Raw genomic sequence first — 54,696 nt, 5'->3', positions numbered from 1 at the left:
TGTGTGTACAATCCGCAGTAATTCGTGAATGTTATTATGTGACTGAGACGGAGCGCTTGAGAAATTGGGTGCATGACCAGTTAAATATGTATTGTTTCGATTATCTGAATACTGGCATTTTATATGCTTATAGATTTCACTCTATGGCAACTGGATAAGTGAAATAGAGATTTTTTTTTTTAATTTTTTTTCAACGTTTATTTATTTTTGGGACAGAGAGAGACAGAGCATGAACGGGGGAGGGGCAGAGAGAGAGGGAGACACAGAATCGGAAACAGGCTCCAGGCTCTGAACCATCAGCCCAGAGCCTGACGCGGGGCTCGAACTCACGGACCGCGAGATCGTGACCTGGCTGAAGTCGGACGCTTAACCGACTGCGCCACCCAGGCGCCCCTAGAGATTTTTTTTGATGGAGAGGAGGAAGTAAAATAAAAATAATTTTCAGATGGTAGGATTGTATATTGGGAAACCCCACACTGACTAATGATTGGTATGTTGAAATGAGTAGGACACCATAAAAAATTGGGCAAGACACAAAAAATTTCTCCCCTAACTGCCACTCAAAGTTTCTATTTGGGTGAATCCCTTTTTTTCCCTGCTGCTACTGGATGCATTGCGAGACAGATTGAGTAATTTCTTTGCTCATTCTGAAGACTGAATCTGTTGAACATTTAAATACAAGACCAGTCTCATAATAACTATTTAACTAGTTAAATAAAATATTCACTATAGGGGCGCCTAGGTGGCTCAGTTGGTTGAGCATCCGATTCTTGGTTTCAGTGCAGTTCACGATCTCACAGTTTGTGGGTTCGAGCTCCACCTCGGGCTCTCTACTGACAGTGCAGATCCTGGTTAAGATTTCTCTCTCCCTCTCTCTCTGCCCCTTCCTGGCTTGCTCTCTCTTTCCTTCTCAAAAAATAAACAAATGAATATTTTAAAAAACATTCACTATAGACACCAATACTTCAAACTTGTTTTAAATAAAAACCCTCCCTCCTACTGGAAGCCTGCCTGGGAAAAGGGTACATGATCAGCTTCTTCTCTAATTCTTCAACCTCTATTTTGTCTCTACTTCCTCTAGGTGGGTAGTCTCTGGCTGGAATGGATTGGGAGCTGGAAAACAAGAGACAAGAAGTTAGGGACAAGAAGAGGCTAACATGATTGGTACCATTATAATTTATTGTAAGTCATCTCTTACCTTCTGAGAGAACCCACTGCTGGGAACTTCCAGATACACTTCCCTTCTTATGGGTACAGCCACTTCTCCAGCTGTCTTCTCAATGTTTCCTCTGGGCATGCAGTTGGCCACCTGCTCTGGTGGGTCTTGTTGTCTCTCCAGTGAGTCCTCTTGGACAAGAGAATCCAAGCCATTCCAGGCAGGCTCCATCCATGGGTTGCCCATCTAGAGCTCAGGTGAGAATTAGCCCCTTAGTCACTTTGCCCTCTCAAATCCTGAAATATATACATTTTTCCCCAAAACTGTCTTTACCACTTTGTTTCCCAGTGACATCAGCATCTGAGGGGCCCCTTGTTTCTTATAAGAAAGCACCCACTTTTCTTCGCCTGGAAAACTATGTCCTAAAAAATAGTTTACTCTCTTAGACAAAGTAGGAGTTAAATTAATGGTAGCAAAACTTTATGTTTTTTATAAGACTTTATTTTAGAATGAGGGACACTTAGAAGCTTGCTTTCCTCACCATCTTTGGAACATCTGCTGAGACTGAGAGAAAAATTTATAAGTTACCATGCTGTTATAAACAGTGACAACAATTAGAAAATTCAGAAGTTTGTTGGAAAAATCATTGACAAATCAGTAAGCTTCATTTATATATGCGTGCTTATGTGTATATATATGTATCAGAAAACTATGGAAAATGACCAATGGTCATCAAAAATATGAGATACAAAGAATTTCATAATGTATAAGTAAAATAATTCTTTTAATGTTTCTAAGGGACTTAAAAAATAAGACTTGAATAAAAGAACAGGAAGACATGTGACAAAGTGTCAAAACTCCCTAACATTTCATGCAATTCCATTAAATTTTCAGTAAAAATTTTGAATTTTCTACGAGAAATTTCTAAGAACTAAAGTTCTTATGAGAATATGAATAAGCCAAAAATTCTGAAAGAAAATAATGAAGGGGGAAGTAGCTCTACCTGATACTAAAATATGTTTTAAAACTAATAACTGCCGAGTCATCTTTGCAATTAAATGAACAGATCAGTAAAACTAAATATAAAATCCAGATCTACTCAGATATATAAAGGAAGTAAGGTATATGGCTTGATCTTAGCCAAAAGGCCAAGAAGCAATAAAGATGGCAGTTTTGATGAGTGGAGGAAACAGTAGATTATTGAACACCTGACAATATTAAACCAATGGCCAATAATCTGTTGAAAGTTTTTGGGTTTTTTGGGGTTTTTTTGTATTTAAGTAGGCTTCATGCCCATTGCAGAGCTCAGTGCAGGGCTTGAACTCATGACCGTGAGATCAAGACCTGAGCTGAGATCAATAGTTGGACGCTTAGCCGACTGAGCCACCCAGGCACCCCTGCTATAAGTTATTTTTGCATGGCAAAAACAAAGTCAAATGAGAAACTATAAATTATTTGAAGTGAATACAGTACTTCCTTCCTTAAAAAAAAATCCAATAACCAATCTAGAAAATAAAAATCTAATAGAAAAGTGAAAGAATTATAAGAGACCATTAACAGATGAGAAACTAAGGATGTTTTTTAAACTTAGGAAAAGAAGCTTATTTTCTCTTATAATAGGAAAAATAAAACCCAGAACCACAATTTCTACCTATTACATAGGCATGCATCAAGAAGTTGGTATCGGTAGCATTTATCAAGGTATTGGCATACATCAAGAAGTTGGTATTGGTAGCATTTATCAAGGTGTATCAGTATATTCTCATATATTGCTGGTGATAGTGTAAATGGTAGAGCCTTCTGGAGAGCAGCTTGAAGGTAGGCTGCTAAGAGAGAAAAATTAGTGTTAGAAAGGAGGGGAACTTGCCCAAAATCTAACCTCTTGCCCAAGAGCCTCTATCTCTGGATTTTGGGATAAAATAAGATTTGTCTAGCTTATTGTCCTTCCTGTAAATTATGTGGAATGTGCAGAATGGTCAAAGGCCAAAGCAAGGGAAACGGAGGCGATTTCAATTGAAACTTAAGTCATAAGAGAGCTATAAGTCGTGTATAGTGTCATTTTGGCTTCTTTTCATCTTGGCTTTGCCTTCTTAGGAACTGCCTCTTTTCCAAAGAGGAACCCAAAGGAAGACTGGTCACCTCTTGCAAATCTCAAAACCATGGCTCAGGTGAGGTGATGGTTCCTCTCTCTTTTCCAAAATAATCTTTATTTTTTTTATTTTTTTTTTAAGGATATTTGAGCATTTGCCTTTCCTGTACCAAATCCTCCTGCCTATCTTCCCCTTCAGGAAAGTGTCCCCATTTCTTTCCATATTGGCCAGATAAGCCTTTTCCTTCCACAAATGCTCCTTCTAATTTTAACTAATTTTCACACATTAAGTGGGTTTATCATTAAACATCTTTCTTTGTCTTCTCCCAGAAGCAGAGCTGGGACAAAAATGCATTTCCTCAAATGAGAATATATTACTGCATGAACTTTGCTTGTTTAAATAAAAACAGTCAAGATGGAGATGGAATTGATGTTGCTTTTAGTAAGTAGCAAGGACTATTGTCTTGAGGCTTTAAGGAAAGAGTTATGCTTGGCAAATTGTACAAAGAACAGAGAATCTTGCTTTTCTCCTGTCTGATCCTCCAGTTTTGCCCATAGCTGCTAACAATTCCTAAAAATCCATGGCCTGCCAATAACACTCCCCCATTATGCTAATGGTGTTCCTATTTTTAAACTTCTCTAATTTTATATTTGGATGCAGGGGAAGTAAATATATATGCTTGGATCACCATACTGAATTACAAGTATAACTCTTGAAATATCCTGCCCTTGGTTTCAAAGATGTTGTTATCTCTTGGTTCTTTCAGAAATGTCATCTTTATATCTGGACCTCTTAAATACTACTGTGCTCCAGATTCTTTTATTATTATAATTTTTTTATGTTTATTTATTTTTGAGAGAGAGAGTGCGAAGGGCAGAGAGAGAGACACACACACACACACAAAATCTGAATTGGGCTCCAGGCTCTGAGCTGTCAGTGCAGAGCCTGATGGGGCTCAAACCCACAAACAGTGAGATCATGACCTAAGCCGAAGTCGGACACTTAAACCAACTGAGCCACCCAGGCGCCCCTGTACTCCAGATTCTTTATTGGTTCTCTTCTTTTTTCATTTCCCTGTTCCTATTCAGAGTCTACCACCGTTATTCTAATGCTCACATAATTGTAAACGTAAACCTCTGTTCTGAGTGTCAAAACCATATCCAATCTCCAACTAAAAATCACCACCTGCATATTCCGCAGATACTTCAGGCACATGCCCAAGATTTATCTCATTATCTCCTGCCCATCGTGTTCTTTTTTGTTTTGTTTTCTATCTGCTTTTGGCCCAGTCCCATACCCACCTGCTAATATAATATAGCTAGCTTGAGTTAAATAAATGTCTCTCTTCCACTATGCAATTTAGTGGTGATTTTATTCCTTATACCACAGTTGCCTTCATCTCCCTTGATATCTTTATTTTGAGTGCCTCTCTCATATCCTGGTCACTTGTTTTCCCATATAACACCTTTGCTCCTTTTCCAGTCCTCCAAGTGCTCACCCCACTGCTCACTTATGGATCTTTGTGTTTCTTATGCTTTTCTGTTTAACTTTGTGTGTGTGTGTGTGTGTGTGTGTGTGTGTGTGTGTGTAATATACGTAGTGTAAAATTTCACCATTTTAGCCATTGTTGAGTGTATAGTTTAGCCCCATGAAATACATTCAGCGTTGTGTAACCAGTACCACTATGTATTTCTAGAACTTTTTCATCATCCCAGACAGAAACTCTGTACTTATAACATTAATCGGTGACTGTTAACCTTATACTTTTTATAGCATCAGAACTAAAGCACATTAGAAGAATGTATAAAGATAGCCCTTTAGGGGAGTGGAAGATGTTAAAATATTAACAGTTTAAATTCAATAATAGTAATCAATGATAATAATGGTTTTCCAATTCACGAATATGATGTACATCTCCTTTTATTTAAGATCTTTAAACTCTCTGTAATGTTTTGTTGTTTTCAGTGTACAGTCTTACACGTTTTATTATATTAATCCCTGGGTATTTTTTTTATGCTATTGTAAATGCTATTCATTTTTATTTCAAATTTTCACTGTTCACCGCTAATATATGAAAACACAATTGATTTTTGTATATTGATCTGCAATCTTTCTAAAGTCACTTATTCTAGTAATTTTTTGTATTCTTTAGGATTTTCTACATAGATAAGCATGTCATATGTAAATAATGACTGCTTGCCTTCTTGCTTTTCAAACTGTGCATCTACTGCATTGTCTGGAACCTTCAGTATAATGTTGAATAGAAATGGTGAGAACAGACATTTGTGCCTTGTTCCTGCCTTAGGGGAAAGGGATTCAGAGTTTCACTATTAAGTATGATATTAGCTATAGATTTTGCATTGATTTATCAGGTTAAAGAAGTTCCAGTTTGCTGATAGTTTTTATCATGAGAGGGTGCTGAATTTTTTCAAAAGTTTTTCTTCATCTATTGGTTATTCCCCATTATTTGGCTTTTCTCTCTCTCTCTCTCTCTCTCTCTTTTAGTGTTTATTTATTTTTGAGAGAGAGAGCATAGGAGCAGGGCGGGCGGAGAGAATCCGAAGCAGGCTCCAGGCTCTGAGCTGACAGCACAGACCCCAATGCGGGGCTTAAACTCACAAACCATGAGATCATGACCTGAGCCAAAGTTGGACACTTAACCGACTGAACCACTCAGGTGCCCCTTCTCTTTTTTCTATTAACACCATGAATTATATTGATTTTGAAGTGTTCAGCCAACTTAGAAGCTCTAGCTCTAGGATAAATCCCACTTATGTAATGTTTGATGAATTTGCTAATATAGTACATTGTTAAGGAGTTGTTTGTGGTTCATAAAGAATTTGGTCTATATTTTTTCTTGTAATACCTTTGTTTAGTTTTCATATCAGGATAATTCTTTTAAAATAAGTTGGGAAGTATATGCTCTTATTTTCTAAAAGAATTTGTGTCAATTAGTACTATTTCTTCTTAAAGTGTTTGTTAGAAATCACCAGTGAATAAATCTTTAAAAATTAAAAAATAAAAACAGAGGGGCGCCCAGGTAGCTCAGTGGGTTAAGTGTCCAACTTTGGCTCATGTCATCATCTCATGGTGTGTGAGTTTGAGTCCCATATCGGGCTCTGTGCTGACAGGCCAGAGCCTGGAGCCTGCTTCAGATTCTGTCTCCCTCTCTCTCTGCCCCTCCCCTGCTCATGCTCTGTCTCTCTCTCTCTCAAAAATAAAACATTAAAAAAAAATTTTTTTAATAAATAAAAACAGAGGGAGGGAAACCATAAAAGACTCTTAAATACAGAGAACAATCTGAGAGCTGCTGGAGGGGAGGTGGGTGGGGAAATGGATTAAATGGATGATGGGCATTAAGGAGGACACTTATTGAGATGAGCACTGAGTGTCATATAAGAGATGAATACCTGGGTTCTCCTGAAGCCACTACATAACCACACTGTATGTTAACTAACTTGAAAATGAATAAGTAATAATAATAATATATTTTAAAAAAGAAGAATTCACCAGTGAAGCCATGTTAACCTGGAGATTTTTTTGTGGGAACGGGTTTAACTAGCAGCTCAATTTCCTTGGTAGAATTAGGGATATTCAGGTTATCAGGGTGCTTTCTTCAGTGAGCTTTTATAGTTTGTATCTTTCAAGGAATTTGTCAAATTTATTGACAAAGTTGTCAAAAATATACTCTTTTTATCCTTTTGATATTTGTGTAATCTGTAGCAATGCCCCTCTTTCATTTCTGCTGTTGATAATTTGTGTCTTATTCTTTTCCTTGGTCAGTTGCCTAGTTTTACCAATTTCATTTGTCATTTCAAAGTACCAGCTTTGGGTTTCATTGGTTTACTCCATTGTTTTTCTGTTTCCTCTTTCTTCACATCTTTTTTGTTTCCTTTTTTTTTTTTTCCTCAATACTTGGGTTTAATTAAGTCATTTTCTAGTTTTGAGAGAGAGGGACAGCATGAGTAGGGAAGTAGCAGAGAGAAGGAGACACAGAATCAGATGCAGTCTCTAGGCGCTGAGCTGTCACCCAGAGCCCAATGCAGAGATTGAACCCACAAGCAGTGAGATCATGACCTGAGCTGAAGTCAGACTTTTAACTGACTGAACCACCCAGGTGCCCCAAAACTTCTGTATCCTTGTTGATTTTCAGTCTATTTGTGTAGCAATCACTGAGAGAAGAAAGCTGAAATCTTCAGTTATAATTTTGGTTTTGTCTGTTTTTCCTTTTCTATCAGTTTTTACTTAATGTATTTTTAAGTTCTGTTTTTAGGTGCATTCACATTTAGAATTGTTACATTCTCTCATGAATTGATCCCCTCTGTTATTTTGAAATGCCTTATTTAATCCCTGATAATATTCTTTGTGCTGAAATTTGTATTGTTTGATATTATAGCCAATTTAGCTTTCTTATGATTAGTATTTACACGGTATACATGTTTTCCATCCTTTTTAAAATTTTTTAAGTTTACTTATTTTGAGAGAGAGAGAGAGAGCAAGTGGGGTAGAGGCAGAGAGAATGGAGGAGAGAATATCAAGCAGACTCCACAGGGTCAGCATAGAGGCCGATGTAGGGCTCAAACTCACAAATTGTGAGATCATGACCTGAGCCCAAACCAAGAGTTGGACGCTTAATTGACTAAGCCACCCAGGTGCCCCTCCATCCTTGTACTTTAACCTTCCTATGTTTTCATATTTATAGTGAGCCTCTTGTAGATAGTATATAGTTTGTCCTTTTTAAAAATTTTTTACTTTTAAGTAACCTCTACACCCAATGTGGAGCTCCAACTAACAACCCCAAGATCAAGAATCACATGCTTGACTGACTGAGTGGTACCCCTGTAGAGCATCACTTTAAAGACAATATATGCAAATCTCAATAAAAAGAAATCATATGGAGCATCTTCTCTAACCACAATTGAATTAAATTAGATGTCAATAAAAATAACATACCTAGACTAGGCCCAAATGTTTGGAAATTAAACAATATGCTAATTTTTAAAAAAATGTTTATTTATTTTGGAGAGAGTGTGAGTGGGGAAGGGGTAGGGAGAGAGGGAGACAGAATCTGAAGCAGGCTCCAGGCTCTGAGCTGTCAGCACAGAGCCCAACACAGGGCTCAAACCACAAGCCACTAGCTCATGACCTGAGCCGAACTTGGACGCCCCAACAATATACTACTTCTGAGTAATCAATTTTGGGTCAAAGAATAACCAAAAAGAAAATTTTCATAAAATTAATGAAATTTATGGCTAACATCATACTTAATGGTGAACGACTGTTTTCCCTCCTAAGATCAGGAGCAAGACAAGGATGTCTACTTTAACGCTTCTATCAACACTGTAGATGTGTAAAGAATGAAAAAGAAATATAAGGCATATAGACTAGAAAGGGAGAAGGTAAACTGTATTTGCAGATAATATGACCAGGTTATGTAGGAAGTATTAAGGAATTTACAAAAAAAAAAAAGTACTAGAAATAAAAAGTGAATTCAGCAAGGTCACTTATATCAAAATACAAAAATCAATTCTATTTTTATATACTAACAACAAAAAATTGAAAATGAGTTTAAAGAATAAAATTAACAAAACATTTACAAGACCTGTACACTGAAAACTACAAAACACTGCTGAGAGAAATTTAAGAAGACCTAAATAAGCATACATAAGGTCCATGGATTGGAAGACCTACTACTGTTAACATATCTGTTATCTCCAACCAATTTATAAAGTCTTTCAAAACTCAATCAAAATCTAAGTAAGTTGTTTTATAAAGATTGATAAGTTGATTCTAAAATTAACCTGGAAATGTAAAACACCTAACATGTCTAAACAGGTTCTAAATGACAGTGTTGGAAGATTATTAATGGTGCTCTACAGGGGCACCTGACTGACTCAGTCACTGGAGTATGTGATTCTTGATCTCAGGGTTGTAAATTGGAGCCCCATGTTGGGTATAAATCTGTCCAGATTTTCCTCCCCTTTGTACTGACAAACATTTACATCAACTATGGTTTTGGACTTTTTTAAGTCTCATTTTACTTTTGTCAATTTTTGCTTTATGTTTTTTGAAACTCTTGTTATTTAAATATATATACATTTGTAATTGTTCTAGTTTCCTGGTGTATTTACTTTTTCATCAATATAAAATGCCTCTCTTTGTCTGCAGTAGTAACATTGCTCAACTTTCCCATGTGTAGTGTTTGTACGTCATTTTCCATCCTTTACTTTCAGCCTATTTGTGTCTATGGTATTTAAAATATGTCTCTTGTAGGGGCGCCTGAGTGGCTCAGTTGGTTAAGCTTCCTATTCTTGATTTCAGCTCAGGTCATGATCTCATGGTTCATAAGATTGAGCCCTGTGTCAGGCTCTGAGCTGGATGTGGAGCCTGCTTGGGTTTTTCTCCCTTTCTCTCTGCCCCTTCCCCAGTTGTACACATGCATGTGCTTGCTCTCTCTCTCTCTCTCTGTCTCAAAATAAATAAACTTTAAAAAATAAAATATGTCTCAGAATTATATTAAATCTTGCTTTTTCATGCATTCTAATATCTTGGTCATTTTATTGGAATGTTTGGTCCATTTATATTTAATACAATTAGAGGTAAATGGATTTAGGGCTGCCATTTTGCTGTTTTGTTTTCTAAATGCTTAACCTATGTTTTTAATCCTTTTAAATATACTTTATATTTCAAGGCAGTTTTAGGTTCATGACAAAATTGTAGAGTTTCCACTACCGTCTGCCCCCATACATGATTAATAGCTTCTCCATTATCAATATCTTGCACCAGAGTGTACATTCATTACAATGAACCTACATTGATACATAATTCCAAAGTCCAATAGATTTTGGCAAATATATGACATTCTGCCATTACAGTATTATACAGAATAGTTTTAGTGCCCTAAAACTTTTAGGGTTACACCTTTTTGTCCCTTCTTTTTTTACTGTCTCCAGAGTTTTGCCTTTCCAGAATGTCATACAGTTGGAATTATACGGACTTTTCTGATGGGCTTCTTGCACCTACTAATGTGCATTTAAGTTTCCTCCTAATCTGTTTTTATTCATCTCTTCGTATATACTGTTGTATTTTTTATCAATCAAATACATGTTAATGGTTCATTTTCATTCTTCTCTTGACTTTTATTTATTTATTTATTTATTTATTTATTTATTTATTTTAATGTTTTATTTATTTTGAGAGAGACAGAGAATGCCAATGCAAGAGGAGCAGAGAGGAAGAGAGAGAAGCCCAAGCAGGGTGGACACTCATCATGGAGCCTGACACAAGGCTTGATTCCATGACTGTGAGATCATGACCTGAGCTAAAAATCAAGAGTTGGACACTCACCAACTGAGCCACCCAGGCACCCCTCCTCTATTGACTTTTTAGTTGTATCTATTTCTATGCCCAGGTTTTCCATTAGTTCTTTGAAGACATTAAGAGCAGCTGCTTTGAAGCTTTTTTTGGTGGTTTTTTTTTGGGCAAAATTCAACATTGGGACCCACTAGGGATTAATTTCTGTGACTGGCTTTTTCTGAATATGAGTCATATTCTCCCTTGTTTTGTTTGCATATTTAGTAATTTTTACTAGAAATCTGGATATCATGAATAATATAGTAATCTGATACTGTTATGTCTTTTTTCTGAGGATTATTGGTTTTTTTGTCCTGGCAAGCAACTAACTTGCTTGAAATTGAACTTTAAACTCTGCACCAACCCCAAGTATGAAGCAGCTGATATGTCAGCTCAGTTCTTTAAGCTTCTAGCTGCTGCTTTTGACCCTGGCCCCCTTAGGTGAGGGGAGATAGGTTCTCCTTGTGTTCATATATATTAGCTCTCAGTTAAGGAATTGGTGAGAGTTTATACTTAGATTTTGGGACTTACTTTCAGTAGGCCTGTTTCTTCCAGTGTTCCACTCCTTATACTTCCTGCTGCTTTGTGAGCTGCAACTTCTGACACCTCAATCCAGTAAGACTTCAGTTTTCTTCTGCTTGTGCTATGATCAGGTTGTATAATACTGGTAATCAAAAATGCCAAAATCTCAGAATCTCACTAGATGCACTTCTATTTTTCAAAACTCTTTTTTGGTATCTTTCTGTCTGCTTTTTCCTAAGTCCTCCCTGATGTCTCCAACAATTGCTTAGTTTAATTATCAATGTGGTGTTCTGGCAGTGTTTATACTCAGATTTTGGTTCTCATCCTTTCTATAGTTCTCTCATTTGAAGAATTTATTTCTAAATCTCGAGCTCAGCTGCCTTAACAGCTATGGGGTTTCTGGTACCTTCATGCAAAAAAGCCATGGATTGAACAATTCTTACCCATCACGGTTGCTATCCTTTAAGGATAAGCTCTCCATTGGGGCACCTGGGTAGCTCAGTCGGTTGAGCATCCGACTTTTGATTTCAGCTCAGGTCATGATTCCAGGGTTGTGGGATCAAGCCCTGCGTCGGGCTCCACACTGAACATTTAGCGTGCTTGGGATTCTCTTTCTGGCTCTGCCCCTTTCCCCAGCTCATGCTCTCCCTCTCTCTCTCAAGTAAAAAAAAAAAAAAAAAAAAAAAAAAAATCAATTTTTTTAAAAAAGGTTAAGCTTGGGGCGCCTGGGTGGCTCGGTCGGTTAAGCGTCCGACTTCGGCTCAGGTCATGATCTCATGGTCCGTGGGTTCGAGCCCCGCGTCGGGCTCTGTGCTGACAGCTCAGAGCCTGGAGCCTGTTTCAGATTCTGTGTCTCCCTCTCTCTGTGACCCTCCCCCATTCATGCTCTGTCTCTCTCTGTCTCAAAAATAAATAAACGTTAAAAAAAAATTTTTTTTTAATAAATAAATAAATAAATAAAAAAGGTTAAGCTCTCCTTCAATTTTTGCTTGCTTTGATTGCTTCCAGTTCCATCTATGAGTTGTTATATGTTGTGTTCAGACATATATATTATGTTAAGTATAAATGATTATCTGAGGGATCATTTTCTTGATCAATTGACTGTATTATTTTTGGATGCCAGAAGTTGCTCCCATGCATTTTTAAACCATATTTTTTCTGCATAATACATTAATCTTGACAGAGAAAAGTTTTACCTCCTCAATTGTGTTGCCCTTGTAATATATCACATCTTGTACATTCTTCTCTTGTAGTACCTGTAACACCTTCAACCAGGTGTATGTTTAAACATACTTTCTTGAAGGCTTTGAGGCTATGCAGGGACAGTGTTTTGTATGTCTTGGCACTCCAGTAAACTAATGCAGTTTGGGGGTACAAAGTGACTTTACATAAATATTTGTGTGATGAATTATTAAGTAAATTCAGTGGCAGGTACTTCTGTCTTTTGTTTACCTTACAATATAAATTACAAAACAAAAATGATTAGCTTTTTTTACATTGATATGAATGCCCCAAAGGAACAGATCAAAAGTAGTCCCCGATATCTAGTCAGCTTATTCTGATCACAGTTCCAATCCGTTGCAGGCATCAGTGTCATTCAAAGATGTGACTGTTGACTTCTCTCAGGAGGAGTGGCAGCACCTGGATCCTGCTCAGAAGACTCTCTACATGGATGTGATGTTAGAAAACTATTGCCACCTCATCTCTGTAGGTAAGAAAAACTCTCTTTGAAACTTTCAGTAGCATGCATTTCCTTTCAAAGTGCCTGAATTATGTGTGATCTTGTGTTTCAGGGATAAGATTGATGAATTCTTTTTTTGTTTGCAGAAAGGATAATTTTTTACTTGCCCAGAGCAAGGCATTAAGTTTACTCTTACACAAAGAAGTATCTTAATTTGCAGTATTGAAAATGTACTTTACTAATTTTTCAAATGTATTGAAGCCTAAACAACTTACTCCAAATTTTTCTTTGTCAGGGTGTCACATGACCAAACCTGATGTGATCCTCAAGTTAGAACGAGGAGAAGAGCCATGGACATCATTTACAGGTCATACCTGCTTAGGTGAGTTTCTGACTCTTCAGGTAGATGAAATCTAATGGAGAATAAATTTTAAAATAGTCATGCGGTAGGTGGCACCTTCGAAATATGCCACCTGGTGTAGGAGTGTCTTTTTAAAGGCTCCTAACCTTTGAAATGATCATTATTCCTGCAAAACTTAAATCAAACTTTTAAATACAACTCTCCCAATATAATATTCTTTTCTAGTTTGCTTGATGTTATCAAAGATAGTTGCCACTCTTAATCAAAATGTATTATAAACCTTCTTTTTAGATCTTTTTTCTTGTTTTGTGTCTTTTTCTAACTTCAGTCTCTTCTTGACATTGTATATTTTCTTTTGAACATTGTTAAATCTGTTTTTATAAGAGAGAAAATTCTTGTTTAATGTTTTTCTTCTCAGTTGCTTTCCATTTTTTTCTTTTTCTTTCTTTTAATTGCCTCAGGTTTGTTTTCTGTGCTAAGTCTAAGATCCCCTTCTCACCACAAATATAGCTGTTAATTTTAAAACTTACTTGCTTTGGCCCAGATTGATAATTCCACAGTTATCATTCTCTTCTATTAAACTTTTGTGGTTCACTTTATATGACAGATCATCATTCCTGAAATCAACCCTTCATTTGGGTAAAGCATTGACTTATTCTTATCCTGGTTCTCTGAGTGATTATTTCCAAGTTGGTCTATTTTCTTCATCACTGGACATACTGCCTGGTAATACCTGGCACATAATGGTCATTGATACATATATTTTTAAATGTATGTTGTTTCACTAGACTCTCAGTCTTATTTCTCTGATTTGACCTCAAAGGATCTGCCTTTAAATTATGGTAATCTCATCCATTCTGAGGACGGAAGGTCTTTGTTTTATGTAGAGGTCTGTAACACTGACATACTCAGTGCATTTCTCCCACCTTCACTATAGTACTTCAAGGGTTCTGCACTCTGATGTTTCACCTATTTTGTGACATGTTAGATATGAAAATCACAAACTTTCCTACCCTTTAAATTCTTCCCCACTGTCTGTTTCCAAATATTTTATTTTTACCATGATACCAGCTTTCTCTGTCTCTATCATCATCTCTTATGAATCTCTTCACAATCTGTGTTATGTTTATCAGCCTGTGAAATGTATTTACGTTTTCTCATATTTTCATTTTTCACTGACCTCATACAAAATAACAACTATCTTATTTCATGTCTTGACTACCATAATTACAGCTTGGCTTTGCTATAATTTTGTCCTAATTCTTTCAATTTATATTGTTACTTTTCTGACAAGAGATATCATTGCTTGTTCCCTATTATTATATGAAATTGAAATTCTTCATTCAAGGACTGCTATAATAAGCCCTCATCTGGTCTTTTCAACTTTATTTCTCTCCATTATGGAAAACTTTTGGTAATTTCCACTTGATATAGTCTCCTCAGTGTTCTCCACACATGTGTAATTTGTCATAATGCTTGTACTGTTCATTGTGTTGTGTTCTCCCTTCCATATACTATGTATCTTTTAAGTCTTGAGATTTCTTCTGCATAAACTATTCCTTAACCACTTCACATAGATTTTCTGAATTCCCATGCTACTTACCAACTCAGACACACACAACTCTTGAAAATAATTATGTAATTTGGTACCCAGTTATATGTGATTTATGCTTAAGGCTTTTTTAATTCAAAGATAAGATCCTCTGTATCTTTTTTGCTATAGTATATAATATTTTAAATATTCCATAGCTGCTCATTAACTTGAAGCTATACAGGCAAGTTACGCTTTTGCTCCATTCACAAAGCATGGTAAGCTCCTTCCAGATGTACCTGCTCAGGCCATGGCTGTATAGATTCTGATTGAAATTGTTGGATTCTGGGGCACCTGGGTGTCTCAGTCGGTTGAGCATCCGACTTCAGCTCAGGTCATGATCTCATGGTCTGTGAGTTCGAGCCCTGCATTGGGCTCTGTGCTGACAGCTCAGAGCCTGGAGCCTGCTTTGGATTCTGTGTCTCCCTCTCTCTCTGCCCCTCCCCTGCTCATGCTCTCTCTCTCTCTCTCTCTCTCTGTCAAAAATAAATAAACATTGAATTGGCTGGATTCTAACAAACACTACCTATCTAGGTAGGATATACAGTGTTAATGTAAACTCAGAAGAGTTCAAAGGAGATAATCAATAAAGTATTCCTTTCTATGGAAAAGGATTACTATCAAAATCTGCATCTTTCGGGGCGCCTGGGTGGCGCAGTCGGTTGAGCGTCCGACTTCAGCCAGGTCACGATCTCGCGGTCCGGGAGTTCGAGCCCCGCGTCGGGCTCTGGGCTGATGGCTCAGAGCCTGGAGCCTGTTTCCGATTCTGTGTCTCCCTCTCTCTCTGCCCCTCCCCCGTTCGTGCTCTGTCTCTCTCTGTCCCAAAAATAAATAAACGTTGAAAAAAAAAATTAAAAAAAAAAAAAAAATCTGCATCTTTCACAAAATATTTAAGACACGATTAAGCTTGTGAAAATATTTTGTTAAAATTACTTTCCTAGACCATAACCATTTTTAAGTTATAAAGAAATAGTGCTTAAAGTGGTAGGGGGAAATAAGTGAAGGATTTTTGGCATCATGGAACATAGCATTTTCTTGAAGATAATCTGAGTAGAAATAAGAATGGAAGGCAAGCCACTTGATTAAAAAGACATAAGCAAAGTATGTGATTAGGAGTAAGTGAGATATTTATAAGGCAAAAAAGATGAGGACTCACTTTTATGTGTGAAAGTTGTCAGATAGGTGGACAACCCTGAAAACTTGTTTGAATATGAAAAGTGAATCTCAGTGATTCAAAGTTTTGTTTACAGGAGAAATTCCTTATATGTTGGTGTTGAGAGTAATGGACTGAAGGAAGAAATAGATGTTTTGAACCTAAATTTAACATTATTTCACTAGATGTGGATGATTGCAAAATAACAGAAGTCAAATATAGCTATAAAATGTAAGAGAAATGAAGGTTAAAGTTAATCACTTAGAATGAGATGTAATCTTGTCCACCATGTGGAAAACTGGAGTTAAGAAAAGTTATGAGCACGTGGGTGGCTCAGTCAGTTAAACGTCCAAATCTAGATTTCAGCTCAGGTCACGATCTCACAGGAGATAGAGCCCCACATTGGGCTCTGTGCTGGCATTGTGGAGCCTGCTTAGGATTCTCTCTCCCTCTTTCTCTTTGTTCTTCCCCTGCTCTCTGTCTCTCTCTCTCTCTCTCTCTCTCTCTCTCTCTCTCTCTCTCTCTGTCTCTCTCAAAAATAAATAAACCTTTTAAAAAAAAAAAGAAAAGTTACTATATTGAGGAAAGACTTGTGGCAGTTTTTCCTTAAACCTGAAAAAGTAAGTCTGTGAAAAGAAATAGTTACAATTGATGGTCATGAGATTTTTGTTATTGAACCATTCTGAAAGGATTGGTAGTAATAGCAATAATGAATACACCAATAAATATACTCCTAGTCAGTTTTAAAGTTCCTGTTGGAAGTGTCTTCATAGCTCTTTTCTCACGGGAGAAAATGATAACCAATTATATGGAGGATTAAAGCCTAGGCTATAGGGTTGTCTTTTAAACACTAGGAAATTACTTGATACTTGGAAAGATTAATGAGCCATTGATGGGTACATAGTAGGCGGTGGTGGAATAACTGGAAATGTTTTGCCTCACAGTCTAGAGCTGAATGTATAAAAATATAGGCTCTGATCTGTGTTCTCCAAAAGCACTCCTTCCTCTAATATTTTTCTTGAATAAGCTTTTTTACTAATTTTTCTTGTCCATCCTACTTAAAGTTTACTGCCCTTGAAAGGTTCACTTCATTGCTTCCAAATCCACCTGTCCAAACATCAGTCTCTCTTTCACCATTCTTTGTCTTCTCACTGCTTGGTGTATTCATTTAACTTTCTGTATGAAGTTCTGATACAAAGTGCAAAAGTTACTAGCGTTCATTGCTTAATTTTTCATTCTTGTCCACACCGAGGCAGAGTTTTTCTTTAGGCTTTGTGTCTTTTCCCTGGCAAGGAATAATTTGTCCAGGGTCTTTTTTGATCTCATATACTAGACACCAGTACAATTTCTTTCCATAGCAAATATGTGAAGATTCACAAATTGTTATTATATTCTTTTGTAGAAGAAAATTGGAAAGATGAAGACTTTTTAGTGAAATTCAAGGAATACCAAGATAAGTTTTCTAGATCAGTTGTATTCATCAACCACAAAAAACTGATTAAAGAGAACAGTAATGCATATGAAAAGACATTTACTTTAAGCAAAAACCCTATTAATTCAAAAAATCTACCTCCTGAATATGATACTCATGGAAAGATTTTTAAAAATGTTTCAGAATTAATCATCAGCAATATAAGTCCTGCAAGAAAGAGACTTAGTGAGTATAATGGATATGGGAAATCACTTCTCAATACTAAACCAGAGACAGCTCAACCTGGAGTCAAATCCCATAATCAGCGTGGCAGGGTTGTCAGTCATAATGACGTACTTATACAATATCATAAGGTGGAAACTCCAGCACAGCCATTTGGATATAATGACTGTGAGAAAGCCTTCCTTAAAAAAGGAGAATTAATTACACATAATAGAGCTTACATAAGGGAAAACCCATCTGAATATAATAAAAGGAGAAGAACAACGAATATTGAAAAAAAACATACATGCACTGAATGTGGGAAGTCCTTCTGCAGGAAGTCAGTATTGATTCTGCACCAGGGAATTCACACAGAGGAAAAACCCTATCAGTGCCATCAATGTGGAAATTCATTTAGAAGGAAGTCATATCTCATTGATCATCAAAGAACTCACACAGGAGAGAAACCCTTTGTTTGTAATGAATGTGGTAAGTCCTTCCGCCTAAAGACAGCCCTCACTGATCATCAGAGAACACATACAGGGGAAAAATCATACGAATGTCCACAGTGTAGGAATGCCTTCAGATTGAAGTCACACCTCATACGTCATCAGAGAACTCATACAGGAGAGAAACCATATGAGTGTAATGACTGTGGGAAGTCCTTCCGCCAGAAGACAACACTCTCTCTACATCAGAGAATTCATACAGGAGAGAAACCCTATATTTGTAAAGAATGTGGGAAGTCCTTTCACCAGAAGGCAAACCTTACTGTACATCAGAGAACTCATACGGGGGAAAAGCCCTATATTTGTAATGAATGTGGGAAATCATTCTCCCAGAAGACAACCCTCGCTCTTCATGAGAAGACTCATAATGAGGAGAAACCCTATATTTGTAATGAATGTGGGAAGTCCTTTCGCCAAAAGACAACCCTTGTGGCACATCAGAGAACACATACAGGGGAAAAATCCTATGAATGTCCTCACTGTGGGAAGGCCTTTAGAATGAAGTCATACCTCATTGATCATCACAGAACTCACACAGGAGAAAAACCATATGAATGTAATGAATGTGGGAAATCCTTCAGTCAGAAGACAAATCTGAATCTGCATCAGAGAATTCATACAGGAGAGAAACCCTATATTTGTAATGAATGTGGGAAGTCCTTTCGCCAGAAAGCAACTCTCACTGTACATCAAAAAATACATACAGGACAGAAATCCTACGAATGTCCTCAGTGTGGGAAAGCCTTTAGCAGGAAGTCATATCTCATTCATCATCAAAGAACTCATACAGGAGAGAAACCATATAAATGTAATGAATGTGGGAAGTGCTTCCGCCAGAAAACAAATCTCATTGTACATCAGAGAACTCACACAGGAGAGAAACCCTATATTTGTAATGAGTGTAGTAAGTCCTTCAGTTATAAGAGAAACCTCATTGTCCATCAGAGAACTCACAAGGGAGAAAACATAGAAATTCAATAAATGATATGATCTCTTTGTGAAGCCTTTCCAAGTTATTGTAAAACTTTAGTTTAAGGAAAAAAAGCATGCTAAAACATTTTAATAAGGTAATTTTAATCACAAATGTAATAGTAGTTAAAGTACCAACCACAGAACTGTCTGCTGTTTACTAGCACATGTAATGGATATAATCATTGTTAATCGAACTTTATCAGAAATGAAGCTAATTTTTTAAGTTTTCAAGTTCTGTTCACTTAGATTATTTTTTTAAAGTGCTTACATAATATATGCAGAGGCAAGATACAAATGGTTATAATATCAGTCTCCATAAAAGAAAGAAAGTATGAAATATATTTCTCCTTGTGCTCTGGAATAAAGAATAACTGTTATTTCCCCAAAGATTACCATGTCCCTGGCTTATAACATCATGAAGCAGTCTTTGCATGTCTAAATTTTATGTTTTATCATATATCATGAATTATTTTGTGTCTTGTCTCAACATTTTTAAGATTCATACATTATTGCATGTGGCAGTAATGTATTCATTTTCACTGTGCATACTCTTCCATTTTAAGAATATACCACTATTTATCCTCTTGATGGATGTTTGTATTTTTATAAATTTGTGTTGTAATAAAAATACTGCTCTAAATGCTGTAAATATTCTGTGTATGTGTGTATGTATATTTCTGTTGATCTTATAGTAAGATGAATTACTCAGTCCAAGGGTGTATGTAAGTTTTTTTCAGCTATGGTAGATACTGCCAAACATCTCAGACCTTTCTTAATATGAGGTGATTAACTTTGGAAAGTAACAGCTCTGATTGTAAGCAATGTGGAGAAAGGTCTTTAGCAGTCATTCAACTAGAGAATTTTACTTTAAAAAATCCATATAATATTGTAATTGTAAGAAGACTGTTAGTCATGAATATCTGAATGTAACAAATCTAGAAAGACTCACTATGGCTTAAATTACACAAAGCTAGAGAATTCATATTGGAATGAATCCTATAGTTGTCATGATTATAGGAATACTTTTAGCCATAGCATACACCTTATTTAACACCATAGAATTCATACTAGAGAAAGGGAGGTTAAGAAATGACAAAGATGAGTAAAACTTGGGAATATAAGTCACAGTAGACAGAATTGTGAAATAACACACACACACACACACACACACACACACACACACACACAACTAAGCCTTTTATATATTTATCTCAGGAAGTGTGGGTCTCAATTCCCAATGGAAAAATCACTGGAGAGATATTGATGTTTTAGAATTGGAAATCTGCTAACACATTAATGTCTATAGCATCTTTTCTATGAAAATAGTAAGTTCAACACCTTGAACAGTTTTACTGAAGGCCCTTGATTATTTGTAACATATGTTTACTACATATATTGTTACTGTGTATAATAAAATGCATTTAAAATTTAAATAAGCTTACCCCCCGCCCCCAATTTGGGCCCTCTGCCTTACAGAAAGGGACAGCAATTGCCAGTGGATAGTAAATGGAAACCTGCTTGTCCAGGGCTTGTAGATAATTTGAGAGAGAAAAACAAAAAACGACAGTGGGTAATGAGCAAATTCAGACATGACAAATATTTAGACTTCAAAGGATCTAAAAATTATAGTGCCTTGTCTGACCAGACAGAACTTTGTGAAATTTAGTCTTTACTAGTAACTATTTACATTTCGAGGATTTGTTTGTTTCGTTTTGTGGTTTCTTTTTGAGGGCAGGATGAACATACTAAAAATAAGTAGGTAAGATTACAGGGTCTATATTCATAACCATGAGAACCTGGTAATAGTTTCATTTGAATAAATCTATATTTGTATATGAATTAATACTATTTATTATATGTTAACAATGGCAACTAACAATTATACTCAAGACGGAGGATGCAAATCTACCCTTTTTCCTGGATATTTAATGACTGGGGAGGTGTGGTATAACTGAATCTGTTCTAACCTCAACCAACCAATGTTGGGACTGTGAGTCACTTTTTCTTGGATATTCTACTCTCCTTTGTTTCGTCTCTCATATGTATTTCTGTGGCTGTCACAAAAATATAATTTATCTGGCATCCCTACATGTGCTATCCTGCCTCTTGATTTACTGATTATATTATGAAATAGCCATGTTTTATTTGCAGTAGAGCATTGTATGCATATTCTTAGTTTATTTTTATACATAGTACATAATATTCATGTTTTATAGGTCTTGTGTATGATATACTAGAAATTCTAGTGTACTAACAGACAGTGTTTTAAATGGCTAAGCTTAAAAGTACAATTATGAACTCATAGATGATTAGGCTGTTTCCTTACCTAAAAGAACTTCCAGTATAGGAGGTTATATAAACAAGTCATAAAAGTATTTGGATAGTAATCCTTGAGAATCTCTACATATTTATGCTCTTAGCTATTTCCCAAGATCTCCCCAATTTCTACTCCTATCATAGTTACTATACCCACCAAAATATATGTCACTTATAGGGGGAGATGGAATGGGTGTTATTAGAAGAGATACATTACTACTGTATTCATTGTAATGAAATTTTTTAAAATGAGTAGGCCAGTCCCAGACTCCTTTGGCATCCGAGGACAAACAGCAAATATCCTAAATCTATATGTCACATTTTAAACTTTCCTTATTCCCAATCCTATATTAATCCCTCCTCATGCAAATCTCTGGGATATAATATATCTCAGCTGAAGAGGGAAGGGGCAAAAAAGATATTATGCAAATGTTTGGCTGTAAAAAGTTACCCTACTTGAAATGTCTCTGCAAAAATTCAAAGTAATGGCAGATGCCATTTTCTGTATGATTTTTCTGTTTTTAAATTTATAATTTTTAACTTCCATTTGAAATCATATCCACTAAATTTAATTTTATAAATGTGCCACTTTATAAATATATTGCATTTTTGGTGTTGTTTTAACCACCAGATTTATGGTGATTTTTATGGCAGCCACAGCAAACTAACAAATTTTGGTACCAAGGAATGGGGCTCTGCTAAAACAAACACCTAAAAATGTGGAAGTAGGTTTGGATAATGGGTAGAGGCTGGAAGAATTTTAAGCCATATGATAGAAAAGCCTAGATTACCTTAAACAGATTGTTAGGGATGGTAAGGTGCAGGCTCAGGAAATAGCAGGATTGAGAAAGCTATTTTGTTTGAGGATACATGTGTCATGAACAGAATATTATTAGAAATATTAACATATAATGGTACTTCTGGTAAGGGCTCAAAAGAAATGTTAATATTGGAAACTGGTGGAAAGATCATTCTTACACAGTGGCCAAAAACGACTGAATTGTGGTTTATAGTTGTGTGAAAAGCAAACTTGTAGGTGATGGACTTGAATACTTGGCTGAGGAAATTTCCAAGGGAAATGTTGAAGGTGGGGCCTGGTGTTTTCTTGCTGCTTATTATAAAATATAAAAGGAAAGAGAAATTTAGGAAGGAACTATTATGCAAAAAGGAATCAAAGTCTGATTATTTGGGGGAATTCTCAGCCTATGCAAACTGCAAAGGATGTTGAAATTAGGAGTTCACTGGAGAAAGCTTGCTCTGGAGAGAGTGCTTGGACAATTTTAGTTGAAGAGATTAAGTATGTGACTCATGGATCCAATCAATCATCTCAGTAGAAACAAATGGAAATGGTTGCTCAACAGTGATGCATGGAGGACCCTCTTGTCTAATTGTGTGGATCTCTATGACAAACAGAGGAGACCCACAAGGTCTTTACAAATGTGATATCAGCAGAAACACTGCTGGCTTGGACTGAAAAGAACAGAGACAGAATGAAATAACAGAAGGCTATCAGATTTCCAAAATTCTACAGGGAGGAAATGGGCTGATAATCAACTGTAAACATGTGCTACCCTTCAAGTAAAAGGAAGAATGACTGTAGCCATAGACATAGAGGGCAGAGACACAACCTGGAGGGTAGAGTCTCAGGACACAGGAGATTACTCCTAGCCTTTGAAAACTAATGGAATTTGCTCCACTGGGTTTTGAACTTGCTTGGGACCACTGACTTCTTGTGTGTTTATTGACCATCCATATAATTACTTTAGTGGAATATCTGTTTACATCTTTAGTCTGTTTTCCAATTAGATTATGTAGAAGTTTTTACTATTGAATGCAAGTGTGTGTGTGTGTGTGTGTGTGTGTGTGTGTGTGTGTATTAATACTTAGTGAGATAAGTGACTTGCAAGGATTTTCTCCTGGTGGGTAGGTTGTCTTTTCATCTTCTTAACAAAGTCTTTTGCAGAGCAAGAGATTTTTACTTGATGAGGTCTAATTTATCAATTTTCTCTTATGAATCATACTTTTGGTATCAACTCTAAGATCTCTTTGCCTAGCTCTAAATCCCCTAAATTTTTCATTTGTTTTTTTTTCTGAAAGTTTTATAGTTTTATGTTATGCAGTCCATTTTGAACTAATTTGTGTTATATGATTGTGATCATATATGATTAAAATATTGAGTTATAAAGCATAAGCCTTAGGTAGTCGATTTTTTATTTTGTTTGACTGTAGTGCCCAATTGCTCCAGCACCATTTGTTGAAAAAGCTGTCTTTCCTCCACTGAATTTGTTTTGTACCTCAGAAATCAGCTGGACAGGTTTATATGAATCTAGTTCTGTTTGTGAATCTAGTTTCTTTGCCTGTTCCATTGATCCAAGGGTCAGTTTCTGCTATACCACATTGTCTTTATTATTGTATCTATACTATAAGTCTTGATGTTGAGTAGAGTGATTCTCCCATTTTATTATTCTTTATCAAAATAACTTTACATATTCTAGCTCATATGTCTTCCATTTAAATTTTAGAGTAACATGGTCTTAAAAAAAAAAAGAGTAATCTGGTCTGTATTTGCTATGATAGCAAAGTAATGGCCCCACAAATATATCGACATCCTAATCCCTGGAACATGTGAATTTCCAGGTTACTGAGCAAGGGGATTTAAGATTGCAGATAGAATCAAGGTTGCTAACCACGTATCTTTAAATAAATTAGTCTTGATTATTCACATGGGCACGATATAATCACAAAGATCTTAAAGATAGAAGAGAGAGACAGAAGATGTCAGAATGATGCATTTTGAGAAGGAATCTACCTATTGTTGCCTGCTTTGAAGATGGAGAAAGAGGACCATGAACCAAAGGCAGGCAGCCTCTAGAAATTAGAACTAGAAGAAGGAGAAGAGGGAGAAGTGAAGAAGGGGAAGAAGGAGGGGGAGGAAGGAGGATAGAGGAAAAGATAAAAGTTCCCATTTGAGCCTCCAAAAGGCCATAATTGAATGCAGCCTACCCATACCTCGCTTTTAGCCCAGTGAGACCCATGTTGGACTTCTAACATACAAAACTATAAGATAATAAATTTGTGTTTAAAGCCATTTGTTACAGCAACAATAATACATTTACAAAAATTCTTGCTGGGATTTGGATAGGAATTGCATTTAAATCTGCATATCAATTTGGAGTAAATTGACATCTTTACTGTGTTTGACCTTCCAATCCATGAACACACTGAGTCTGTATATTTTAGTCTTTTATTAATTACATGAGTATTGTTTAGTTTTCAGCATAGAAGTCCTATATATGTTTTGTTTTATACCATATATTTTTGAGTGATTATAAATATTGTGTACTTTTTAATTTCAATGTCTGCATGTCCATTCCCAATATATAGAAATACAACTGCTTTTCATATGTTTGTCTTCTTTGTGACTTTTCTGAACTCACTTATTGGTTCTAGAAATGTAATGACTTAAGGTTTTCTACATAGACAATCATGTTATCTACAAATAGGACAGTTTTTTCTCCCTATCTGTATACCTCTTATTGCCTTTCTTCGCCCTACTGCATGCACAATAATTTAAGGATTATGTTAAGAATAGTGAAAGCAGAAATTCTTGCTTCCTGATTGTCAGGGGAAAAGACTTACTATTACACCATTAAGTATAATATTAGCTGTAAGTTATTCACAGACTTACTGTTTTTAATCAATTTGAAAAAGTTTCCCTCTATTCCTGTTTTTCTGAGTTTTTATCATGAGTCAGAGTTGAATTCAGTCAAATGTTTGTTCTGTTTCAGTTGATTTGATTGTGTTGATTTTTTTTCCTTAGTTTGTTGAAATGGTGAATTACCTTGATTGATTTTCAAATATTGAACCAGCATTGAACCCCACTTGCTCATGTAAAATTCTTTTTTTATTATTAAATTTTTTTAATGTTTATTTTTGAGAGCGATTGAGCGAGAGACAGAGCACGAGTTGGGGAGGGGCAGAGAGAGAGGGAGATACAGAATCTGAAACAAGCTCGAGGCTCTGAGTTGTTAGCACAGAGGTGGGGCTCAAACCACGAACCATGAGATCATGACCTGAGCCAAAGTCGGACGCTTAACTGACTGAGCCACGCAGGTGCCCCAAAATTCTTTTTATATATTATTGAACTCTCTTTGCTAATTTTTAAAAGGATTTTTTTGTGTGTATATTCATAATGTATAGTGGACTGTGTATTTCTTCTTTTATACTGTTTGTGTCTTTGGTGTCAAGTTAATACTAGTATTCTGTTTGCTGGAAGATTGTGTTCTTTAAATATTTGGTAAAATTCTCAAATGAAATTATCTGACCCTGGAGGTTTCTTTTTGGGGAATAGATCATAGATTAAATTTCCTTAATAGTATTTTGGCTGTTCACATTATCTATTTCTTTCTTTTTTTTTTTTACCCACATTATCTATTTTATATTGGCTTTGTTGTGGTAGTTTTGTGATTCAAGTAAGTTCTTTAGTTCATCTAAGGTGTCAAATTTATGTGTGTAGAATTGTTTGTATTTTCATTATTATCCTTTTGATGTCTTCAAAGTAGTGATATCTCTTATTTCATCTGGATATCAGTAATCTGTGTCCTTGAGGTTTTGTTGTTGGTGGTGGTGGTGGTCTTTCTATAGGTTTGTCAATTTTATTGATCTTCCCAAAGAACCAGCTCTTTATCTTGGGGATTTTTTTCGTATTGTTTTAATGTTTTCAATTTCATTGATTTCTGTTCTTGATTTTTTCTTTCTTCTGCTTGTTTTGCATTATTTTGGCTTTCTTTTCTAGGTCCTGTGGTGGGATGTTAGATTAATAATTTGAGAATTTTCCTCTTTTCTAATATGTGCACTTAGTGCTATAAATTTTTCTTTCATCCCTGCTTTATTTGCCTTCTACAAATTTTGATTCACTGTTTTTTAAATTTTCATTCAGTTTTATTTTCATTCAGTTCAACGTCTTTTTTCTATGAATAATTTTGATTTTTTATTTACTTAGAATAAAATAGCCAAAGCAGTATTTTTATTTTTTATTTTTTTTCAATATATGAAATTTATTGTCAAAATGGTTTCCATACAACACCCAGTGCTCATCCCAAAAGGTGCCCTCCTCAATACCCATCACCCACCCTCCCCTCCCTCCCACCCCCCATCAACCCTCAGTTTGTTCTCAGTTGTTTTTTTTGTTTTTTTTTTTTAACGTTTATTTATTTTTAAGACAGAGAGAGACAGAGCATGAACAGGGGAGGGGCAGAGAGAGAGGGAGACACAGAATCCGAAACAGGCTCCAGGCTCTGAGCCATCAGCCCAGAGCCTGACGCGGGGCTCGAACTCCCAAACCGCGAGATCGTGACCTGGCTGAAGTCGGACGCTTAACCGACTGCGCCACCCAGGCGCCCCGAAAAAGCGCTTTAAAATGGGAGGGAATTATGACAGTAATACAGAATACAGGTGCGAATAAAAGGGAGAATCTTAACTTTTTTTTCATGTGTCTTAGGCCTTTTCTTCCCAGCGCGTGGATGGACTTTCAAGGGAGAGATTCCTCAATCAATCACTGCCTCTCTTACCAACTGGATTATTAACTGTAGTGCCTTTCCCCATCCATTCACTCCTTACTCACCTGGGCACCATCCTCCTATCCTGTTCCTCGAAACTATCCAGGGCTCCTTCCCTTGTTTCAGTAAGAAAATCCTATCAGGCTTAGGAATAGAGAGTCCTGTTTATATGAAAAAATAGTAAGACATAATCATACTATTCCTCAATTCAAACCCAGTCCTCAAGAAAACCAGCAACTACATGAAGGATAAGAGGAAGGTGTAAAGATCTAAAGCACAGAGAAGATAAAGATACCACAAAGAGCTACCCATCTCCTAATCCACAAAACAATAATAATAATTCTCTAGGAAACAAATCCACCCAGACAATTGAAAGATACACCCAAAATTCACAAATTATTTGGGGATAGACATCCTTACCTAGTAAGACTACTATATTCTCCATCACTACATCTCTGTATAAATCCCCCTGAGCAGCGTCCAGGCATTCCCACTCCTCCTGAGAAAAGTCTATTGCCACAACACTGAACATCACTAATCCCTGAAATGACAAAAACAAATGGTACTGTTAAAACTAAAGGAAATGTTTTTAAGATGAAAGAAGAGACGAAAGAGGACACAGAGGGATTTCAGAAATACATCAAGCAAATGGGCTAGGCCAAACATGGGGCAGAGCATCAAATTAGCATCATTAGAACAAAGTACCTCCATCTTCTTGAATACTCCTATTGCTGCAGACAAACTTCCTTCATACAGAGAGGTATTCCCATTATCCCATGGCTACAGCTAGGAGTGAATAAATGCATGTTTATTTGTAGTTTCCAAAATAAATGAAATAGAGAAGAAAAACACACAGCGACCTGTAAGCATGGCAAACCTGAACTCTGAGGCTATGTCTTTCCAATTTACTCACATTTATTGCCTTTTTCCTCTGTATTTCCTTGGAGATATATACAATTTGGTTCACAAATTGTTCAGTTGCCTCCCTCTGTTTATTAACTTCCACGATTTCTTCTAAAATGGAGTACAAAGAAGGGCCTCTGGCTGGCTCAGTCGGTAAAGCATGTGACTCTTGATCTTGGGATTGTGAGTTCAAGCCCTACATTGGGCATAGAGCTTACATAAATAAGATAAAATAGGGGTACCTGGGTGGCTCAGTCAGTAAGCGTCTGACTTCAGCTCAGGTCATGATCTCACAGTTTGTGAGTTCAAGCCCCACATCGGGCTTTGTGCTGACAGCTCAGAGCCTGGAGCCTGCTTAAGGTTCAGTGTCTCCCTCTCTCTCTGCTCCTCCCCCACTCATGCTCTCTCTCTCAAAAGTAAATAAATATTTTTAAAAAGTTTTTAATAAAAAAATAAAATAAAATAAGTACAAAGAATAAGCATTAAAAACGAATATAGGAAAATTGCTTAAAACACTGCTTAGTATGAAGTATGCAACACTATTATTTTTTTTTTACATTTATTTATTTTTGAGAGACAGAGAGAGACAGAGCACAAGTGGGAGAGGGGAAGAGAGAGAAGGAGACACAGAATCCGAAATAGGCTCCAGGCTCTGAGCTGTCAGCACAGAGCCCAACACAGGGCTTGAACCCACGAACTGTGAGATCATGACCTGGGCCAAAGTTGGACGCTTAACCAACTGAGCCACGCAGGCACCCCCCAACATTTTTTTAACATTTATTTTTGGGGGAGAGAGAGGGAGGGGCAGAGAGAGGGAGACAGAGATTCCAAAGGAGGCTCCATGCTGTGAGCCCAGAGCCTGATGCTGGACTCGAACTCATGAACCATGAGATCATGACCTGAGCTGAAATCAAGAGTCAGAGGCTTAACCAACTGAGCCACTCTGGTGACCCTCAGTGGCCCCTAATTTTGAGAAGGAAACCCTTAGAAGAACTTTGGCTAGAACATTTGATTAGTATATATACTTTTCCTCAAGTATACCTCAAAACACACCAAAATTTCTTTTTTTAGTATTATACCTTAGAGAAACTCCAATACATGTACAGAAAGATCTGTACCATAATGTCCTTTGCAGTGTGATTTCTGGCAACCAGAATCTATTAGTATGATTTCTAGTAGCCAAATATTGGGGGGGGGGGGGAGGGAGGAATTGGAAATACCTATCATTAGGTAAACTATTGAATAAAATGTGTTATAATTATAGAACAGAATAATGTACAGCAATTCACTGCAAAAAAAAACCTGTATCTATATGTATTAATAGGGAAAAATCTAAAAAGCATTATCTTGATGGGGCGCCTGGGTGGCTCAGTTGGTTGAGTGTCCAACTTCAGCTCAGGTCATGATCTCACAGTTCGTGAGTTCGAGCCCTGTGTCAGGCTCTGTGCTGACAGCTCACAGCCTGGAGCCTGCTTCAGATTCTGTGTCTCCCTCTCTCTCTGCTCCTCCCCTGCTCACACACTGTCTATCTCTCAAAAATAAAGATTTAAAAAAAAATTTAAAGCATTATCTTGAGTGAGAAAAATCAAAGACAGATGAGGCACATAATATAATTATCTCCAACTGGGATAAAAGAACATTAGTATTGTATATTGGTTATGGGTATTGATACGTACGTAAAGGTATAAAAAAAAGGATTGATTGTATGCTGAGTTCATGATGGTGCTGCCTTTGGGGACAAGGAAGGAAGGAGAAGGATGGGATACAGGTGATGGTTAACAGGTTTTGAAAAAAAATTAAAATTAAAAAAATAACAGATTTTGGCTCCACATCTAAATATGTATATGTTACTTTAAAGCTACAAAGAAACATAAAAGATTTTACTTCTATATGGTGGTAATACACATGTTTATCTTACTATTTTTTTGTGTTTGTAAAGTTTTTAATTGTTAAAAAAGGTGGATTTATATTACTAATAGAAATAATGTAACAGTGATCTCCATTTCCAATCAGATACTAAAGCTGTATTTTCTTTTAAGTTTTTTAACCTGCTAGGTTTACTGAATGCTACAAACCATAAGCTTTGAAAGAATTTTGGAAACATAACAGAGTAATGTATAGAATATAGGACTAGAAAGTCTTAAAAAAAAAAACAATTTTCTCTTTTCCTACATCAAAGATCTGTATTTACTAAACTTCTTAGAAATGTACTAAGTGGTGATGTGCTGGTCAAGAATCTTGTACTAAAATAGGGGCACCTGGGTGGCCCAGTTGGTTAAGCATCCAACTTTGGCTCAGGTCATGATCTCACAGTTTGTGAGTTCGAGCCCCTCATCGGGCTCTGTGCCAACAGCTCAGAGCCTGGAGCCTACTTCGGATTCTGTCCTTTCTCTCTGCCCTTCCCCTGCTCATGCTGTCATGCTCTCTCTCTCTCTCTCAAAAACAAATAAACATTTAAAAAAAAAGAATCTTGTACTTTGTAGATTTCAGTAATATGATGGAAAGAAAAGTATAATTCCATTAAAGTAAGGCAGGAATATATATGAAGCTTACTGGGATCAAAGACAGTTATTGTAAGAAGGAAAAATTAGCTATCTTACAGCAAGATGGCAGACACTGCTAATGATTGTAAAAATGTTAGCAAAGGTCTTAGATGTCCAAAAGCTGCATAATCTATGTTTCCTGGGTGCTTCTAAAAATAGCATGAGGTGGTGAAATGTACTAGCAAAGTCTATACCAGTTAATGGTATTTATTATTATTTTATTGTGGTGGCCAATGCCAATTAAAATAGTAACTTAACATGATGAAATAATGGTAAAAAAAATTAAAAAAAAAAAAGTTGGCCTAAAAGTAAAGGTGGAGGGTAAAACTAAATATTTAGAAAGGTAAATCCGGAGGGGAGAAAAGTTGAACTCCCCAGCATTACACCATGTGATCTCCCAAGCCGGGAGAGATTTATTGCTTGAAGAGGAACTTTCTTGTATTGTAATTTTCTACTTTTAGATCTAGGAGGTAGCCAGAGGGGTGTTATCTCCCTTGAGGACACACAAAAGGGGATTTCTCCTTTGTTGTAAAGTCCATAGCATTCTGTACTTGCATGGTTTTATTTACCAGGGTCTGTCATAAAGTCCATGAGGAAAGGACTGGATCTTGTTCACCTCTGTGTGGTATATAGTACCTCACATCTCTAGGTAGGAATGAATGAATGAATGAATGAACAAAAGAACGAGCACTGCAGAAAAATTGAGAAGCTTTCCTATTTTAAGGTCTCTTTTTGTTCCCTGGTGGATGGATTAATGTGTATTTCAAAGGCGCTCAAATAAGCACATACTGAGCGACTAAGAATTAAGAGTGATTCATTACGCTAGAATTTTTCCTCCTGCAGGAGCCAGTCCCCCTGGAGTCCCTAGTCCCCTTTCCCTGGGACATCTCAGCAGGAAATTACTACAGTATGTCTCCCACAAGGGTGATGAATGTTAGAAGCATTGCAGCAGACGGTGGCCGGGCCCACCCAGATAGGCAGTCAGGTAAAAGTAAATACCAGTGCTTATTAGGAGCTCCTGGCTTCCACCTGTGCTTTGGCCTTGAAACACACGCAGCTTCCCGCTCTGTCACAGAAAGAAAGCTGACCTCTCCCGCCACCGCCTCCACACGACGGTTTTCCCGCTCTCCCGGAACTTCTACAGTCAAGGCACCACTTCCTTCGCTCCTCGCTCAGTTGTGGGAGGAGGAATTTACCACCATGTACTGCCGCGCCCTCTCGTGGCCACAGGAGGAACTCAGCCAAGCGTTGTAGAGATGCAGTGACAATGGCAGAGGGCTCTGTTCAAGAAACCCCGGGAGCCTGCCTCCGCCCAAGGACCATTCCACACGTTCATTTTTTAACTAGTTATATATGTCAAAGAGGAGCAGAGGGACAGGCGGATGGATTAGGGTTCACATGAGCTGTGGCTGACAGAATTCTGATTTTCCGAAACTGGTCTAACAGAGAGGTAGACATGGTGATGTTAGTTGGGGTGGGAGAAGATTCATACCATGTATTCGTTTAGTGACCCCAAAGATTTCAAAATATATTATCATTTGTATTTAATGACCATGAAATGCTCTAAACTAATTAAGGTATCATGTTTTGATTCACAATTTTTACATCAAACCATTTCTTCCTGGGGGTTGGGAGGGAGGGGAAAGTGGGTGATGGGCATTGAGGAGGGCACCTGTTGGGATGAGCACTGAGTGTTGTATGGAAACCAGTTTGACAATAAATTTCATATTTAAAAAAATATATAATTAGGCCTAAGTGCTAAGTATGTGTTTATTTTTCTAGTGTTATATGGGCATGTATATAATGTGCCCAGGGAATCTGACAATTTGTATCAATTCATTGTTGTCCTTGATGCAGTATTCAACTTTATCAATTCCTACAATCTTAGTAACTGGTAGCATAGTTTTGTTTTTGTCTTAGGAATCACCTATAAAAACTATGTATTTGTTCCCCAGAAAACTCCCAAGTGTATATGGTCACTAATGATAACAACTGTTTTTATATTCACTGATACTAGGTTAAAGATACTTATATTATTCACTGATATTCGAGGGAAAATGTACAGCAAGAGGAAATAAATATATTTGCTTCTCAAAACAAAACCCATTTCTTCCTTGTTTTGTTCTCTAAAAAATTCTAAGATTTACCTGATTATATTTGCATTTATCAAGCCTATCTTTTAAATTTTGTATTCATGGTTTTTCTTTTGTCCCTTTCTTCTGAATCCTGGGAGAACTTTGTCTTTGACATCAGTGATATGATTTTTTTGAGCTGTCAATTTTTTAAATTATGTTTTAGCTCTTACCAATGCTTCTTATAGTTGTGAAGTTTTGGTACTCAACATTGTTTGATTCAATTATATGCAGTTTTGTTTTTTAGTGGGGGAGAAAAAATTTGTTTTCCTAATAGAAAGTATTTCTGAAAACTTCTGCTTACTGCATAAAATAAATTAATTTATTAAAATTGAAATCAGAGGGGCAGTATAATAAATAAAAATTTTAATTTACTGTTTTAGTGTGTCATGATATATTATGCGGTCTTTTTCTCATCATTTCTTGCATTGTTTTGCAGCAGATTTGTTGGACTTACACATCTGTAATTATCCTGTCATTAAATAATAATACATGCAGTTAATTGGTGGAATTTTTTGTGAGAATTCAGTTTTTCAAAGGAACTGACTTTGGGGTATTCATTTCATGATTTGTTCTCTTTAATTTGAATAGTAAAGGTTTAGAAATGTAATGTTTTATTACAACGTTTTAAATGAAAATCATTGTACTTTCTAGGTCTTCTATTAAGCCATGGAGTAAAATGCCAACCCATACATGTTAGCTTCAGTCTTATCTTGCATACCTTTTTTTTTTTCTGGAACAGTTCTGACTTGATAAGATTTTCTGAAAGAACACGTGCCTTAGAATTATTACCATCCCTTCCAGCAGTGGAGCTGGGATATTTATATTCCAGCTCCCATGGGATGATTCCCCTTTCCTGTAACCTGCTGCTCACCCATGGGCAAAGCAATAAAGATTTCACAGCTCTGAGGCACAGAGATGCAGATACTAACAGCTGGATGTTATCTGAAGCATACTGCCTATTTGCTCCTATTTAAAGGTACCTGTGTGCGCCTGGGTGGCTCAGTCAGTTGAAAGTCCAACTCTTGATTTCAGCTCTGGTAATGATCCCAGGGTCATGGGATCGAGCCCTGCAGCAGGCTCCGAGCTGAGCACAGAGTGTGCTTAAGATTCTCCCCCTCTCCCTCTGTACCTTCCCCCATGTGCTCTCTCTCTAAAATAAAAAAATAATAATAATTAATTAATTTAAAAAAATAAAACAAAAGTACCTGTGAACAAGTAGGCAAACATGGCTGTTGCCTACCTACTAGGTTTACATTCCAATGGGGGAGAAAAACAAAATTTTTCTAAGTAAACGGGGGTGGAAATGAGATAGTTTCATATTGTGATAAATACTGTGAAATTAATAAATAGGTAATAGTTACTTAGGAGATACTTTGGGTACAATTGTTATGAAAAGTGTCCTAGAGATAATAACATTAGAGCTTACATGGTAAGAAACCAGCAGTGTGGAAGAGTATTGTAAGCAGAGTGTTAGTTATTCTAAAGACTTTGAAATGAGACAGAGCTTGGAATGTTCCAAGAACAGAAAGGAGCCTGGTGTAGGGGAAGCTTAGTAAGTAAGGGAGAAAGTGGTTCACTGAAGGATCTTAACCATGAATTACATTTTGAAAAGATTTTAATTTGTAGAAAATGGACTGGGGTGAAGCCCCAGTGAAATTGGGGAAATTGGATTGCTACTGCAGCAATCCAAAGTAGGGATAACAGTGGCTTTAGAAATGTTATGGGAGGAATGAAGAGAAATGGGCAGTTTGAGATCTATTTGGGGTGTAAAAATAGGACTTAGTTCTCAAAGATGACTCCTAGGTTTGTAGCTTACGTTACAAGAGAAGTTGGTCATGTCACATAGGAGCATGGGGAGACCTATGGAATCAATAATTGTTTTGGATACATTAAATTTGAGATGTCTTTTTAGTAAGCTGAGATGAAAAGCAGATTAGTTATATATGATTTTAGACATAACAGATATTTTTGCCATTTCAGACCACATTTGTTGGATTAATGAAATTTATTTGTTTTTGACCCTCACAACTCAGCCATTCTACACTTCCAGTCATATATTTGCATTCTCTCTTACATTTAAATTCATTGAGTTCCTGAATTTCTTTTTTTAAATTTTTTTCTTGTTCTTTTTAAATTTTATATAGAGAGAAAATGTGTGAGTGGAGGAAGGGGTAGAGGGGGAGAGAGAGAGAGAGGGAAAATCTTAAGCAGGCTCCACACTCAGCACACAGCCTGACGTGGGGGTCCATCCAACAACCCTGGGATCATGACTAGAGCCGAAATCGAGTCAGATACTCAACCGACTGAGCCACCCAGGGGCCCTGTGAGTCCTTGAATTTCTCCACTAGCAGACTCAGCATTACATCTAATTGGAGCCAACACCCATGACTTCACTTCAAAAGAAAATAAATCAAAAATTGAGTTTTCATTTCACCTTTTAAAGAACACAAATGATTTGAGTAATTTGAAAGATCATTCTCAGTAATTCATTGACTTTACCTACTTCTCAAATACTATGAAATTTTCTCATTAAACTGCTTTTAAATATTTCCAGTTTTACAGTGATGGATGTTGGTATGGTCTGAATGGGCCCTCCAAAATTCATATGTCGAAATCCTACCCCCCAAGGGGATGTTATTAGGAGGTGAAGCCTTTGGGAAGTGATTAGGTCACTAGAGTGGAGTCATCATGATTGAGATTAGTGCTTTTATAAAAGAGACCCCAGAAAGTTGGCTTGCCCCTTCTGTCATACGCGGTCTGCCATGACAGCAGTCTGCAACCCAGAAGGCTTTCATCAGAACCCATGCTGGCCTCTGATCTTGAATTTCCAGTCTCCAGAACAGTGAGCAATACATTTCTACTGTTTATAGGCCACCCAGTCTACGGTATTTTGTTATAACAGCCTGAATGGACAAAATTAGGTGTGTTAATATGTGTTTTCAGCCTATCATCACAATTAAAATCTCTGGAAATTGAAGTTGTACGTCATTGAGTTTCAAAAAAAAAAAAATCCAAGCCACATAGCATATGCTGTTTTTGTGTTTGCTGATCTCTCAGGCCTCACATATCATTCTTCATTTCAACACAAAATTTTCTGAGCCGGTATCATACTTGCAATGTGACATTATTTTATTTTTCAAGTTTATTTATTTATTTTCAGCAGGGAGGGGCAGAGACAGAGGGAGAGGGAGAGAAACCCTAGCAGGCTCTGCATCATCAACACAGAGCCCAAACATAGGCCTTGAACTCACCAACTGCGAAATCATGACCTAAGCTGAAGTTAGAGTTAGATGCTCAGTCAGCTGAACCACCCAAGTGCCCCGCTATGTGACATTATTTTATTGATGGTTTTAATTACTAAGAGATTGATAAAGAACTGAACTAACATTTTTTTCAACCAGTTGATGGCAGTGCACAACACAATGTGCTGCAAGAACTGAAGAGCATACTGTCCAACATGTAAGTCTTGTGACCTTGGAAGTAGCACCATCAGTTGCACAGAAGAGCAAATTCTTTACTGGAACTTGTTTCTCATCAAGCCAAAGCTTTTACAGCAGCAAAGATAAATATTCCAGTAGAGTCAGCTTCTAGAAATGTTTAAAACAACATCTCTTCTTGCAATTTGCACTTCTCATTGAAATAACAAATATGTGACATTAGAAGAGTTTTATTGTTAGTAACTGATTTCACCTACCTGAATAGAAAATTTGTTCCCTTTAATTGATTAATTAGCTTCTCTTCAGTACTTACAGACATTGATGCATCTTTGAATTGAATCATTGCTCAATAGCAGTGCTTTTAAAATACTGAAAAGAGGGGTGCCTGCGTGGCTCAGTCCGTCAAGCATTTGGCTCTTGGTATGGGCTTAGGTCATGATCTCATGGTTCGAGGGACTGAGCCCTGCTTGGGATTCTCACTTTCTCCCTCTTTCTTTGCCACTCCCCTGCTTGTACATGCACTCTCTCTCTCAAAATAAATAAATAAACTTAAAAAAAAAAAAAAAGGTCATCCTTACTAAACAAGTTCTCTAGCAGTAACTCACTGAATAGAAAGGTAACAGTGGTTTGGTTCCAAAATAGGAATGTTATGGTATGAAGATGACAGAAACTAAAATTGGGAAGACTACAGTTTCTAATCTAAGAGTTACTCATTATTAGCTCTAGAACAATCTACCTAAAATTCCTGAGTTCCTACAACCTCATATAATAAACTAGAATAAGAACATCTTTTAGGGGCACCTGGGTGGCTCAGTCGGTTGGGCGTCCGACTTCGGTTCAGGTCATGATCTCGAGATCCGTGAGTTCGAGCCCTGCGTCGGGCTCTGTGCTGACAGCTCAGAGCCTGGAGCCTGCTTAGGATTCTGTGTCTCCCTCTCTCTCCGACCTTCCCCCATTCGTCCTCTCTCTCTGTCTCAAAAATGAATAAACATTAAAAAAAAAAAAAAAGAAAATCTTTAAAAAAATTTTTTTAATGTTTATTTTTGACATAAAGAGAGAGACAGAGACAGAGCATGAGTGGGGGAGGGGCAGAGAGAGAGAGGGAGACACAGAATCTGAAGCAGGCTCCAGGCTCCAAGCTGTCAGCACAGAGCCTGATGCAGGGCTCGAACTCATGGACGGTGAGATCGTGACCTGAGCTAAAGTCGGACGCTCAACTGACTGAGCCACCCACGCGCCCCAAGAAAATCTTTCCTAATAGGGTTGTGAAGATTAGGAATAATATATAAAGGGTATATGAATGGCAGTTCTTATTATTATTGTTATGAAAAAAACATTTTAGCAGATATGGAAAAAACACAAAAGGGAGGTAGACTGAAGACATCAAAATGGACCTCCAAAGTGGAACCCAAAAAGGTGGAAATTTTTCTAGCTCACCCTGTCCCTTTGGCCCAACCATGGGCTCTGTTATTTTCTTCAATGTCCTTCATCATTATCACGTTTTGTTCACCTAGCCTAGATTCAGCATTCCATCACTGTTTATCACTTTCTTGCATACACTATACCTGAATAGAGTTTCTTCCAACTCTAGTGAAACCCAACTCCTGTGCCAGAAAAAAATACACAACCATATTTAAATATTTAAATATGTGACCACCAATCTCAAGGGGACCCAGCAATTCTACCATCAGAAAATTTAACAAAAAAAGACTAAGGGAAAACTCTGGAGATAAATTTCACATAGTTTGCTTTAGAATTGCTGATTCAGGGGCGCCTGGGTGGCGCAGTTAAGCGTCCGACTTCGGGTCAGGTCATGATCTCACGTTTTTTGAGTTCAAGCCCCACATCAGGCTCTGTGCTGATAGCTCAGAGCCTGGAGCCTGCTTCCCATTCTGTGTCTCCCTCTCTCTCTACCCCTCCCCTGCTCATGCTCTGTCTCTCTGTGTCTCAAAAATAAATAAAACATTTTAGAATTGCTGATGCATCTGGGTGGCTCAGTTGGTTGAACCTCTGGCTCTTGCTGTCAGTTCAAGTCATGATCACACAGTTTGTGGTACTGAGCCCCGCATCAGGCTCTGTGCTGGCAGCGTGGAGCCTTCCTGGAATTCTCTCTTTCCGTCTCTCTGCCCCTCTCCTCGCTCTCTAAATACATAGATTAATTAATTAATTTTTTTAAAAAACTTTGAATTGTTTATGTTTTCCCTTTAACTCCAGTCAATAGATCCATCTCAAAGGCCTTAGCCCTATATCAATAAATGAACGAGTGAATGTACAATTACATGCTGCAAGTCAAAATAAGAGGTTTTTTTTAAGTTTATTATTTTTTGACAGAGAGAGAGAGAAAGAGAGAGAGAGAGAGAGAGAGAGAGAGAGGATCCTAAGCAGGCTCTGCTCAGCTCAGAGCCTCTGATGTGTGGCTTCAGCTCACGAATTGTGAGGTCATGACCTGAGTTGAAATCAAGAGTTGGATGCTTAACCGACTGAGCCGCCCAGGCACCCCCAAAATAAACTTAATACGAGTCTTTCTGTAGGATCTTCCAATGAGGCCCAACTACTGATGACAATCATCATACATTGTTAGGGACAATATATTATCAGCTTTAACTAACTTTAAATCTTTTGGCCCAGAAAGCCCACATCTGTAATCAACAGTAAAGATCGATATCAATAAGCCACATGTTTCAGAGTGATAATTTTGAAAATAACAAAATGGAAAGCAACTTTATAATGCACAGTGGTACATATATTCAGAATTATATCAAGATACTCAACAACAAAAAGACAACCAAGTTAAAAATGGGCAAAGGACTAAAGTAGACGTTTCTCCAAAGAAGGCACACAAATGGCTAACAAGCACATAAAAAGATGTCCAATGTTATTAGTCATTAGGGAAATGGAAATCAAAAGCACAATGGGATGCCACTTCAAATCTACTAGGAAAATAAAAGTCTACTAGGCTAAAATAAAAGTCAAACCTAGGAAAGAACAAGCACTGGTGAGGATGTAAAGAAACAGGAACCCTTATACATTGTTTGTGGGAGTGTTAAATGGGGTAACTGCTCTAGAAGACATTTAGTGGTTCCTCACAAAGTTAAAGATAAGGGTGTCTGAGTGGCTCAGTCGGTTAAGCATCTGACTCTTGATTTTGGCTCAGGCAATGATCTCATGGTTCATGGTGCTGACAGCATGAAGCCTGCTTGGAATTCTCCCTCTCTCTCTGCCCCTCCCCTGCTTTGTGCACCACACTCTCTGTCTCTCAAAAGAAATAAACATTAAGGAAAAAAAACCAAGTTAAACATAAAATTACCATATGACCCAGCAACTTCATTCCTAATTACATATCCCAGAGAGATGAAAACACATAAAAACTTGTCCACATAGAAACTTGTCCACAGAGGCGCCTGGGTGGCTGAGTCAGTTAAGTGTCCGACTTCAGCTCAGATCATGATCTTGTGGTTGGTGAGTTTGAGCCCCGCATAGGGTTCTGTGCTGACAGCTGGGAGCCTGGAGCCTGCTTCGGATTCTGTCTCCCTCTCTCTGCCCCTCCCCCGTTCGCACTTTCTCTCTCTCTCTCTCTCTCTCTCTCTCTCTCTCTCTCTCAAATGGACATTAAAAAAATAATTAAAGGGCCGCCTGGGTGGCTCAGTCAGTTGAGCAGCCAACTTCGGCTCAGGTCATGATCTCGCAGTCCGTGAGTTCGAGCCCCACGTCGGACTCTGTGCTGACAGCTCGGAGCCTGCAGCCTGCTTCCGATTCTGTGTCTCCCTCTCTCTCTGGCCCTCCCCCGTTAATGCTATGTCTCTCTCTGTCTCAAAAATAAATAAACATTTAAAAAAATTTTTTTAAATAATTAAAAAAATTAACTTGTACACAAATGTGTACAGCAGCATTAGTCTTAATAGTCAAAAAGTAGAAACAACCTAAACATCCAACTACAGATAAACTGTGGTATATACATACAATGGAATATTATTTAGCCAGAGAAAGGAACGAGGTACTGATACATGGTGCAACTTGGATATACCTTGAAAACGTGAAGCTGAGTGAAAGAAACCAGACACAAAAAGCCACATATCGTATAATTCCATTTATATGAAATGTCCAGAATAGGCAAATATATACAGATAGAGACCAGATTGGTGGGTGCCAGGAATGGAGGAAGGAAGGAATGGGGAATGGTGGGTGACATAATGGGTATGGAGTGTTCTGAAGTGATGAAAAAGTTTTGAAACTAGAAAGAGGTGATGGTTCACAACACTGTGACAGCACTAAGTGCCATTAAATTGTATACTTTAAAATGGTAAATAGTTAATTGTATGTAATGTGAACTCTGCCTCAATTAGAAATAAGGAAAAAAACCCTTTACCAAAAAGCATTAAGTGTTCTATGGAAAAAATATAAAATTGAATATACCCTGTGATTAGAACAACTTTTATAAATTTTTTTAACGTTTATTCATTTTTGAGAGACAGAGCATGAGCAGGGGAGGGGCAGAGAGAGAGGGAGACACAGAATCTGAAGCAGGCTCCAGGCCCTGAGCTGTGAGCACAGAGCCTGGTGCCGGGCTCAAACCCACAAACCGTGAGACCATGACCTGAGACAAAGTTGGACGTTTAACTGACTCAGCCACCCAGGTGCCCCTAGAACAATTTTAAAATATGGCCATTTCTTCTTTAAGATTGTTTTAAAGTAGTCTCCACACCCAACATGGGGCTCAAACTCATGACCCCAAGATCAAGGGTTGCATACTCTACCAACTGAGCCAGCCAGGCGCCCCTAAATTTTTTTTAAGTAGATGAAACATTCTATCTTTCCCTCATTTTTAAAACGAAAAAAGTTCTTCAGCATACGCTGCTTCAATTTTGCATCTGTCCATTCCATGAGAGTCATTTATATTGGCCACTTTTACCTGGACATCCAGGTCTTCTCTCACATGACACTGCCCTCCACTGGTATCCTCAGACCCTGTGCCACATCTACCTCCTCAGAGCAGACACAAAACATCTTCTCCTAGCACCCTCCCATATCTATATCCTTAGCTTCAACTTTCAACTATCTCATTATATATTCTGTAAACATCTACTTTGCAAAAATTAGTTATGGCTATGTTCTGTTTTAAGCTGTAAATGTCTTTTTTTTTCCTCTAAGTTTACTTATTTATTTTGAGAGAGATAGAGACAGAGTGAGCAGGGGAAGGGCAGAGAGAGAGAGAGAGAGAGAATCCCAAGCAGGCTCCGCACCATCAGCGCAGAGCCCAACTCGGGGCTCAAACCCACGAAACTGTGAGATCATGACCTGAGCCGAAACCCAGAGCCTCAAAAATGGTGCACACATTCTCAAGATCCACAAAAGCACTGGGGCGCCTGGGTGGCGCAATCGGTTAAGCGTCCGACTTCAGCCAGGTCACGATCTCGCGGTCCGTGAGTTTGAGCCCCGCCTCGGGCTCTGGGCTGATGGCTCAGAGCCTGGAGCCTGTTTCAGATTCTGTGTCTCCCTCTCTCTCTGCCCCTCCCCGGTTCATGCTCTGTCTCTCTCTGTCCCAAAAATAATAAATAAACGTTGAAAAAAAAAATTAAAAAAAAAAAAAAAAAAAAAAAGATCCACAAAAGCACTATCACACTATCATATAAATCCCAGAGACAGAGTATGGAGATATATAAGAATAATACCTTTTTTTTTTTTTAATGGGGAGGGGGGCACCTGGGTGTATCAGTTGGTTAAGCAAGGGACTCTTGATCTCAGCTCAGGTCATGATCTTACAGTTGGCGGGATTGAGCCCCACATTGGGCTCTGTGCTGAGAGCACAGAGCCTGCTTGGGATTTTCACTTTCCCTCTCTGCTCCTCCCCCACTCATACTGTCTCTCTCTCAAAAAAAAAAAAGGGGGGGGGGTGACTCTAGATCTTATTTTTTTAAAAAAAGGGTGCTGGGCTGGCTCAGTTGGTAGAGCATGTGACTTTTGGTTTCCGGATTGTGAGTTCCAGCCTTCCTTAGGGTATAGAGATTATTTAAAAATAAAATCTTAAAATCAAAAACAACAACCAGGTATGGAGATATGCTTATGCCATCTCCACCTCCCTTCACCGCCAAACTCTCACCAGAAAAAAATAACATAAACGGTCACATGCAGTGACATAATCACATTCACACAGCCCTACCACTCCACTCTCATTAGCTGGACAATACAGATATCCCGACGACCTCCAAAACGCAGTCAATAACACAGACAAGAGACACACACAGCCACGTAAACGCGGTTCACACCGCCACACGCGGTCACGATCAGGCAAGAGTCACACAGCCAGCCAGTATCCTCCTCCCCGCCCCCAGTCCTCGGCGCGCGCACACAACCAGGCGCGCGCGCGCCTCCCCTTCGCGGGCTTGGGCACCCGCAGCCTTGAGATTCTGGCCCCGGGCTCCCGGCTTCCTCACCCACGGCCTCTCGGCGGTTGGTTTAGCCCGCTTCAAATTGCACGAGCGAAGCTCCCCCGCACGCCGCTGACGTTGGACCACCGCAGCCGCCAGGCCCACAGCCCGGCTCCTAGGCGAAGGAACTGGGACGGAGAGCACCCTTGGGCACAGAGGCTTCTAGATAATGCAGCCCAGAGCCTCGCAAGCCTCTTACCGCGCCAAGGTGGGCGGTAGATTCATCCCGGCGACTCGAGGCGCCCTGAACTGCGGGGCCTGAGGAGACCCTGAGTTTCACTTACCCTGGGCACCAGCGATTTTAACCAAAGCACGAACTGGGGCAGGTGGTGGCCTCAGGGAGGAGAAGGTCCCAGGAAATGTGGGGCTAGATGTCACCCAGAGGCGCGGTGGACCGCGTGAAATGTCGCGACTAGAGCCAGCCTCGCCCGCCTGGCCAGAGCTCCTCTCCCCACGACTTGCCACCTTGCCGTGGCTGTCCAGGCGCAGAGCGGGCCCCTCCGCCCAGAACTGGGCCTCTTGCGTAGGCTGGGATCGCTTCACGCCCCCTAGGCCAGAATCCGGGAGCAGCTGGGCCGTGTGGTAGTCCCAGGGGAGGGGAAAACCCGTGCGGCTCTAAACTGGCTGTGGTCGGGAAGAGTGGAGGGAGTCAGCTGCCGGAGGGATTCAAAGGGGAGTATGGGATCCTTAGCGACAGACCCCAGGAGTCTGTGTAAATACTGATACATTACGCCTGTAAGGGGCGACGAGGAAGGCTCCATAGCAGACTGTGAGTCAGAAATTCAAAAGGAGAGAAAACGGGGGCGCCTGGCTGGCTCAGTGTAGCGTTAGACTCTTGATCTAAATAGAGACTATGAGCTCAAGCCCCACGTTGGGTTTAGAGATTACTTAAAAATAATATCTTAATTTTTAAAAAGAAATAAACCAGAACTTCAGATAAGAGAAGTAGAATTTCAGAAGTTTTCTAGCCACTGAACAGGATAACGGGAATTTGAAAAGAGAGAACAGAGGAAATAAAATAGTGAAAAATATCACGACAAGAAAATAATTGACAGACACGAGTCAATAAGATGAAAGTACATGAAGTACCAAGCATCAGTGAATGAAAAAGATCCATTCTAAGGCATGTAATAAGACAATATCAAAGTATCAGGGATGGCTGACTTCTAGCCAACATGGAATAAAACCATTATCTCCCACTAATAACAATTTAACACTCTGGACCAGATACAAAAAGCAACTACGCAAGAACTCAGAAATGTAAGCAAGCGGAAGTGGGGCAGATAAAAACATGAAGAATGAACAAGATGAAGCTTCCCTGCTGGCTTGGTGGTAGCACATGTGACTCTTGATCACAGGGTTCTGAGTTCAAGCCCCACCTTGGAAGGAGGGCTTATTTTTAAAAAGAAAGAGAGAGAGAGAGAGAGAGAGAGAGAGAGAGAGAGAGAGAATCACCTGGGTGGCTCAGTCTGTTGAGCATCTGACTCTTGATTTCAGCTCAGGTCATGATCCCAGGGTGGTGGGATTGAGCCCTGCCTCAGGCTCTGTGCTGAGTGTGGAGCTTGCTTAAGATTCTCTCTCTCTCTCTCTCTCTCTCTCTCTCTCTCTCTCTCTCTTTCTCTTTCTCTCCCCCTCTGCCCCTCCCTCCCCTGCATATGCGCTCTCTCTCTCTCTCTCTCTCTCAAATTAAAAAAAAATAAAACTTAAAAAAAATAATCAATTGCATTTAATATAACTTAAGAGTGAACAATACGGAGGTATTTTACTGGGGTATTTTTCTTCTTTATCTCGTGGCTATGACTGGAAGGAGGGCATGTCCCAGAACTGTGCAATTGGTGCAAACAGCAAAAGCTATGAAAGAAATCACTTATTTCTAGCCAGAGAGCTAGAAAAAGAGGCTCCTGAATGGGAGGGGGTGTGAAATTTTCCTTCTTCCTTCCCCCCTTATCTTCTTTTTTCTCTACTGACTTTGCCCCAACACCAGTACTGGTCATGAGGCTGCATTGCTACTACAGTAGTGTCAACAGAACCAAGAAGAGAGGCCCATAGGATCCAAAGGGAGTATATATATATTTTTTTCTCTACTTCTGACATTTCGCCACAAAAGAGTTGTGTGACAGCTTGGGGGAGGGGGAGTCATCCAAACTTTGAAACTTATGAAAATATCATAAGGCAAAAATGCATTTCATACACTTAAACGACTAAACATCATAGCTTAGCCCAGCCTACCTTAAACATGCTCAGAACACTCACATTAGCCTACAGTTGGGCGAAATCATCTAACAAGCCCATTTTATAACAAAGTGTTGAATGTCTCATATTTTGTTGATTACTGAAAATGAAAAACAGAATGGTTCTAAGTGTATTGGTTGTTTACCCTCATGATTGTGTGGCCAACTGGGATCTGTGGCTCGCTGCTGCTAAAATCTACCTAGATGGGGAAATGCTGGTTTGAACAGTTGTTTTCTTTAATTTGAAAACTGTTGTGCCATTTCCTCCATGACGTCTGATGAGAAATCCGCTGTCTTTCAAATTGTTTTCCTTCTTTAAGAAAGGTGTCATTTTGAGGCACCTGGGTGGCTCAGTTGGTAAGCGTCCGACTTCGGCTCAGGTCATGATCTCCCGGTTCGTGAGTTTAGCCCCGCATCTAGCTCTGTGCTGACAGCTTGGAGCCTGCTTCAGATTCTGTGTCTCCCTCTCTCTCTGCCCCTCCCCCACTCACAGTCTGTCTCTCTCTCTCTCAAAAATAAATAAACATTAAAAAAAGAAAGAGAGGTTTCATTTCTGTCACTGCCTTCAAGATTTTTTTCTTTATAGTTCTCAGAAATTTGATTATAATGTGTGTTGGCTTGGATTTCTTTGGTTTTTCACCCTGTTTGGCTCAGGTTCTTAAATCTGTAGGTTGTAGGTGTATGTCTTTTGCCATATTTGGGACATTTTCCGCCATTATTTCCTCAACTACTTATTTAGCCCTGCCCTCCTTTTCCCCTCCTGTGGGACTCCTGTGTCACAAATATATTTTTTCTTTTAATTTCACAGGTCTCTAAGGCTCTGTTTGGTTTGTTTGTTTGTTTGTTTGTTTACCTGAGGCTCTGTTTTTGCTTTCAGTCTAGTTTCTCTCTGCTGTCAGGCAATAATTTCTATTGTTTCTCTTCAAATTTAATGAATCTTTCCTCTGTACCTTCCATATTGCTGTTCAGCCCATTCATTGAGTTTTCTTTTCTTTTTTTTCCATTTCAGTTACTGTATATTTCTATTCCAAAATTTCAATTTAGTTCTCTTTCTGTCTTCTATTTCTTGCTGAAACTTGCTTTGTACTTTTCATTTGTTTCAAATGTTTTTGTAATTGCTAATTAAAGCATATTTATGATGGTTGCTTAAATATTTGTCAGATAATTCTAAGATCTCTGTCATCTGGTGTTGGCACCTATTTATCTTTTTATTTATTTATCTTTTTAATAGACTATTTTTTAGAGCAGTTCTAGGCTCATGACAAAATATCTATTGATTTTTTATTCAAGTTGAGATTTTCCTGGTTTTGATATTTGATTTTTAAAATAAATGTGGACATTTAGGGTATTAGATCTTATTTAAACGTTCAGTTTTGGGGCACCTGGGTGGCTTAGTCAGTTGAGTATTCAACTCTTGATTTCGGCTAAGGTTATGATCCTAGGGTTGTGGGATCGAGCCCCACACTGAGTGTGGAGCCTGCTCGAGATTCTCTCTGTCTCTCTTTCTCTCTCTCTCTGCCCCTCTCCTCAGCTCATGTTCTTTCTCTCTAAAATAAATGAGCGCCCAGGTGGTTCAGTTGGTTGAATGTCTGACTCTTGGTTTCAGCGCAAGTCATGATCTCTGCATCGGGCTCTACGCTGATGGCAGACAGCCTGCTTGGGATTCTCTCTCTCCCCTTCTCTCTCTGCTCCTCAGCCCCCAGCTTTAAAAAAAATTATAAACCTGCAGTTTTAGCTGGCTTCCTCTGACATTGTTATGGCTGAGAGATCAGAGATACCACCTTGTCTCTGCCAAATGTGGGTAGAAGTCTAGGTTCCCTACTCAGGATTCTTTGATACCTGAGAAGGGCAAAGCCTCCTAGTTATTGCTGAACAGGGATAAAAGTTCCAGCTCTGCATTCATTAGGCATCCACTGGTAACCTCCCTGGCTGGGACAAATTGGAATGTATGATTACTGTTTCCCAGGTGGTCTATTCTGACAATATAGGAGTGTGTGTGACCTCATTAACACTGGGCAGTGGTGAAACTCCTGACTTCCCTGTAGGCCTGTCTCACACGAGGCCCCTCTCTGAAGGGTATGGGTACCTCATTACTGCTGAGCAGGGGTAGAAATCTCACTTCCCTAAACGGTTTACATTGACACCATGGAAGGGAGGGGTACTGTCTCACACCCAGTGGGTGGTATTCTTTTCTGACCGTACCTCTATGAAGGGCAGGTAAAGTTGGAGCGCCTGGCAATTGTGGAAATCTAGGCTCCCATGCAGTCCTTGCTGGTCTGGGCAAAACCGTTTTTTTTTTTCTGTGGTGTTTGTCTGGAGTAGAACAGTTACTGTGTAAAAGTTTCCTGTCTTACTAAGCTGCCTGTTTCCCTGTACTTTGGTTACAGAGCAGGCTTTTGCTGGGCTTTTCCCCCGCTCTTGTCAACACCAGTTGGTATTTCAGGGTTGTCAGCTTCTTCAGCTCCAAATGAGGGATATATAGGGCAAAAAAATTTAAAAAATAATAAAAAACCCCAAACCAAAACAAACAAACAAAAAACCCAAGGATATCACCACTGTCTTATTCCACTGGACCCATGGTCTCAACCCTGCCTGCTGCCTTCTTTCCACTTTCAAAATCTTATGTTTGTTTTCTATAAACATCCAGGGTTTTTATTTGTAATTAGTAGGAGAAATAGGGGAGAAAGTACCTCTACTCAATCCTGAGGCAGGAAATCCTCCATTTAAAAAAAAATATTACTTTCACCTTGTACATCTGTCTTCTTCTTGCCCTTTTAAATGTCTGTTGTAGGGGTGCCTGGGTTGGTTAGGCTAAGGTCATGATCTCAGGGTTCTTGAGTTCGAGCCCCACATCAGGCTCTGTGCTGACAGCTTGGAGCCTGGAGCCTGCTTCGGATTCTGTGGCTCCCTCTCTCTCTTCCCTTCCCCTGCTCACACTCTGTCTCTCTCTCTTTCAAAAATAAATAAACATTAAAAACATTTTTTAATTTAAATGTCTATTGTGCATATAGAGGACATTCCAGATCTATTTTTATTTATTTTTTAATGTTAGTTTTTAATATTTTTAATGTTAGACACTTAACTGACTGAGCCACCCAGGCACCCCTCTAGATCTGTTTTTATATTTCCCCCTTTCATTATTTCAAGCTGTCATTTTTCTTGGTCCTGTGATAACTTATCAAGCTGTTAAGATTGACTGATTTGTTACTCTGCCTATCCATTATGCTAATTATAGTTCTTCAGTCAGATTGCTTCATTTTATTGGCTTCAGTTTGTTCACTTATAAAATAAAGGGGTTGGGGCGCCTGGGTGGCGCAGTCGGTTAAGCGTCCGACTTCAACCAGGTCACGATCTCGCAGTCCGGGAGTTCGAGCCCCGCGTCGGGCTCTGGGCTGATGGCTCAGAGCCTGGAGCCTGCTTCTGATTCTGTGTCTCCCTCTCTCTCTGCCCCTCCCCCGTTCATGCTCTGTCTCTCTCTGTCCCAAAAATAAATAAACGTTGAAAAAAAAAATTTAAAATAAAGGGGTTGGAAAAATAAAATAAAATAAAATAAAATAAAATAAAATAAAATAAAAGGGGTTGGAAGAGTCTTGAGCTTCCTTTTCATCTCTAAGTATGCTCTATTATAATAATGGTTTAAGAACTAGTAATTAATTGCTAGCTATGCAAATTTCTATTTCCTCATCTGTAAAACGAAATGAGTGACTACACTTCATAGACTTGACACATTGTAAGTTTTCAAAACAGTGTTTGGCAAATATTAAAGACTTAATTACTGGTAGTTACTATTCAGAAACCTATGATCTCCAAGTGTACAAAGGCAGGAATAGGAAGGGCTCAATGGAAGAGTAACAGCTGAACTCTACATTTGATGATGAATACATTTTGATAGATGGTAACTAAGAATTATAGTGGATGGGGGCACCTGGGTGGCTCAGTCTGTTAAGCATCTGATTCTTGATTTCGGCTCAGGTCATGATCTCATGGTTCATGAATTCGAACCCCTTTTTGGGCTCTGCACTGACAGCGTGGAGCCTACTTGGGATTCTCTCTCCTTCTCTCTCTCTGCCCCTCACCCCTGTAAATACACACTCTTTCTCAAAATAAATAAATAAACCCTAAAAAAAAAAAAAAGAATTATGGTGGACGGACATTCCAAGCAGAGGAAAAGGAGTAAGAAATGTTGCTAATGTGGAAAAGTGCAAAGCAAGATCTGGGACATCAAGCAATTTATTTTTAGTTAATGTATAAAACACATGCTTTAAATTAGTGATAGGTAAAACTAGAAAAGCAGAAAGTGAACAACACATGAAAGACCTTGAACGTTGATATAAGGAGGTCTGATTATTCTTTACAAGGAATGAAGAATGATAGACATTTATTCTTTGTATGGCAATGAGATAACCAAAGCCATCTTTCAGATTTCTCCAGCGATAAATGGAGATAACATGTTTATCCAATGACCACATTCTATATGACTCTATCATCTTAAAAACTTTGTTTCTCCTGCCATTTCCTTCCTGGATTGTGTACCTGAGGGGAATCCTTCAATTATCTCAGTAGCCTAGGCAACCAGACATTTAACTATTTCCACTTAAATGAAGTTAGAAAAAATTAAAACTGGTTCTGGTTACAGGTGAAAAAGATGGATGTGACTGTCTGCAATGGTCCAGAGACCTTACACAAGAAAGCCAAACAGAACTGTGAGGCCTCTGCAGCCCCACTTTTCAGACATGTCAGCACAACCACTGCAGTCAACCATCCCAACTCACACTTCCCCTCTACTACTGCCTGGGCCTATTATTTCACATTGCCTTTGAAAATGCCAACCATATCACAAACACTGCAAATGTGCTAAACCTCAACACTATAAAAGTTCTACCTCCACTTTCTGCCTTACCTTAGCCATACTTTTTCTAAGGATTTCTCTTCTCCTACAGTCCACTAGAGTTGATGTGGCTCATTCCCCATGCCTCATCTCCCATGGATCCCAGATGTCATTATTCTTTGTTGCCTACACATTTGTATTCCTTATCTTCATATGAAAGTCCCTCAGGGACTGGGAGCTGGGAGCCATGTTGTATGTTAATACCCCTTCCTATACTTTGAACTACTGTAACATGTTCAAAACTCATTCTGGGAATTTAGATTTGAGAAAAACTCATGGATGTAAACATTTAAAAAGAAACTGGTTGCATTCCAGGTAGATTTGCTCAAACTCATGCTGGCAATTAAAAAACATTTTTTAATGTTTATTTTTGAGAGAGATAGAGACAAGATGCAAGTGGGTTAGGGGCAGAGACCAGAGGGAGACACAGAATCCAAAGCAGGCTCCAGGCTCTGAGCTGTCAGCACAGAGCCCGACATGGGGCTTGAACTCACAAGCTGTGAGATCATGACCTGAACTGAAGTTGGATGCTCAACTGACTGAGCCACCCAGGCGCCCCTCGTGCTGGCAATTTTAAGGACCTATGTGTCTAAGCTTATTTTCACAAAAACCGCTGTTCCAGTTAGGTTTATTGATTTCCAGGTTGTGGGTTGTATTACGTCCCCCAAAAGATATTTTAGGCCCTAACCCTAGTAGCCATGAATGTGACTTTATTTGGTAACAGGGTCTTTGCAGATGTAATAAAGTCGAGGTAAGCCCTAAATCCAGTAACTCATGTCCTTAGAAAGAGAGGGAGGTTTGCAGGCAGAGAGGAGACAAGGGGAAGGGGACCATGTGAAGAAAATGGAGTGATGCAATCACAAACCAAGGAACGCCTGGGGCCATAAGAAGCAAGGAAGCATTCTTCCCCACAGCCTCAGAAGGGAGCGTGGTCCTCATCACACTAACTGGTTTTGGACTTCTTTTTCCACAATGGTGAGAGAACAGCAACAATGTGGTAGCTCATTAACAAAATACTTGACAGGGAGTTGGCGGGGGGGGGGGGGGGGGGGGTGTAGAACCCCAAACCAAATACTTGATGGCTTGTTTTAAGTTTTGTGGTATTTTTCTATGGCAGCCCTAGAATACAAATACTCCTCATTCACCAAAAACATTATTATTAGTTTTTTAATTTTCTCTATCTTTAGCTCATCATCATCTGCATGGAAAACTTAACCCAGCTGGCTAGTCCTCTTCTCTCATTCTCAGTGGTAGAATCAGTGATGAATGCCAACATATCATGTGTATTACAAACTTAAGTTAAAAAAGGAAAGTATAGAGGCACCTGAGTGGTTCAATTAGTTAAGCATCTGACTCTTGATTCTGGTTCAGGTCATGATCTCATGCTTCATGGGTTCAAGCCCAGCACTGGGCTGTGTTGATAGTGCAGAGTCTGCTTGGGATTCTCTCTCTTTCTCTGCCCCTCCCCTGCTTGCGCTCTCAAAATAAATAATCCTAAAAAAAAATTTTTTTTAAGGGAAAGTATATATCAGTTTCACTTATGCAGCCAGATTTGAAAGCTTAAAAACTATCAAACCTACTCCAATAGGACTCCAAGTTGGCCAAGCAAGAATTCTACAAGCAATTCAATAAATGGACTTTTGTACACTTTTATTACACAACACATGTAGTTAAAAAAAAGTTTATTTATTTTGAGAGAGAGAGAGAGAGAGAGAGAGAGAGAGAGAGAGACATAGCAAGCCGGGGAGGGGCAGAGAGAGAGAGAGAGGGAGAGAAGGAATCCCAAGCAGACTCTGTCCTGTCAGCGCAGAACCCGATGCAGGGCTCAAACTCACAAACCGTGAGATCACAACCTAAGCCAAAACCAAGAGCTGGACACTCAACTGATTGAGCCAGACAGGAGCCCTTACATGTACATTTTTTTAAAGATGGGGGGGGGGGTAATTAAAAATAAAAACACCTCATATATAATCCCAGCTACTCAGGATTATCACTCTTAGCATTTGCTAACCATCCTTCCTTATTTTATTCTGAATGTGCACAGAAAGGGTGGTACCTTGTATAGAAATGGTTATTTTACATCTTGTGTTATTGGCTTCCCCAACCTACCCTAGGAAATTGCCCATTTTATTGCACTGTAAAAACATGTAAAAGCAGTAGAATAAGTGACCTGAGAGTAATAAAAAGTATGTGCCTGTAACTTTCCCTCCCCTCTCTATTCATGCTTCCTGTCACTCCCCAGAATCAGAAGAAACAGAAAGGTTTCTGCTTGAAGGTACATTAGGAGAAAGTGTTCTCAAAAAGGGGCAACTCTTCCAACTTACACATAGCCCAATTAGAAGGCCAGACCTGAAAGGTCATCCATAATTGATGGGTGAGGAAATAGAGTAAAAAAAACAAGGTCAATGCCATGACACAATTTGGGACCCAGCTCCCATCTCTTCCAAAGACCTCCATCTCTTCTCTTTGTAGACACTTAAGGAATTTTAAGATGATAAAAATCATGAATTTACACTGAATTGGCTTTGCTCCAATTTTTTTTTTTTAAATGTTTATTTTGGGAGAGAGAGAGAGCAAGTGAGAGCAGGGGAGGGGCAGAGAGAGAGAGAGAGAATCCTGTGCTGACAGCATGAAGCCTGAAGCGGGGCTTGAACTCCAGAACCATGAGATCATGACCTGAGCCAATATCGAGTCAGTCGCTTAACCGACTGCTGCAGGCAATTTTAAAATATCTGGTGAATTTGTCAGTTTCTATATATAGTTCCTTTTACTTAAAGAACTTAAAAGGTTAGAATCTTTTAACTTTACTGGTGAATTCAAAATTTTACCACTCGCTAGTGACTTTATCTCTAGCAGTGTTTGCCTTAAAGACTATTTTGTCTGGTATTGAAACACAACTTTTTATTGTATACTATCTGCCCAGTATATCTTTTTCTGTATTTTTCACCTATGTACTTATCTTTTTAGATGTGACCCTGGTAAATATAGCTGTTTATAGCTGTTTTAAAACAAAAAAACAAAACAAAACAAAGCCCATCATTTCAAAATCTTTGCTTCTAATTGACAAGTTGAGCCCATTTACATTTACTGGGATTAATGATGCATTTAGATTCATTTCAACTATTCATTGTGGTTTCTAGTTATTTCATTTACTGTTTTTCACCTTCTTGCCTTTTTTTTTAAATTTTTTTTAACATTTGTTTATTTTTGAGACAGAGAGAGACAGAGCATGAACGGGGGAGGGTCAGAGAGAGGGACACACAGAATCTGAAACAGGTTCCAGGCTCCGAGCTGTCAGCACAGAGCCCGACTCGGGGCTCGAACTCACGGACCGCGAGATCATGACCTGAGCTGAAGTCGGCCGCTTAACCGACTGAGCCACCCAGGCGCACCTTCTTGCCTTTTTTTAAGTATATTTTTTTAGTAATCTCTAGACCCAACATGGGGCTCAAACTCAACGACCCCAAGATCAAGAGTCACACGCTCTTCTGAGCCAGCCATGTGCACCTGTATTTTCTTCTCACTGCATTTCCTTCTAGTTCAGAAGTTCTCTTTCCCTGCTGCCCCTCCCTCCCTCTCTTAGTGGCTTGCCCTGGTTATTTTAATAGGCACACTTAAGTCAGTGTCTGCCACCCTCTTGTAATAAAAGGACCTTAAACCAAATACCTTGCTCACAGAAGTTTGCTTCTCAAAACTTTATTTTTTAAAATTAATTTTAGGGGTTCCTCGATGGCTCAGTTGGTTGGGCGTTCAACTTCAACTCAGGTCATGATCTCACAACTCGTGAGTTCGAGCCCCGCATCAGGCTCTGAGCTCTCAGTGCAGAGCCTGGAGCCTGCTTTGAATTCTGTGTCTCCCTCTCTCTCTGCCCCTCACCCACTCACACTCTGCCTGTCAAAAATAAACATTAAAAAAAATTAAAAAATAAAATTAATTTTACATTTAAGTAAACTCTATGCCCAACGTGGGGCTCAAACTCCTGATCCTGAGATCAAGAGTCACATGCTCTACTGACTGACCCAGCCAGGTACCCCTGCTTCTCAAAACTTTAGTTCTTCCCTTAACTACACAAAGTGGACATTATCATTGTTGTATAGTCACTATTCCTTAAGACATTTATTTTTTTTGAGAGAGAAAAGAGTGTAAGCATGAGCAGGGGAGAGGGATGGAGGAAGGGAGGGGGAGAGAGAGAGGAGGAGGAGGTGGAGGGAAGGGGGGGGAGGGAGAGGGAGAGAAAATCCTAAGCAGGCTCCACACTCAATGCGGAGCTCGGCATAGTGGCTAGATCCCATGACCCTGGGATCATGACCTGAGCCAAAATCAAGAGCTGGACACTCAACTGAGTCACCCAGGCACCCCATAAATTTTTTTCCATAAATATTTAACCCTTGGTATATTTTGTCTGGTCTCCAGTATTTGTTTCACATATCAACCTATTTTGTACAAGATTCCTGATGTAACATGGCTTCATGTTAATTAATTCTACCCAGTTAATGCTGATTGCCCTAGCATTCAATCCTCCAAACATCTGCATTTTATATTTAGTTCTGTAGGATGATAATCTCATTATATAGAACTTTCATTCAGTAACGACTCTCATAATTCCCTCTCACTTAGCAGAGTATCTGACTAAGCTTCTCAAATGTAGTAACATCTCAAATCACTGGAGAGAAGCCACCATGTTTGTTCTTGGTCAACTCCATAAAACCCCCAGGGCAATTAAGTTCAAACTGGACACATCTTAGGGATGTCTGAAATAAAGTTTGCCTGACAAGGAAAAGGGGATTTTTAGTGAAAAAATTCAGAGGCTTCATTTTACTGGGGATTTAGGAGCATGCTTCAACTCTTAAGAACCACATGCCTCCTCTTACTCCTTGAATCTCACATTCTGGCTTTCATTCTAACTAAACAACTTTATCTGATAGTTCATTGAGAAAATATGATTAATCAGATAAGAACATTTTTTATTTTCCCCACCACCAAATTTTCAGATCTGCTCGCACTGATGCTTTTATTCTCTCTTCCCTCCTGTTCAGATAAAGTAAGCCAGTTCCTATCAACCACTAATTCGGTCATCTATGCAAGTTTGTCTTCTAATTTCAGATACTTTTGTCCTGAAGTTATCTTACTGGGTCATTTTCATCAGTTTACAAATATACTCTATATATTCTATCTTTAGTAACAAACCAATAATCCCTTCCTTAATCTCAAGTCTGCCTCAAGCTGGACTCTGGGCTCC

At 38.6% G+C, this 54,696-nt stretch overlaps 2 protein-coding genes across 3 annotated transcripts; one reads left to right on the top strand and one right to left on the bottom strand.

The window, feature by feature from the left end:
• The first annotated feature begins 1,275 nt into the window (after window positions 1-1,275).
• On the top strand, window positions 1,276-21,069 carry ZNF567 (zinc finger protein 567). The gene is made up of 6 exons (XM_047836789.1): window positions 1,276-1,413; window positions 3,251-3,324; window positions 3,576-3,687; window positions 12,706-12,832; window positions 13,098-13,184; window positions 17,310-21,069. Exons 3-6 carry the CDS (start codon window positions 3,661-3,663, stop codon window positions 19,028-19,030), a joined length of 1,962 nt encoding a protein of 653 aa, XP_047692745.1. The 5' UTR covers window positions 1,276-1,413; window positions 3,251-3,324; window positions 3,576-3,660; the 3' UTR covers window positions 19,031-21,069.
• ZFP82 (ZFP82 zinc finger protein) lies at window positions 10,595-43,237 on the bottom strand. 2 transcript variants are annotated; one of them, XM_047836992.1, is made up of 5 exons: window positions 42,623-43,237; window positions 27,601-27,681; window positions 27,316-27,436; window positions 26,961-27,056; window positions 10,595-11,263 (listed from the first exon to the last, which is right to left on the bottom strand). In XM_047836992.1, the coding sequence occupies exons 2-5, from the start codon at window positions 27,604-27,606 to the stop codon at window positions 11,223-11,225; spliced, it is 264 nt and encodes an 87-aa protein (XP_047692948.1). In that variant the 5' UTR covers window positions 27,607-27,681; window positions 42,623-43,237; the 3' UTR covers window positions 10,595-11,222. The 2 variants fall into 2 exon arrangements, with proteins under 2 accessions (XP_047692948.1, XP_047692947.1); XM_047836991.1 differs by lacking the exon at window positions 42,623-43,237 and having other exon boundaries at window positions 27,601-27,985.
• Between the last annotated feature and the right edge of the window lie 11,459 nt (window positions 43,238-54,696).

This window comes from Prionailurus viverrinus, chromosome E2, assembly GCF_022837055.1.
Source record: "Prionailurus viverrinus isolate Anna chromosome E2, UM_Priviv_1.0, whole genome shotgun sequence".
NCBI classification, from domain to species: domain Eukaryota; kingdom Metazoa; phylum Chordata; class Mammalia; order Carnivora; family Felidae; genus Prionailurus; species Prionailurus viverrinus.
This window is presented reverse-complemented; position numbering and strand designations above follow the sequence as displayed.

Coding starts and splice junctions, on each gene's coding strand:
- ZNF567 (XM_047836789.1), top strand. CDS start 3,661: ATGGAGATGGAATTGATGTTGCTTTTA. Junction 3,688..12,705: donor TGGAATTGATGTTGCTTTTA/GTAAGTAGCAAG, acceptor AATCCGTTGCAG/GCATCAGTGTCATTCAAAGA. Junction 12,833..13,097: donor TTGCCACCTCATCTCTGTAG/GTAAGAAAAACT, acceptor TTTCTTTGTCAG/GGTGTCACATGACCAAACCT.
- ZFP82 (XM_047836992.1), bottom strand. Junction 27,057..27,315: donor GAATATAGTAGTCTTACTAG/GTAAGGATGTCT, acceptor TCATATAAACAG/GACTCTCTATTCCTAAGCCT. Junction 11,264..26,960: donor GATAGGAGGATGGTGCCCAG/GTGAGTAAGGAG, acceptor TTTGATTACCAG/TATTATACAACCTGATCATA.